Source organism: Malaclemys terrapin, chromosome 23 (genome assembly GCF_027887155.1).
Source record: "Malaclemys terrapin pileata isolate rMalTer1 chromosome 23, rMalTer1.hap1, whole genome shotgun sequence".
NCBI classification, from domain to species: domain Eukaryota; kingdom Metazoa; phylum Chordata; order Testudines; family Emydidae; genus Malaclemys; species Malaclemys terrapin.
The window spans coordinates 2,919,065-2,976,134 of NC_071527.1; the positions used below are offsets into that span (position 1 = coordinate 2,919,065).

General features: G+C 63.7%; 2 protein-coding genes across 5 annotated transcripts; both read right to left on the minus strand.

The window, feature by feature from the left end:
* Positions 1 to 4,637: 4,637 nt before the first annotated feature.
* On the minus strand, positions 4,638 to 26,252 carry MYO1A (myosin IA). 3 transcript variants are annotated; one of them, XM_054012713.1, is made up of 29 exons: positions 26,147 to 26,252; positions 21,617 to 21,744; positions 21,356 to 21,471; positions 20,634 to 20,728; positions 20,272 to 20,376; positions 19,551 to 19,597; positions 19,152 to 19,215; positions 18,503 to 18,601; positions 18,031 to 18,134; positions 17,083 to 17,230; positions 16,760 to 16,878; positions 16,233 to 16,319; positions 15,758 to 15,823; positions 14,871 to 14,975; positions 13,859 to 13,921; positions 13,021 to 13,221; positions 12,346 to 12,572; positions 11,718 to 11,918; positions 11,231 to 11,324; positions 10,569 to 10,718; positions 9,912 to 9,980; positions 9,274 to 9,360; positions 8,693 to 8,767; positions 7,896 to 8,030; positions 7,152 to 7,258; positions 6,804 to 6,936; positions 6,063 to 6,215; positions 5,541 to 5,668; positions 4,638 to 5,074 (listed from the first exon to the last, which is right to left on the minus strand). In XM_054012713.1, exons 2-29 carry the CDS (start codon positions 21,737 to 21,739, stop codon positions 4,951 to 4,953), a joined length of 3,225 nt encoding a protein of 1,074 aa, XP_053868688.1. In that variant the 5' UTR covers positions 21,740 to 21,744; positions 26,147 to 26,252; the 3' UTR covers positions 4,638 to 4,950. The 3 variants fall into 3 exon arrangements, with proteins under 3 accessions (XP_053868688.1, XP_053868689.1, XP_053868690.1); XM_054012714.1 differs by having other exon boundaries at positions 21,617 to 21,768; XM_054012715.1 differs by lacking the exon at positions 9,274 to 9,360.
* Positions 26,253 to 31,074: 4,822 nt separating this feature from the next.
* Positions 31,075 to 45,800, minus strand: NEMP1 (nuclear envelope integral membrane protein 1). 2 transcript variants are annotated; one of them, XM_054012756.1, is made up of 9 exons: positions 45,677 to 45,800; positions 39,582 to 39,703; positions 36,546 to 36,765; positions 35,697 to 35,769; positions 35,074 to 35,167; positions 34,238 to 34,352; positions 33,497 to 33,722; positions 31,860 to 32,033; positions 31,075 to 31,265 (listed from the first exon to the last, which is right to left on the minus strand). In XM_054012756.1, exons 1-9 carry the CDS (start codon positions 45,798 to 45,800, stop codon positions 31,079 to 31,081), a joined length of 1,335 nt encoding a protein of 444 aa, XP_053868731.1. In that variant the 3' UTR covers positions 31,075 to 31,078. The 2 variants fall into 2 exon arrangements, with proteins under 2 accessions (XP_053868731.1, XP_053868732.1); XM_054012757.1 differs by lacking the exon at positions 31,860 to 32,033.
* Between the last annotated feature and the right edge of the window lie 11,270 nt (positions 45,801 to 57,070).

Genomic DNA, 57,070 nt, shown 5'->3' on the forward strand with positions numbered 1-57,070 from the left:
GACCAGACACCCTGTCCCCAGAAGCGGCTGCCTGGCCTCAGTCTCTCTCCAGAGCCTGGCACACAGACTGACCACGTCCCGCTGGGACAATGGGCCGAGGGACCCCTTCCTGCAGAATTTCCCCGGCAGATCCGCGATTCACCCACCGGAGACCTCCTCATTGCAAGCCACTAGCTCCTCTGGGCATAACTCCCCACCACCACCACCATTGTATGGATGGGGAAACTGAGGCAGGGTGATTTGGGGGTGAGATTTCCCCTCCCCCCCGGTGCCCAGCTGAAGTTGAGGGGAACAGCGCAGTTAGAGAAGCCGCCCCCCTACAGGGGGACTTGTCCAAGGTCAGCGATGGAGCTAGGGCTAGAAATTCAGGTCTCCCGACGCCCTCTCTGGGTCCAGGGGTTTTTAGGGTACCCACAGTCCTGGCAGGGAACGGGGCCTGGTACACGAGCAGTAACAACTTCTTGCCAGGCAGCAGCCACCACCAGTGGGCCTAGAAGAGGAGGGAAAAGCCAAGCAGGACACGGGCAGCCCAGGAGGGGTTAACGTGGGTCTTTGCAGCCCCCCAGCCCACGTGGGGCAGAGCTGGGTACCGCTGTCCTTTGAGCGATCATGCGACGGGCGCGTCCCAGCCGAGCGGTTCCCAACGTGCTATTAACAGAGACGCTGCGCACGCCCCCCTGCGCCAAACACAATAGACATCCGTCCCCGCCACCCCCCGCCAAGGCCCAGCTGGGAGGCAGGGCCTGTCACTCGGGGTAAGGCTGCTCTGGGGTGGACGTGAACCCCGCCTCCACTGGTGCACCAGCCCCGCTCCCAGCATTGGGGGCCCAGGGGCTATAGGAAGCTGAGTGCAGACCCAGCCTACAGGGGAGGGGATAAACGGGGCTTCAAGCTGGCGCAAGAGCAGGGACGGGAGAACAGAAGAATCACCCGAAAGAGCTTTTAACAGCCTGTTACAAAGCTCACCGTCCCACAGCGCCCCCTGGCAGCGCGACCCAGTGTTGCAGTGCCCTGCCTCAGTTTCCCCACCACGTTCTTCAGCCTTCGCCCGCCATGGCGGTGAGCGGGGCCTCCCTCCCCCCCCCGCCATGTTAAAGCCTTCAGCCCCTTGATTTATCTCATTAGACTGACCTCCCACTTGGTAAAGCAACCCCCCTCCTTTCATGTATTTATACCTGCCCCTGGATTTTTCACTCCATGCATCCGATGAAGTGGGCTGTAGCCCACGAAAGCTTATGTTAGTCTCTAAGGTGCCACAAGGATCCTCATTGTTTTCCCTAGGGAGGGGAGGCCCTTCACCCCACTCCCAAAACGTCCAAACATACGTGCCAGAGACATCACCCTTCCTTGGGGCCTGGCTCCCAGCCGAACCAGCGGGCCCGGCCACCGATCAGCCGGGCCAGGCTACCCACCTAGCTCTCCGGCTCCTTCATCAACACCTCCCCGTGCCTGGGCGCTTCGGCCTCCTGGCTTTAGCTAGCTCCGGGCCAGACCCCAGGAACAGTCCCTCCATGCTCCTCTCCAGCCACGTCCCAGCTGCCCCCCCGTTTAAGTCCTGCACCTTGTACAGGTGTAGCAGGACGGGGCTAACTGGCCCTTAAAGGGCCAGGCTGTGGGGAAAATGCCACCGGCTCGCCGCCAAGCCCAGGTTCAGCACCCAGGCTCTCACTGGCGGGGGGAAGTCGGCGCTGCTCGAGGTCATTTTCTTCGGGGGCCAGGCCCACGGATTTCCAACATGCCAGCCTGCCCGTGGGTGGCCGATCGTGCCAGGATGTCAGCGCAGCAAAATCCAGCGGCGCCGGAGGGTTCCCCCCCGCGGTGTGTCCATCCCATGAGGAATCTCAATGTCTCCTTTTGACGGGGAACGAAACCATGTCGTGACGCCGGGGCCGGGGGGGGCTGTTGCAGAAGGGACGTTCCCCGCACTGACCCGCCCCTGGCACCCCACAAGTGTGGAGGGGTCACGTTTCCCTCTTGAGTTGGGGTGGTACAGATTTGCCCTTGGCTCCCTGCTCCTCTCCCAAACGTGCCGGGGGAGAGGACGCGAAGGCAACAGAAGGGGCATGAGATCAGCCACCCCATCATCAGTCCTGCAGGGACACCCCTCACGTATCCCGCTCCCCCCCAGCCTCAGCTGCCACACACACACACATACAGCTCTGGCCTGATTGGGTGCCAGGGGCTGGCCAAGCCGGCCCCCCCGCCCTGTGGGGAGCTGGGACCCTCGCTGGCACGTGAAGCTGGCCCCGGCAGATAGCTGCGCCCCACTGCCCGGCTCCCCCATTGGTTGGCCGCGCCGCAGCGGGCAGGTGTCTGCGCCAGGGCTCCAGCTGCTGGCCTGTAATTACAGAGCCTAATTGCACTGGCATTTGCGTCTGCACGGGGCTTTGGCTCCGGGGGCGCCGGGAGGGGAGGGGGCGCAGCTGTGCCAGAGCCGCGGGCAGAACTCCAGGTCCTGGCTTGGAAGCCAGGTGCTGGTGCCGCCCGCGAGCGCCCCGGGCCCCAGGCTCAGGAGAGGAGGCTGCTGCAGCGGCCCCTGCTGGTCAGGGAGGGCGTGCACGGCGCTCTGGCAACAACCTTGCACCGCTGCTGGGACACGACAGGTGGGCACGGGAGAGACCAGGCGCCTTTGTTAGCCCAGGGCCGGAGACCCCGACCACCTAGGGCAACAGGGACTTTGAGATGCCTCTACACCCAAGATCCCCCACCTGTGGGAGACAGCACCCCCCCAATGCCCCCTCCTCCTTCCCAACGCCGGGCAATGCAGCCCCCTAGCCATGCCCCAGGGTCCAGGCGGTGGGGGAGGCTACACCCAGAGCCACCCCTGGCTGTGGTTTGGACACAGGGCTCTTCAGACCAAGGTCTTGGGGCTGGAAGCGCTGGCGTGTGCCACCGGCAATGCCCATTACTCGGCTGGCACCCAACCTGCCCCTGCACCCAGCGCAACAGCCACCTGCAGAGGGCTGAAGTCTCTCTGTCGGCGCCCGGGTGCTGTGGTCACGGAGGGCCCCCCCAAGGGAGGGGAGCCTGGTGCTGTGGCCCCCACATTCCCATGGGCTGGGAGGGGGGGTCTCTCCTGGCAGGGCTGATGCTGGCACAGGGGGGGGCGGAGACGAGGTCGTTCACCTCCCGGGAGAGGCAGGCAGAGAACCGAGGGAAGAGGAAGGATTGAGGGAGAAGCTGCTGCCCCTCCAGTCCCACAGCACTCGGCCCTGCACTGCCCATAGGCTGGCGCTCGACACGCCGGTGACTCAGCCCTGCCACGCTGGAGCCAGGACCCTCCCCACGCCCGCCCTGAGAAACCCGCCATCAAATTATCTCCGCTGGTGGCTGCAGCCCCCCCGGCCCTCACAACCCATCCACACTCTGTCGCCTAACTCAGCCTGACAGCCCGGCTGTCACCCTCAATGTGCTGCGACCAGCCAGAGCGGCCCCTGGCCCCGGCTCGCAACCCACGCGCCTGACCATGGGCCTGGTTCTCTGGGGCTCCGGGCCTGAGGCCGGGCAGGGATATGGGGCAGGGGGAGGATCTGGGGGGACACCAGACCCCTGGCTTCAAGTCCCAGCTCCACCGTGGCCACTTCCTGCCCCACTCTGGGCCTCGGTTTCCCCTCCCACCCCTTTCCTATGTAGCTCCCATGTGCTTTGAGACTAGGGCCCTGTACAGCACCTGGCGCGGCATGACCCGGGTCTTCTGCACACTGCCGTAATAATCAGAGCTAGCAAACCCCTCGGATGCAGCCTTCCCCAAGGAGACGCCCCGCGCTCGACGAGGCCAGCTGCAGCTGGGGAAACCAAGCCCCTAGATAGTTTTGATAGGGACACACTGGCCATCACTGGATGATCACTCACCCTTTGGGGTCTTCTCTGCTGGTTGCAACACCCAGGGGTGCCTGTGGCCCCCAGGCCCCCACCCTTCAATATCTCACAGCAGCGTGCAAAGTTTCATTCCCCTCCCTCACATGGTAGGATTATCATCCCTGGTGTGCAGAGGGGGAAACTGAGGCAGAGAGCGGATGAGATTTGATCAGAGTCTCAGTTCCCAAGTCTCCCCGCTCGGAACCACTAGACCCCCCCCTCCCCTCCCTCCTCTCCTAGAATAGAACCCAGGAGTCCTGGCACCCAGCCCCGCCGCGCTAACCCAATAGACCCCTGCGCCCAGAGCCAGGAATGGAACCCAAGCTCCCGGCCCAATGAGCCCCCGGCTCCTAAGTGGGGTGTCTACGCCCCATGGCACGGCTTGAGATGGGCCGTGCCAACTGCTCCACCTGCTGGCTTGGAAAAAGAAAGCCGGGACGGCAGAGAAGAGGCAGCAGCGGGGATGGCGCCAGTGCCCCTCTGCTATTCCTGGAGCTGGTCCGGCCCCATCGCCGGCATCTCTGCTCCTCGGCCGAGGCCGGTGGCGTCTGTGCCCCGTTACCCTGGTGTCTGATTAATGGGATCCCAGGGTTCAATCCCCTGCTGCACCACGAGTGTCCCGAGTGACCCGTGGGCTGTAAAACGGGGACATTTCCGGGAGCCCCTTGGGGAGAGGCTGGTCTCCCCGGGGGTCTGAGCAGCGCCTGGCACAGCGGGGCCCCGAGCTCGGGGGCTGGCGCGACCGTAACACACATAACGGCGACAGGCGGCAGAACCGGTCTGACTTGCTCGGATATTTAATGTTATTTGCACCGATCCCCACCCGAGAGCAGGGAGCCGGCCTCGAGCGAAGACCTTTCCCCCCCCGGCACGGAAAGGGAAGGGCTCTCACCAGCCGGGCACGAGCCTGGCCTTGGGCTGCCTGGGTTTGCCGAGAGACTGGCAGGGATCAGAGCGGAAGGAGAAAGGTCTGTGCCCCCAGCCGGGCGGGATCGCGCCCTGCCATGGGGCCTCGAGCGCCAGGGTCTCAGCTGCTGGCACGGCGGCTTCCCAGCCATCCCCGCCCCGTGGCACGGCAGGCGTCCTGGGGCCTCAGTGCACCAGGATCTCCATCTTGTGACTGCCTTTCTTTTTGCAGACGGGCGCCACCCTGTTCTTCTCGGCCGTCTCCACGATCCGGATGGCGACGCTGCTCTTGCCGAACTGTGTGGAGAACCTGCACGGACCCCCGGGCGCTCTGAGATCAGCCCTGATCCCTGGCGCGGCCCCACCCCTCCCTACCCCCCAGGGATGCCCAACACGCCGCCCCAGGCTGGGGAAAAAGCCGGAGGTGCAAGCGGTGCTGGGTTGCCACGGCTGCCACTCAGAGACCGGCCTGCCCTGGCCATTGCTAAACGCTCGCACGGTGGCCGGGACCCTGCTTGGGCCGGCAGCAGGATTCGAACCCCCATTGCGCTAGAAGGACGAGCCTCCAACCCACTGGAGCTAGAGGATTGGGTCCCTCAGCCAGCAGCGGTAACAGACTCTTATCCTCTTCCAGGCAAAAGCCACCAGAGGGCGACAGAGACCATCACACGCCTAGGTGACAGTCATGCCCATCAGCCCAATCAGAAGCCTCCTCTTCCCCTCACACCCAGCTCAGGCTCCGCCCACCCACCCTTCTGGCCAATCCCTGCCCTTACTCATCAGCCACTTGGAGGTTGAGGGTCTTGGCGGTGGTCTCCAGCAGCGTCTGGTGGAGCTTGGTGATGAGCTCGATCAGGTGGTCGCTGACGAGGAGGAAGTCCCCCTTGGCGCCCACTGTGGAGGTCTAAGGGGGCGGAGCAAACACAGGGACGGCCCCCCCACACTTCAGCTCGCTGCGGGTGGAGGCGGGGGGCCTCCAGCCACCTCCCCACACCGCTGGCAGCCCCGGACCGGCGGGACATGCTGCTCCCGGCGCAGCACTGCAGCGAGGCCGGGACGGTGGCACCGACTGACACCCCGGGACTGACGCGGTAGGGGGCCCACGTGGCGCGGCAGGACGATGAGTGACGCCCGCTGTCCGCCCACGAGCTGTGGGAAAAGGGGTCACGCACAGCCTCCCCCCCCGCTGGAAAATCCTTTCCCAAGAGCCCATGGGGGTCCCGGGCAGCCACGGGCGCTGGCCCTTCGCCCACAGCACCCCTTGTGCCCCGTCGCCCCCCCGCCCCTCCGGGCCGTACCTCACTGAGGTGCAAGACGAAGAAGCCGTCGGAGAAGCGGGTGACCGAGACGCTCCGGATGTCGCTCAGGCTGACCACGGTTTTGGGCTGGGCGGCCTTGGGGTCGGCCAGGATGATGTGATTCTTGGTGAGCAGGAAGAGCCGGGGAACGGCCTACAAAGGAGCCGGTGGGATGGTGAGGGCGGGCGGGGGCTGCCAGACACATGGGGGGGGGGTTGGGCCGATACCCCCCAACCTGCACCTCAGTAAACCCCAAAGGGGCCAAGACACCGAGTCCCGGGAGAGGCATCAGCACAGGGCGAGCTCCAGGCGCTTGGCTCGGGTGCACAGCCCGGCCCATCGGGGCCCAATCCCAAGCAGCGTGGCTGAGAGGGGAGTGCCCAGGACGGGCACACAGGAGGCCTGGGCTCTGTTCCCAGCTCTGGCCGGGGTAACCTCGGGCAAGTCACTGCCCCGCTCAGAGCCTCCGCTTCCCCCCTATAAAAGGGGAACAACGAGACTGACCTCCTTTGGGGCGCGCTTGGAGATCTCTGGGTGAAATGCGCTAGCGAAGGGCGAGGATTTATTATCCCCATGCCTGGAGAGGGGGACGGGGAGCAGCCGGGCCTGGGGACACCGGGGCGACCCACAGAGCGAGTTGGGGGGCAGCAGAGAAGTGTGCCGGGGAGACCTCGCTGCAGCGGGCCGGCAGAGGAGACAGCAGGAAGCCCTTCGGCCTGGGGAGGGGAGGGGCCGCCCCACCTTGCCGTTGGCCCGGTTGACTTTTCGCACGGTGTCGGCCAGGACCAGTTTGCCCTCGGCCGCGGTGTGGAGCGCCCGGTACTTGGGGTTCTTCTGGAGACCCAGGTACTCGCCCTGGAACGACTGCTGGAGGCTGGAAGAGACCACGCGGGACCCATGAGCCGCCCGCCTGCCCTGCCCACCCCTCGCTTTAATTCACGAGCAAAAGTCCTGCTGCCCTGCCCCCACTCTGGGATTGGGAGCCCGCACTGGAGGACCGAATCCCCCCCTGGAGGACCAAGCCCCCCCACTGGAGGACTGAGCCCCCCCTCCACTGGAGGACTGAGCCCCGCCCCGCCCCATGCTAACCTCTTGGTATACAGGGTCTTCTTGTCTTTGAAGAGCTCGCTGGCACACAGCTTGTCCTGCAGGAGAGCTTTCCTCTGCGGGGTCAGCCGGTCCCGATACTTCTTACACTGCGAGGGGAGGAGAAAGTCGGGTCAGGGCCAGACCCCAGATCCCGCCTGCAGAGAGGGCAAAGGGGGGACCGCCCACCGGGACCCTAGGGGAGGTGAATAAGGGAGACGGCCGTGGGGAATCACAGCGGGCCGATCCCCGGCCAGGAGCAGAGAGGGGCCGATGGGGCCGTTGTCATTTATCACACGCTGGGCAGGTGCGCCAAGAAAACCCAGAGGGAGGCGGGGAGGGGCGTGGAACTACAGAGGTCGCGTCGCCTGCCACTAAAATGCAGCCACCTCTGGAATTGGGACGTGGCAGCTGACGGACAGCCACGCAGCCAGCGCCGGAGCGGGAGGGGGAAGTTGCTGAACGGGGCCTGGTCACCCAGCCCTGCCATGCAGCCATCTCTAGGGTGGGACACTTCAGCTGTTGGTACCAGCTACAGAGCAACACTGCAGAGGATTCCCTTCCCCGGCACTGCAATGCAGCCGCCTCTGGGGCGAATCGTTCGGAGGGGAAGGTAAGAAAAGTGCCAGGAGGGAACGGAGGGAGGCAGCATGTTGGAAGTTGGGGTTCAGACCCTCCCCCTCTCCCCGCGGTGACAGCCAGGGAATAAGCAGCCAGGCCTGGGGTTTGGCCTCTCCTCCGACAGACCTTCCAGGGGTAGAATATTTTCTTCAGTTCCTCGTTGGTGTTTGCCAGGAACTTGTAGGGGGCGGCGGGCCAGCTGCGATCCGTCACTACCAGGGGGGGGAGGTTGTTGCGCAGCCCCAGGAAAAACTTTTGCAGCTTTGGGCGACGGGGAGCAGAAAACACAGGGGGTGAAAATGCAGAACGTTCTAGACTGCAAACGACGAGGTTCTAGAGCGGGAATGCCTTCTAATGGGTTAGAGTCCAACGCGGGGGCGAGAGCGCCCCAGAGGGCGAGCGCCGGCTCGAGAGGTTTGAAAATGGTTCTGGAGTCTTACAAAACCTAGCGTGGACCTTTTAAAAACCCAACTGGGAAAGGCCCCGGGTCCCATTCCCACCCGCACCCCGTGAGCCAGCCAGTCCCCATCCTAGGGCCGGATTCGAGCCAGCGCCCCCTAGAGGGGACAGGCCCCGTGCCCCATTCCCAGCCCCCCGAGCCAGCCAGTCCCCCACCCTGGGGCCGGATCGGAGCCAGCGCCCCCTAGAGGGGACAGGCCCCGTGCCCCATTCCCAGCCCCCCGAGCCAGCCAGTCCCCCACCCTGGGGCCAGATCGGAGCCAGCGCCCCCTAGAGGGGACAGGCCCCTGCCCCATTCCCTGCCCCCCTGAGCCAGCCAGTCCCACGCCTTGGGGCCGGATGGGAGCCAGTGCCCCCTAGAGGGGAAAGGCCCCATGACCCAGTCCCTTAAGCGGTTCAGCGCCCACTTTTGAAGATTTCCAGCCCGTTGTCCCTTCCCTCAGCCCTGGGCGGCCCCGACTCACCAGTCTCCTGTAGATGAAATTGGCCAGGGTGGCGGATGCCCCAGAGCGGAAATATTTCTTGTATTGCTTCCGCGTCTGCAAAGGGAGACGTCCCCGTGAGCAGCCCCGTGGCGGGCCGGGGCGTGAGACGGGCCAGGCGACGGGGGGAACCTGCCTCTCTCCTGGCTAACCCCACTCGCTTTTCTCCTGGGCTCCGCGCTCCCTCCCCGGCTGCCCCAGACCATCCCCGGAGAGCCCCCGTCCCAGCCGGGGCCGGGCTCTGGAGCGGGGCAGGGAGCGAAGAAGACAAGCGGCCCCCAACCCCACAGGGGGCCAGGGCGGAAAGACAGGACAGGCCCGGGACAGCGCGAGAGAGGCAGGCGCAGACCAGCTGGCAGGGAAAGTGCCTGGCATTGGGCCCGGTATCGAGTCAAGGGCCGAGCACGCGTTAAACTGGGCACTGGGTGCCGGACGGCTCCCCGGCCGCGCCCTGAGCGGGGAGGTGAGGCCCGGCCGCAGGGCAGACGTGGGCAGAGGCTGACCGGAAGCCACGGCACAGAGGCCCCAGCGGGGCGCCGGGCCGGTGCCTGGGCTGCTGTTACCTTGTACCCTTTCCAGTAGGCAGAAATAGTGGCCGCGGCGTGGCTGAGGAGTTGCTGGTGCTTCAGCTCCCGCAGGAGCCTGCGAGACTGCGGAGAGGGAAGGGCGAGAGGTCAGAGCCCCGCCGGAGCCCTGAGGAGGAGGAGGAGGAGGAGGAAGGACAGACGGACGCGGAGAGACAGAGCGAGAGACTCCAAGGAGCCCGGCCACGGGAGGAGCGACTCGGGCGGGGCACTGGCCAGGATCCTGTAGGGGGCGGTGTGCTCCGGCGAGGCCGTATCCCCCCGGCATCACAGCCCCCCTGGGGTCAGTCCAATGCAGCCTGCCTCTTACCGGGGCTCTGGTACCAATCTGCCCCCCGCCCACCCCTCTCTCGGGCCCCTGCCCCCCACCCTGGCCACCCCAAGAGCGCCGAGCACCCACGTCCCACTCGGCCCGCGAAGATCCCCGGTGAACGTTTCCACCACGCAGGGCCAAACCTCGGTGCCTCCCTCACGCCGGCCAAACGCCCGCTGCCCACCGGGCCCCGGCGCCTTTCCGACGGCTCGTCCCCCACGAGCGCCTGCAGGGCCCGTGGGCTGGCGGCCCGGAGAGACGCTGGCTGGGGAGAGGGGCCCTCCGGGAGGCACTGCCCCCTCACCTTCCATCCCCGGACCCAGGCCTGGATCAGCAACGTCGACCTCTTCATCTGCTCGAACCGCTTCTTTTGCTGCAAAGGGAAAAGTCCGGGTGTGAACGGGCGACGGCGGGCGTGGGGGAAACTGACAGTGGGCGGGGCGGGGAACTCACGTGGCGCTGACTAGGTTGAGATGCCAGTGAGGGCCGGGCAAGGCTCCCCGCAGCCGGACTCTGGGGGCCCTGAAGACCTTTCCCCCGGGGCCCATCCTGGTGGGTTTGCACGCCCCCCCCCACCCTCCCGGAGCAGCCCTGCGTCCGAACGGAGGGTTCAAGGGGCAGGACGGTCTAAGGCAGGGATCCCGGACGCCTGGGTCCTATTCTCGGCTCGGCCGCAGACTTTGGGCAAGGGGACGATCCTCCGTCCCACATCCGCGCCGTGGGGCAGGGCCTGGCTTGCGTCCCTCCCTCCGTGTCTGGGCGCAATGGGGCCCTGATCCGGGCCGGGTAACACACCTAAGAAATTCCCCTCGGGAAGCGGCGTTTGCATGAGCAAACTCCCGTCCGGGTCAGGGAGGGGCCCCGATCCAGCGCAGGTGGGAGGAGGGGAGAGCAGCCAAGCTGAGGGCCCCCCCCGGGGCTGAGGGGAAGCGGGAGGAGACGGGGGTGGGGGGGGAGTTACCGCCTGTCCCCGGAACCAGGCCGAGATGACAATCTGGCTTTTGCGCATCTGCTGGTAGTGAGTGCGGCACCTCCAGCCGCGGTAGGTGGCCTGGATCAGCGAGGCCAGATCAGCCATGCGCTGCCGGCGCCTGTCCTCCAGGTCGAAGAGCTGGGGGGGGGGGGGCACCAGGAGGGTCAAAGCCAGGCAGGGGAGCCAGGACGGCCCCCCCAGAGCATGTTAACCCTTCAGGTGCTGCCTGCGGCAGGAGCACGCGGACACCCCCGCCACGGAAGGGAAGTTTCCCTGGAGTCTGGTCTGAGCAGGGCTGGAACTCGGGGTCCCCCCTCTCTCCAGCCCTGGACACCCCACGGCCCAGCCATCAGGCCAGTCGCCCTCTCTCTCGGGACGCCGGCTGGAAGGGCCAGGGGGCCGGACTTGGCATTGGCAGCTGGACATGCCTGAGACTGGGGGGCGGCTGCCCCCAAAGCAGGGGGGAGGATCTAGCTAGAGGGAGGCTTGGGGGCACAGCCCCTCCCACCTAGCGCCCCCCAGCAACGGGGAACGTCCCCAGCTCGGGCTGTTCAACTGCCCCCCACCCACAACCAGGGGTCTTCCCATGCAACGCCCCCGTCTTGGATTAGCCCATTCCCCTCCCCCGCCCCAGCCCCCCAGGGACTCACGGTGCGTGGGGTGCGGATGAAGATCTTGGTGTGCCCGTACGCCAGCTCCGCCGGGGGGATGCACAGGTCGGTCAGCAGGGCCTGGACGCCGTCCCTGCACCAAACACCGGACTCAGGTTCCTGCCCCCCCACCCTCCCCCGGCAGGAAACTCCCAGGGGGAAGCGCTGGGCCCCTGGACCCCACTGCAGGGGCAGGGGCGGGGCCGGCAGGGGGAGCCCAGGCCAGGGTGGTGACCCACGAGAGGGGGGCAGCGCCATGGGGCTGAGCCGATCGCTGCTACGCCCTCCCCCCAGGCACTGCCAGCGCCTCTGCTACCTCCCGCCCCCCAACACTCCCTGCATGGGGCTGACACCTCCCCCCCCAGCGCTCCCCTTCTCAGCATCCCCCCACGGGGGGCACATCCAGCTCCCCTCCCAGGCTGCCCCCCACCCAGCAGGGTGCTCCCAGCCCCCACAACCCCCCCCCCGTGCTCCTCGCCTCCCCTACCTGGCACCCCCCTTCCACTTGGGCCAGGTCTGCTTGCAGAGCATCTTGTAGCGCTCCAGGCACGGCTCGTAGCCCTGCCGGTAGGCGTAGCCGGCCCGCCGCACCCGCACGTTCTCCAGGAGCCCCAGGTACCGGACCTGCATCTGCACCAGCCCGTCCGTAAACACGCCAGGCTCTTTGTTGTTGTTGGGTTTGATGCACCTGGGCCGGAGAGGGGAGGAGGTTAAAGACGGCTCCGCTGTGTGTCAAAGCCCCTGCACTGCTCACAGCCCAGGGAGATTCTCCCCTCACGTCAGTGTGTCTCAAACCCCCTACGCAGCCAGGAGAGAGTCTCTACTTGGGCTGCTGTGTTTCATAGCCCCTACACTGCTCACAGCCCAGGGAGATTCTCCCCTCATGCCAGTGTATGTCAAAGCCCCTCCACTGCTAACAGCCCAGGGAATTTCTCCCCTTGCTCCAGTGTGTGAAAGCCTCATCACTGCTGAGAGCCAGGGAATTTCTCCCCTCTCTCTGCTGTGTGTCAGAGCCCCTACACTGCTCACAGCCAGGGAGATTCTCCCATAGTGCCTGGGTTTGAGAGCGGCAGACGCTGAGCTCTAGCCCTGCTCCCACCCCCGTCCCTGGCCACCTGATGTAGTTGGGGTTCTTGGAGTACAAGTTCTTCATGAGCGTGGCGATGGAGGCCTTGAACTGGGAGCCGGCGGTGGGGGGGCGCCGGAGGGAGGCTTTCTGGGGGTCCCCCTCGGGGAAGAAGGAACGCAGCAGCTCGTGCCGAGCTTTCCACATGGCCTGCGAGAGGTCGCGGAACAGCAGGTCGTTGTTCTTCTCCACGAACCCCGTCACGTTGTAGGTCACCTGCGGGGCGAGGGACCCAAAGCGTCACTGGCAGGGGCTCCCCTAACACCCCAGGCCCAGAGAGTCCTGGCTCCCAGCCCGCTCGCGGCTTTCCTGCTCTAACCCCTAGGCACCACTCCCCTCCCAGAGCCCGGGAGAGAACCCAGGAGTCCTGGCTCCCAGCCCCCCCTGCTCTAACCCCTAGACCCCACTCCCCTCCCAGAACCAGGGATAGAACCCAGGAGTTCTGGCTCCCAGCCCCCCCCCCCCTGCTCTAACCCCTAGACCCCACTCCCCTCCCAGAACCAGGGATAGAACCCAGGAGTTCTGGCTCCCCCCCCCCAACCACTAGACCCCACTCCCCTCCCAGAGCCAGGTGCTCCCTTGTCTAACCACTGGAGCCTACAAAGGCCCCACGTGGGGCAGTCTGGGCCCCCCCAAGCCCAAGCAGTGCATGCTGGGAGCTCACCTTGCCGGCGTAGTGGTGAACGCGGAAGCAGGGGCCGGCCAGGCTGGCGTCTGTGATGCGCTGGGCGTTCTGTGTGTCTCTGCTCTCGTAGTGCTTGTGGCTGGCACACACCTGGTTCAGCTTGGCCAGGAAGGTCTCCTCGGTCACCACCCCGGGGCGCAGGCATTCCTCGTCCAGCATGGCCAGGATCCCGGCCTTGCTCTGCGCAGAGCCGGCGGGTCACGGACCTGGGACCAGCGCAGTCTGCAGCGCCCCGCACTCCCGACCCGCAGCCCCTGCTACCCCAGCCCTGGGCTCCCCACCCCCCAGCTCTGCCGGTGCTCCTCACTCCCGACCCACAGCCCCTGCTAGCCCAGCCCTGGGCTCCCCCCAGCTCTGCCGGTATCCCTCACTCCTGACCCGCAGCCCCTGCTAGCCCAGCCCTGGGTCGTCCCCCCCCCCCCCCCCCCGCAGCTCCATGGTGCCCCACACTCCTGACCCGCAGCCCCTGCTAGCCCAGCCCTGGGCTCCCTCCTTCCCCAGCTCTGCCGGTGCCCCTCACTCCCAACCCGCAGCCCCTGTTTGCCCAGCCCCGGTCTCCGCCCGCAGCTCCTGACCCGCAGCCCTCTGCTATTTCTTTCCTGTACAGAAAAGGCCAATTGTGCCAAACCAGCAAGAGCTGAGGAGGCAAAATGCCCCCTTGGCAGGGCCTGGGCCTGGCCCCTGTTCAGGGCCGGTAAGCGGTGCCCATGTTTTGTCCTGGCTCCTCTGCCCAGGGGTGGGGAGCCCTCGCCCGCAGGCCCCCTCCCGCCAAGAGCTGGTCCCGGCACCACCGGCCGTCGCTCAACCAGCCACTCACGTCCTCAATCAAGCTGCAGATGATGCTGTTGTCAAAAAAGTCCACGGGTGTCCACTGGATGCCCTGGGGAGGAGAGCGGCCGTTGGAGACTGCCCTGGCTGGCGGCGGCACCAGCTGGGAAGACCCGCAAAGGCCTGTCCAGCTGACGGGGACGGCCTGGGGCGCCGGTGGGATTTCAGTGGCATTCGGGGCCTGAACCCCCCGACTTCCAGCCCAGCTCGATTTGGGATGGGGGCTGGGCTGCATGGGCGGGGGCCTGGATGCTCACACCAGAGGCGGGGGGGGGAAAGCTGGAATCCGAGCCCCCGTCCCAGTCTGGAGAAAGTCGCTGGGCTCACTGGTCTGGCGGCTGTGCTAAGCGTCTCCACAAACCCGCTGCCCAGAGCGCTGGTGAGGGGCAGAGCCGAGAGACGCCCGCGCGGGATTTCTAAGCACCCAGCAGGCGGATTTGACGCCGGGAACAGGAAGCAGGACAGGGCCGGTTCGAAGGGATCCCACGGGGTGGCCCTGGGCCAGGAACCAAATCGAACCAAGCAGCCACCGCCGCGTCTGTCTGACCCATTGCCCTGGCCCCGTGACCGCACTGAGCCACGCGGTCCCCACATACCCCACCGGCCGCGGTTCTCACCGGGGGATTCCAGCCCCGCCCCCGGCTTCAGGGGGGAACAGGACGTCTGGGGCTCGGCGAGTCTTTATTCCCAACCTTCCTGTTATGGTGCCGCCAAATCCGCCCGCACGTGCGGGGGGCCGGGCTGCCGCCAGCTGCCGGGCGGGGTGGCCGGAGCAGCTTGTGGACTCCCGGGCGGGGGTGGGGATGTCATTCTCAACCCCCCCTTCCCGACAGCCCTGGCTAAAGGCCGGTCACTTCAGTGCCAAAGGTTGCCCGTCGGCCGCCCTCGCTGTGCCGTTCGCTGGGCTGCCATCGGAGCGCTACGCCGGGCAGGGGGGTGCCCGTAGCAGCAGGGGAACAACAGGGCTTCCCGGAACCCCCCCGGCCCAGGGCTCCCGTTACCTCCCGCACGTATTCCTCCTGCTCCTCCTTCAGCGTCATCAGGATGAAGACCTGCTGCAGCTTCTCGTTGCAGTAGTTGATGACGAACTGTTCGAAGCTGTTGTTCTGGGCGGGAAGGAGAAGGCAGAAGGGCCCGTGGGACGAGGATTCCCATGTTCCCCCCCCCAACCTGGGGCTGCTGCTCTGGGCAGGAGGGTGCCGCACCCAGGAAGCCGGGAGCGTGGCAAGCTTCCTACCCCTCCCCACAGCTCTGCGGTGCCCCTCACTCCCGACCCGCAGCCCCTGCTATCCCCGCCCTGGGCTCCCCACAGCTCTGCGGTGCCCCTCACTCCCGACCCGCAGCCCCCTGCTAGCCCAGCCCTGGGCTCCCCCCACAGCCCTGCTGGTGCCCCTCACTCCCGACCCGCAGCCCCTGCTAGCCCAGCCCTGGGCTCCCCACCCCCAGCTCTGCCGGTGCCCCTCACTCCCGACCCACAGCCCCCTGCTAGCCCAGCCCTGGGCTCCCCCCCCAGCTCTGCCGGTGCCCCTCACTCCCGACCCACAGCCCCTGCTAGCCCAGCCCTGGGCTCCCCACCCCCAGCTCTGCTGGTGCCCCTCACTCCCGACCCGCAGCCCTTGCTAGCCCAGCCCTGGGCTCCCCACCCCCAGCTCTGCCGGTGCCCCTCACTCCCGACCCGCAGCCCTTGCTAGCCCAGCCCTGGGCTCCCCCCACACAGCTCTGCCAGTGCCCCTCACTCCCGACCCACAGCCCCTGTTAGCCCAGCCCTGGGCTTCCCCACCACAGCTCTGCCAGTGCCCCTCACTCCCGACCCACAGCCCCCTGCTAGCCCAGCCCTGGGCTCCCCAGGTGCCCGCTGCCCTGCGTGGGTGCCATACCCAGCACCAACCTGGAAAATCTCGAAGCCATAAATGTCCAGAACTCCCATCACCTTCCTCCGCTCGCTCGAGTCCACCTGGGCAAACAGGGGGGCTTGTTACCCCCAGAGTCGCCGTGTCCCGAGGGCCCAGCCTGGGCTCCACAGAGGGGGCAGGGGTCGCGGGGAGTGGGTGGGGGGAGGGCGCTGCCGTTGGATGATTTGGCACAAGAGCTCCAGCAAAGCCCGGGGAGGGGGCAGGACTCAGGGAGAGGGGGAGGGGGTGGGGTGAAGCCGGCAGATGGGGGGACGGGGAGGTGGAAGGGGGGGCACCGGGAGACAGCGGGGATGAGAGCAGGGAATCCGACAGCAGCTGTCCAGCAGCACAGGGAGCCCCCCACCTCCCCGCTAGCCAGGCTCCACACAGCGGCTCCTGCGCCTTGGCCGGGGGGCTCCCGCGCCGAGGGGTTCGGGCCCCACCCGGAGCCGGTGTCTCCTGCACACCCACCTTGATGCTGGCATTGATGCGGTTCACCAGCCAGTTGAAGAGCCGGTTGTAGATGTTCTTCGCCAGGGCGTCCCGCCCGTAGCAGCCCTAGGAGCGGAGGCAAAGGGGCTGGAGGCTGGCGGCTGCACAGGGGCGGCTCAGAGGGATCCCGGGCCTGGGAACCACGTGTGTGGGGGGGAACCTGCTTCTGGGCTGGTGATTTCAGCCCCAAGCCGGGGTGGCTCAGACAAGAGACCTCCCCCGGCCTCACGTCTCAGCGCCAGGCCCTGCCGGGCACCAGGGAGCTCCCGCGGCCGTGGGACAGACTCAGAAAAGCCCTGAGCCTGGCACAGCCCTGGCAAGAGGGGGCCGGACGCTGGGGGGCGAATGCGGCCCAGACCCACCGCTAACGGGTGGGACCCAGGGGTCGCTGGGAGGAGACCTGGGGGTGCAGGGTTTGGGGGGGCTGACAGAGACGTCGGCAAATGCCAGCTGCGGCAAAGGGAACGGGTCTGGCTCTGGGCCTCCCGCCCCGTCCCCCCGCTCACCTGGGCCACGCTCAGACCCGTCACCACCTTCTCCTTCTTGGCCTCCACGGTGCGGGAGCACAGGGCCTTCTCCAGGACGCTCTCCGGCAGGCCGATCAGCTCGCAGATCTCCCGCACGGCTGCACGGGGAGAGGCCGGTTAGCTCCCCGGGGAATGACGCCGGGGGGGCTGGGCTGCTGGGGGGGTGGGGCAGGAGGCGAGACCGTCACGGGACCAGGGAGGGGGTGGGTCACACCCAGGAGAGGGGGCCTCGGGAGGGGAGATGGGGGAGCCGCGCCTGGGCCAGGGCAGGGGTCCCATCGCACCGCGGGTCCCCGCCTGACCTCGGTTGTCCTGGATGCTGCAGGACTCGATCCCGCTGGCCTGGAATTGGCTGCCCAGATTTACGTTCCCGAGGTTGAGCACCACGGCGGCCACCTCCAGCAGCGCCCGCACCTCGGCCGGCGAGAAGCCGATGACCGTCATGGCGTCCTGCCAGGGAGACAGGCCAGTGCAGAGTTGGGGGGATGTGACCAAGTGGGAATGTTCCTCCATGTTTTGTCTGAATACGGTGGGTGCCTCAGTTTCCCCTCTGTGCTACTCAAGTATCTGGTGGTGTAGGATAAGGCGCGTCATCGCAGCGACCCCTAGAGGGCAGGTGTGACGGCCGACGGGCTGCCGAGAACGGCCGACACGCTGAAGGGTGGCAACTGATGGGCCCCCTCCTCTGCAAGGATCAGCCGGAGGTGCTGGTGCAGACCAGGTGACCTGCTGGCCCGGGAAAGAGACAAAGCGGGGGGAGGGGGAGGCGCAGCGGGAGGGAGTCAGCTGGAAGGGGTCAGTCTCCTGGGTTGGGACTTGGGGGAGGGCCGTGGGCTCTGGCTCCCCCCCCCAGATGCACTTTGCTGAGAGTCCCTGGTGGGTGCTAACCAGCTCTGTCCTATGCTGGGTTCCCGGCGACTAACAACCCGCCTCTCACCCGCTGGCTGGGAGTCCCTGCCGGCCGGCCGCGGGTGGGGGGCAGGGCCCTTGGGGGGCGTGTCAGGCTCCCCCAGGGGAGCTCACGGGGTGACCGAAGTCAGAGCCACGAGGCGCCGAAGCCGAGCTGGCTCCTTGCCCGGGGGGAGTGAGCTCCGAGGGGAGACCCCACCCCAGAGTCCCAGCCGGCAGCATCTGGAGCGGGTGCCGAGCACCGGGCCTGTGACCTTGTGACCGGGGGGCAGTGTGGGGATTTCGGGGGCAGAGAGACAGACCAATTCACCCGCCCCCCACCCCCAGCCTCGAGGCTGGACCTGAACAGCTCGGAAGTTGGCCGCGTCGTCCATGCCCGGCAGGCTGGGGTCCTCCCGGCCGAGGTATCCGTAGCGTCCGCAGTCCCGCTCCAGCTTCAGCTCCTCTGCGAGAGGGGACAGGCCACGGCTGAGCCGGAGCAGGTTCCCGCCTGGGTCCCCCCCACCCGGCGCTGCCCGGGCTGCGGCTGCTGCATTGGGCCCCAAACCCCGTCCCCAGATTCCCAGCCAACGCAGCCCAAAAACTTCATCTCCCAGCCCGGCCCGGCCAACGCAGCCCAAACCCTGTGCCCGGCCCCCAGCCCGGCCTGGTCGACAGAGGCCAAACCCCCTCCCCGTCCCCCAGCCCAGTGGGGGCACTGCCCAAGCCCCATCCCCCAGCCCGGCCCGGGCGATGCAGCCCAAACCCCATCCCCCAGCCCAGTGGGGGCACTGCCCAAACCGCATCCCCCAGCCCAGGGGGTCCCAGCCGTACTCAGGAGCTGGTCAGATCCCCCGGCCAGGAGCTGGTAGAAGATGTGGAAATTCCTCTCCCCTTTGACGTGTCTCACGACGCGGGATTTCTCCAGCAGGTCTGCAGAGGGGAGACACGGGGGATCCCCAGCTCAGCCTTAGGGCCACACACATCACCGCCGAGGGGAGCAGTGCCCGGGAGGCTGCTGGGGGGGAACCGGTGCCCCGGGGGTCGCCGGGGGGCGGACTCTGTGCCCAGCGGGGGGCACTGGGCGTGGGTACGTCAGGGCCCGGTTGGTGTGGGAGGGGGCGGGGAGCCGGATGCTCGGGGAGGGATGCTGGGCGGGGGTCCAGCACCTATTGTTCCATTGTGCCGGGCTGGGAACGGATCTGTGGCCCTGCTCCCTGCAGGAAGTCCAAGCTCCGGCTAAGGGGTAGAAGCAGCTGGGAGCCTCGGCCACGTGCCGCCCCCACCCCCCTCCGGAAAGGCCCCCGGTCCCGCTCCGGTCTTAACCCAGCCCCTGCCAGGTCCTGGCACACGGCGCTGCCCCTGGCACACGCTGGAGGGCACAGTGCCCACACGCTCCTCTCTGGCCGGCCCCACACGGAGCCGCTGGCCCCGGGCCCAGCCCAGCCCCTGCCCGCGGGGAAGGGGGGCTCGGGGCACTTACAGTTGCTGATGACACCGCCCAGGGGCTGGCCCTTGAAGTCAAACTCCACGTCCATGTACTTGCCCTGGGAGAGGCAGAGACGGACGAGTCAGGGGGCAGGGCAGGGCAGGACGGGGGTCACGAGGGTGTGTGTGTGGGATGTTAGGGGGATGGGAATTGTGAGGGCGGGGAGAGGGATGGGAGTTGGGAGGGTGGTGGAGGGTGGCATTGGGGGGACATGAGTCATGGGAGGGGGACATTTGGGGAGATGGGAGTCGTGGGGGCCGGGGAGGGGGAGGCTGGGGGAACATGAATCATGCGGGAGGGGGACGGGAGTCGTGAGGGTGGGGGAGGGAGATGCTGGGGGAACAGGAGTCGCGGGGAGGGGTCCTGGGGGGGGCTGGAGGCAGAACCACTCACGAATCTGGAGGAGTTGTCATTGCGGATGGTCTTGGCGTTACCGAAGGCTGCGACGAGAACAGGGCGGGGGGGAGAGAATCGTTATTTGTTCTTTCCTGGGATTCCCCCCCCACCCCGCCTGCTGCAGGGCAACCTCTCTAGGGTGGAGCAGGTGTGGAGGACGTGGCCACGGGCAGAGCGCGGGGGGGCTCCCTGCCATGGGGCGTGGCCGGGATTTGGGGCTGGTGCGGGGGAAGGGTCAGACGAGCTTGGGGGAGAGCCAGCCTGGGTCAGGCTCCCGGCGGGGGGAACAGCTGGGAGCCCCGTGGCCTCTGACACCCCCCAGGCCGGGCTCTGGGGCATGAACCGGCCAGGCCCCGGTGTGGGGGAACAGCTGGGAGCCCTGTGGCCTCTGACACCCCTCAGGCCAGGCTCCAGGGCACGAACCGGCCAGGCTCTGGCGGGGGGAACAGCTGGGAGCCCCGTGGCCTCTGACACCCCCCAGGCTGGGCTCTGGGGCATGAACCAGCCAGGCCCCGGTGTGGGGGAACAGCTGGGAGCCCTGTGGCCTCTGACACCCCTCAGGCCAGGCTCCAGGGCACGAACCGGCCAGGCCCCGGTGTGGGGGAACAGCTGGGAGCCCCATGGCCTCTGACAACCCCCAGGCCGGGCTCTGGGGCACGAACCGGCCAGGCCCCGGCGGGGGAACTAGAGGTTCTTCTCAGGGCCGGGGGACACCCACCTTCCAGCACCGGGTTGGACTGCAGCAGCTGCTCCTTCACCTGGTTCACCTCCTCACCCTTGCCACACACGGCCGCCACGTAGGACATCACCTGCTTGCTGGCCTCTGCGGGGACAAACAACGGCCCGGCCGTTGGGGCCCGTCAGCCTCCTGGCTGCAGAGAACAGGGGGTGACTCCAGCAGGGACCCCCCCACGACCTCCCCCCATGCCCGCCACCCCCCCTTCAAGTGCCACCTCCGGCTGCCCGAAACCTGGACCCTGCTCCCTGTGGGAACGACTCAGCTGACGACCCCGCGGGGTTCGCACGCCATCCCTAACCCCCCCTCCCCAGGCTCTGCTAGGGTGGGAATCCTCTCCTCACCTGTCTTGCCCGCGCCGCTCTCGCCCGTGATCAGGATGCACTGGTCCTTGTCACGGTCCCGCAGGGAGCGATAGGCATCGTCAGCGATCGCGTAGCTATAAGTGGGTGGTTGGGGGGGTGAAGGGAGAGGGGTTAGAAAGGGACAGATCCCGCCCCCCAGCCCCGGCCAGGGCTCCCCACTCCCTAGCCCAAGAGCCTGGCTGGAGACCTGGCCTCAGGGGTCTCGGCTGGGCTAGCAGGGGGCTGCGGATCAGGATTGAGGGGCACCATATCACACAATGCTTCCCCCCCCCCCCAAGCAAACGCTCCTGTGAGCGGCGCTGAACCTGTCAGTGACTCTGAGCACGCACAGGTTTGACTCAATTATACATAAGCCCGTTGTGGACTCGTCGTCCACCCCGGGACAGGACGGGCCGGGATCCCGCCCTGGCCGCCAGCTCCGGGACCCGGCTTGAGACGCTGATACACTCCACGCCGGCCCCCATGGCTTGTAGGGCTTTCAGTCCCGGCCAACCTGCGGCCAGATCAGAGCCGGCGGCCCCTAGAGGGAAAGGCCCCAAGCCCCATTCCCTGCCCCCTTGAGCCAGCCAGTCCCTGCCCTGGGGATGGATCAGAGCCGGCGCCCCCTAGAGGGAAAGGCCCCAAGCCCCATTCCCTGACTCCCCAGTTTGTCCCCACCCAGGGGGGCTCGCTCAGCGATGGCCCCCACCCGGCCCACTCACATGTGTGGCTTGAGGGCGAAGAAGTTGCAGTTGCGATAATCCTCCACCGTCTGCGGGGAGTAGATGGGCAGGGGCCGGTAGGGGTTCACGGAGATCACCACGTTCCCGATGTATGTCTGGGGGGGGGGGAACGCAGAGGCCATGAGCACGTGGGGGCGAGAGCGAAGCGTGGGGGTGGGGTCACAAGAGCTCCCTCTCCTGGGGCGGGGGGAGCCCCTGATCGGCCCCATTGCTCCCCCCTGCGCAGCCCCCGACACCTACGTAAATCTCCTGGTGCCGGAACCGCTCCTTGAGGTTCTGCAACAGCGACTCCTCCGACAGGGGGTCCAGCAGCACCAGGTCCCCCACCCCGACGGTGTCCAGCAGGGACGGATTGGCTTCCATGGCCCCTGCGGGCAGTGGGGAGGCAGCAGCTGTAGATCAATCTCTAATAATTTTCATATGACTTTACATTGTGCCTCTTCATATAACCTTGTGGTGGGTCTACCCACGTGTGACCTCTGCTTTCATGGGACTTTGTATCAAAACCTCATTTAGAAACTTTGCATTGCCCTTGGTATAATATTAGAGCCCCTAAGGATAGAATAAGATAGAAGAAAAATTTCTTTGTGCTAGCAGTAGAACAAGAGCTTCTCCCGCCCCCCCTTAATCAATTGCCCTGTTGAATGAATGAGGTGTGGATGAGCAAGGCATGGAAGGCAGCACCTCCAGACAGCCTCAACTGTTGGAGAGGGGCTGGGAGCCAGACCCAAGGACAATAAAACGTGTCAAGTGGGCTCATTACAGACAAGCAGACATACCGAGGGCCTCCGGGGTTAGAAGCAAGCACCTTCTTTTGGAAACACCCTCTTTGCAGCATTGGGACAACACTCAAAAGAAAGCAGCACAAAGGACCAATGGACACAGACACAGAGTTTGAATCTGGTCTAGATTTGCATAAGAGGAAAGCTGCTATAAAAGTGAGGTGTCTTGCAGAGGACCCCGGGTCTCGTCTTGTCAACATGGGAGCATCGATCCGGATCGACAGAAGCCCGGCTCCACCCCCTCCCCCATCTAACTCACCTGGCCAGTGAAGTTAAGGGGAGCAACTAATTGGTAACAACAAGACGGAGTGTGTTTGTGTGTGTGTGTGTAAGTGTAATATATTATATGCATATAATACAGTGTTAAGGAATACATGTGTTACTAATAAATGTGGCGTTTTGTCTTATTCCCCCTGAAAAGATCCTGTGCGGTACTTTAAGTACAACACAGCTGGAGGGGGAGATGAGCGGAGGGGAGAGCAGTGAGTGGAGGGGTCTTAGCCCTGCAAAGGGGGGGGCGCAGTTTACCCCACGGATTGAGCAGGGGGACACGCCCCCACCCCCACTTAAGGAACAGCCCCGGCTCACATCGTAGCTAGCGAGTGGCAGCCTCTGCCCCTGTTTGAATCCATCTGGGAGAGCCCAGGTCCCTGGGCCTGGTGGGTTAGAGCACTGGGGGGTGGGAGCCAGGACTCCTGGGTTCTGTCCCTGGCTCTGGGAGCAGACAGGGATCTTGTGGTTAGAGTGGAGGACTGGGAGCCAGGATTCCTGGCTCCTGTCCCTGGCTCTGGGAGGGGAGTGGGGTCTAGTGGTCAGAACAGTGGGGGGCTGGGAGCCAGGACTCCTGGGTTCTGTCCCTGGCTCTGGGAGGGGAGTGGGGTCTAGTGGTCAGAACAGGGGGGGGGGGGCTAGGAGCCAGGATTCCTGGGTTCTATCCCTGGCTCCGGGAAGGAAGTGGGGTCTAGTGGTTAGAGCAGGGGGGGGGCTGGGAGCCAGGACTCCTGGGTTCTTCCCCTGGCTCTGGGAAGGGACAGGGGTCTAGTGGTTAGAGCGGGGGGGGGGCTGGGAGCCAGGACTCCTGGGTTCTGTCCCTGGCTCTGGGAAGGGAGTGGGGACTAGTGGTTAGAGCAGGGGGGGCTGGGAGCCAGGACTCCTGGGTTCAGTCCCTGGCTCTGGGAGGGGAGTGGGGACTAGTGGTTAGAGCAAGGGGGGCTGGGAGCCAGGACTCCTGGGTTCAGTCCCTGGCTCTGGGAGGGGAGTGGGGACTAGTGGTTAGAGCAGGGGGGGCTGGGAGCCAGGACTCCTGGGTTCTGTCCCTGGCTCTGGGAAGGGACAGGGGCCTGGTGGGTTAGAGCAGAGTACGGAGGCCTGGGAGTCAGGCTGCCTAGATCCTAGTCCCACTCGGCCGCTGCAGCTGACAGCAGAAGGGAGTCTTGTATTTTTGTAGCCGGCTCGTTCTCGGCTGGGCAGCCTGGGGCCCCTTCGCCCGCAGCAGGGCTGCCCCGTCCCGTCGGCAGCGGGGGCTGGCAGGAAGGGACCCCACGCACTCCGGGCCTCTTGCTAAGCTGCCTCCAGGGGCTCCTAGGGCACCAGCCCCCCCAACCCAGCACAGACAGACGTAAAGGGGAGGATGGGGGGCTTAGTGCTTAGACCAGGGGTGTGCCCACAACTGGGTATGTGATGGAGCATTTTGAGCAAGGGCCTGGGAGTTAGGACACCTGGGTTCCCTGCTTGGCACGGGGAGGGGAGTGGGTCAAGCAGGGGATTAGGAGGCAGGACACCTGGGTTCTGTGTGTCATTGGTGCCCCACAGGCCCCTGCTGTTGACTGCGCAACAACCAGATGCGGAGCTGCCTTGTCGAGCGCGAGAAGACGCGTTCGGATCTCAGGGGGGTACAGGGCTGGGCCCCGAGGGAAAAGCCCCAGCAGCAGGTGACCGGTGGGTGCAGGGGCGATGCCCAAGGGCTCAGAAACAAGCGAGGTCACCATGGAAGGGCAAGCTCCCGCCCCAGCAGGTGGGCCCAGCGCCGGAGGGGTTAACGCCGCAGCCCCAGGGAGGCTGCCAGGAAAGGAGTGAATCAGGCCAGGAAGCCGGCGGGAGCAGGATGCCAGCTGGGGAGAGGAGGAACCGGCTGGGCCATCTCCTGGCTTGCAGGGCCCCCCCGCTGGCTTTTCCCTTGCTGCTTCCCTGAGGGCGGGGGGGGGGGGGGCTCAGTGCAGATCGGGCCCTGTTCTCCCCGCCACTCCAGTGCCCCCCTGCCCAGCTCCGCAGCCCGCCCCACCCTATCCCTCCAAAGCCGCCCCACAGGAGCCATTTGCCTGGGGCATCTGGTGGCACAGCCAGATGGCTGTAAGGGGAGGGGCAGGTTGGGGGTGCCCCACAGCTGCCAGCACCCCTCCTTAGGGCCAGGGGGACAAAGTCAGCCCCACATGCACCTGGGCCTGCTCCTGAACAGAACCCAGGTGTCCGGATTCCTCCACCCCCCGCCTGGGGCAGGTCATGGCATAGTCACTGAGCGAGGGGACACTCCTCCCTTCGGAAGGGAAGCCCCAGCCCCCCTCGGCCAGCGCTGGCTGGTCCCAGCTCATGGGAGACGATCTAAGGCTTCGCCCCCCCCCCCCCCCCGGCCGAGCCACACTCCCCAGCCCGCTAGCCCTTCTCCGGGCCCGGCGCTGCGGACGCTCGGGGCCCGGGCTGCAGGGCGTTCCAGAGAGCCCAGGGCCAGCGTGCCAAGGGCCCAGACCCCCTGCTTGGGGGGAAAGGGGGGCTACAGGGCACTTTGCTCCCAGCCGGGCACCCAAGCTCTCGCCAGCCACACGAGCTCGGCCCTGAACCCCACTGGCCCTGCCGGGCCCCGTGGGGCAGTGTCAGAGGCAACCGAGCGGCCCCCGGTCTCTGCCTCCACAATCCCCCCCCAAGCCCAGAGCCTCCAGGGAAAGTTAGGAGCCTAGATGGTTTTGAGGGCCAGGGCCCACAGCCAGTCCCGCGAGGCGGGCTCCACCCCAGCAGGGCCGCAGCCGGATCCCTGCTTTGAGCAGGGGCAAACGCAGCCCTGGGGGCCAGGGCGGAGGTCAGGAGCGACGGCAACTATTAGCAGCAGGCTCCTGGCGCAGCTCTGGGCCCGGGCGCTCGCCCCACGCCACTGGGCTCCACCTGATGTCCCCGGTCCTGCCGCAGCAGCTGGTACGGCTCCCTCCTCACCTGCTCCTATTTTAAACCCTGCCTGCCTTTTATAGAGGGTTTAAATACACGCCAACCTTCACCTTCGATTTACAGCCTCCCCCCCCCGGACTCTGCCCCGGAGCCATAAACCGCAGCGGCTCTTATCGGGCTGCTGGAGAAAGTTCATCGCGGCCCCCAGCGAGCGGCGAAAGCGGGTTCGAAGCAGGGGAGACGGAGGGCAGGGGGGCATTTCCCAGGCCTGCGTGTGTTTGGGGGAAGGCAGCGGAAGGGGGGGGGCTCAGAAGCCAGACCCGTCTTCCCTTTGTCTGTGTTTTCATGCGCAGCCGAGGGGGTGAGGAGGAAGTTCGATCTCAATGCAAATAAACAAGAACAGCCGCCGGTTCGTCCCAGAGCAGGACCCCTCTCCCATCACGCTGGGGTCCCCCCGTGTGCCCCATTAGGACAGAATGGGGCACAATACCTCAGCACCACGACACCATCAGCCTCACGCCTCTGCCCCCCCCAGCCCCTAGCACCTACCCAGCTGCAGCCCCCCCCCCGCGTTTCCCCAGGAAGCCTGGGGAGGAAAAGAAGGTTAATTGCCTCCCTTGGAAGCTGTGGCCAGCAAGGGCAGGGTGGTTTCCTCCAGGCCGGGGGAGGCCAGTGGCTTTTAGGGATGCGGAGAGGACACCCTCCTAGAAGCGCCCCTCCGGCTAGGAGGCTGGTGCTTTGCCACCCGGCAGGGCCGGCAGGGTGCCAAGAAGTTTGGCAGAGGGGTGGGAAAGTGACGGAGCTGATGGGCAAAGCCAGCCGGAGCCGTACTCACCTCCCCGATGACACCGCGCTGCTGGCACCTCCGCGAGTCGGGCCGGTTCTGCGGGTTGCTTGGCAGAACGAAGCCAGCCGTGCCACCCAGCCCAGCCCTAGCTCAGAGGGAGCTGTCCATGGTTTGCGGTGCTCCGAGGCAGGGCCACCCTGCCTCCACCCCTTCGCCGCCCTCACCCCACCCACTTCCTCCCCCCGGCTGCGGGGCGGGGCAGCCTCCGGCAGAGCTGGACTCTCCTGTTCTTTACGGTAGCACCCCCGCCAAGCTCGCTGCCCCACCGCGCAAGGCGCTGTACAAATGCAGTGAGAGACAGCCCCTTCCCCAAAGAGCTCGCAGCCTGACTAGACAGAGGCAAGGCGAGTCTTCCTGTTTCATAGCTGGGGAAACCGAGGCACGTTTCACAACTGGGAAACCGAGGCAGAGTCAGTGACTCGGTCAAGGTCCCCCAGGGAGGCAGTGGCAGAGCTAGGAATCGAAGCCAGATCCCAGCCCTGTGCCCAACCCCCCATGCTACCCACCTGCTGCGTCTCCACCCAGCCTCCAGCACTGCCCCACACCCTGTAATGCAGCAGGTGTGCATGGGGCTTGTCCCCCCGGCCTGGGCACGCGTGGAAACGCTCCAGAGAACAGCCACGGGGGGTAGGCCCCACGGAAAGATGTGGAGGGCTGGGAGGGCCCCCCAAGAGGCCAGCGAGTCCGTCCCCCCGCGCTGAGGCAGGATTCAGTGTACCCAGGCCAGCAGAACAGCTGCACGGAGCAGGAGACGCTGGGCTAGCCCCAGAAGGGGCGCTGGACCCATTTCACCGCCACCCTCCAGCGCCAGCCAGCAGCGCGTACGATGAACGCAGCTGGAGGCTCACGCAGCGAGATCAGAGCGGGCGCCTTGCACCGCCCCAGGCAGAGCTCCATGGCAGCACGGGCATGGCCACGGGTAGAGAGCGTGAGACGCGCCAGGGCGTTCAGGGCCCAGCCACCGCCCCATCCATAAACCCCGAGAGATGGCACCAGGTCAGCCCCTCCTTAGCGCCCCGGTGAGCAGAGACGGTTTTACAAACCCTGCTTTACAGCTGGGGAAACGGGGCCAAAAAGCCGGTGTGGGACCCGGCCAAGGTCACCAGGGGAACCAGCCCCACGAGAAGCCAGTCGATCCCGGGCGATTGCTCTGCCGAGTGGCTAATTTGACGTCAGTCAATACAAGAGGGGTTTGGTTGGGCTGGCAAGACGCGCTGGTTGCCAGGAGCCCACTGCAAGGCTGTGCTAGGAGACAAACCCAGGGGAGACCACCCCAGGGAGGAAAGGGCTAATGGGCCAGCCTGCCTTGGTTCAGCAGCCCGGAGTCCAAGCACCGGGACACTACCTTGCAGCCCTGAAGCCCCGGAGATTTACAGCAGGGAGCGTTGCCCAGAACGTTCCAGTGCAGTAACGGAGCGGTGCTCCGGAGCTCCCCAGAGCAGGGTGCAGCGCGGGGGCCGGGCGAGTACAAGGTACATGGTGTGACTGATCACGCAGGAGTACCTAAGGCTGGCCCCAGACCAGCTCCCCCAGCTCTTTCAGACCCCTGCTCCTTCCCTCACAGGGGCCCCCGAAACCAGCATTAACCACGTGTGCTAAACCGGCGGTGCGGATCTCGCACGGAGCAGGGACCCGGAGCCAGCTTCGCCGCCCTGACGAACAGCTGGGGGGGGGGGGGGCTCGAAAGTCCGGACAGGAGGGGAAATCGCTTCACCCGGGTTGAGCAGCACCTGGGATTCTGCGTGGGAGCCAGGACAGCTCACCTTTGTTCTGCCAGCACCTCTTAACCTCAGTCTGGAGCCCCCCCGTCCTGGAGCCCCCGGCTGCCCCCCAACAGCTGTGCCACTGCCTCCACCCTTCCCCGCTATTCCAACTCTAGCTCCCCAGCTGTGACCCACACTGGGTGCAGAACCCTGACAGCTGGAGCATTAACCCAGGGGCCCCCGACTGCCTGAGGCCGGCTAGGACAGCCGGGGGCCGTGACGGGATGGACGGAAGCGGTTGTGCTGTAGCCCAACAGACGACAGCTTTGTCCAGCCTCCCCGCTGCTTCGAGCCGAACCGTCGTTTTCACATCCCTGCTCCACACACACACACACACACACACAGCTACAAAACCAACTTTATTAAAAATCTGAACCTGCATTAACAACAGCGAGAAAAATAACCTGTGGGCAGCAGGGCCGCTTGCGGCAGATAACACAGAGCAGGAAAGAAGACGGGCACAGCACCAAAAAGAAATACTTAAAATTAAACTGGGAATTACCCGCCGCGGCTATAACCTCCGGCAGCTCCGCGGCTTACAGGCAGTGCCAAGACCGACGAGCGCATTGCACAGCCCCCCCCCCCCCCCCCCCCCAGCCCAATTATTTTGCAGCTGCGCCTGGCACGCCAATGAACGACGAAAGCCGGCTGCTCCGCCATTACTTCATGGGGAACGAGCGGGATCGGGGCCCTGCGGGGAGCACTTTCCCCAGAGAAGCCACTCAAGGGCAGTTATTGCTCAGACAGTTGCATAGAGAAGGAGGAGCATCGCCCCACATTTGTGCTTAAGGCCTGTCACCCAGGCCGCGCCAGCCAGGCCCCCAGGCCACGCCAGCCAGGCCCACACGCTGCCCGTGACGGAGGAAGAGGCTGGGACAGAGTTTGCTCCGAGTTCAGAGCTAGAAGTGGTGGACGGGCTGGGCCATCCGCAGCCTACTTCACCTACGGCAGGCAAGCAGCCAGCCTTGCCCACTCCCGCCGGCACCACAGGCTCCAAAGGGTTCCTGAGCCCTGGGCACTTTGCCCGGCGCTCCTGTACGTAGCCAGTTCCACCCCGGCCTGGGCCCGTCCATTTTCGCTCTGGCTCACACCCAGACACTTTGCATAGTCACAAGCCCCGCACGGGGCCATTGTCACGAAACGAACCACATCAGCTGAGACAGGACAGCTCTGCCCGGCGGCTTCACACCTCGGCTGCTTTCTGCACCGGCTCAGTGCTAAGGCACAAATCAGCCTTTCGGGGTTCAGGGGGGATGTTGGGGGCCAGCTGGAGGGGACTTAAAGGGGCCTGATTTGCAAAAAAAAAGTCTGGGATTCTGACTCCTTTGAGGTGGAAGGTTGGACACCCCCCCCCCCAATCACTAGTTGCTTTGACCATTTAGCTCAGCCCTGGTTTAGCGGGTCTCTAGGCTCCACACAGCCAGATCTGGAGACAGTGGTGCTAATCCCCGTAGCCAGCCTCTCCCTCGGCTCCCTGCTCCTCAGGCCCGAGTTCCAGTGCAGTCAAGCACCTCTGGGCTCCCTGCCCCACGGAGCTCAGGCTCCCCCCTGCACGCTGGAAACGCGGGCAGTGCTCCAGCCCCCCGGCTCAGGGGACGGGACTCCTTCAGGGAGCAGCAAAGATGGAAGCAGCGCAGGCCGGTGGAGGGCCGGGGATGCGCCAGGCCACCCAGCCGCTTGTTGACAGGGTAGAGGGGACACGGACACCTCGCCGTGCACCGCATTAGCACGGGACTCCCTAGGCAGAGAAGCTGTAAGGGCCGGGCCTAGAACAGGGGCTTAGGGAGCCCCGCGACTGATGCTGACGGGGTAGACGGGGGCAGCCGCTCGGGCACTATGCAGTTAAAGGGGCTCTGGCTGTGGAGCACGGTGGACGTAAGTAAGTGAACCACAAACAAAGCAGGTGAGCAGGAAGCATTCAGACACACAAATCCTGAAGCCGGGTTTTCCCCATGTCCACAGGGAGATGCTCAAGGGTGCTGGGCCTAAGAGGCCGCTCGGAGGCCTCTGGTCTCTTTGGTGTTAGGAAGCCGTTCCTGCCCGCCCCACCCCCCCCAACCCATTACCGATGGGGGGGAGCTGGCAGCATTTCCTAGCAGGGGAACAGGAAGTCAGCTGCCCGGCACGCACCTGTCAGCTGCAGGTCCAAAGTTCTCCTCTTGTGCAAACAAACCCAGCTCCCAGTGGGAGGAGGAAGAGATCAAGTTGCTGTGCCCACAGGCAGCCCTCTTCCCACCCACCCCCACGCCAGCCTGTGCCTGCAAACCGGCTAACGCCCCGGCTCTCAGAGCAGCCAGGCGCAGCCCGCCGACAGCCAGCAGGGGGCAGCAGTCCAGGAGCTCTGGAAAGTGGGGTTATTTTTTCTGCTGGGGGCAGGATGCCCAGAGAAAAGGGGCTGGGCTCAGCTCAGCACCCGAAGGAGGGGACCCCTGCGCCCCAGGAAAGCCACCCTGCTACGGGCAGCGGGCCGAGCGCTCTTGTAAGCACTGGGCGTGGCAGCTGCTCTTCTGCCATCACCGGGGGGCTGCCCCCCTCCCGCGCAGCTGAGCCCCAGGGGAGCAGGAGAACGAAATTGTCTCTGGGGCTGGACAAGGCCCAGAGCGCTGCCAGCAGGAGGAGACGGGGGCCATTCACCAGTACGACAGTACCAGTGCCCTACAGACACAGGCCTGTGCAGAACCCTCCAGCCCCACAGAGCCCCTGCCCGTGTTCAGGATGGCCGGGGGGCAGGGGGAGGGGCTTTCCCAGTCCAACAGACAAGCAGCCCCTATTCCTCTCTGGCCCCACAGGGCTGGGGGAAGCTCCGCTGGCAGGTTGCAAAGCGACGTGTGGATTCCCCAGAAGGGAAGTGCCCCCAGAACACCTCTTCCCTGCCCCACACATCCTTCGGCTGCGGAAAGCCGGGAAGGGGACAAGTGCCGTGCAGCCGGGAGAGGGACCCGGTCTGGTGCCAGCTGAGGGCAAAGCACTGCCAGGTCAGATGGGTGGAGTTCAATCCCGACTGCCCGTGTCACTGGCTCCAGCAGGAGGCGCTGGTGCACTCGCACAGACAGACTGGGCTTTACACACACACACGTGCGCTCACGGGGGCACTCGGAGAGCAGCGATTGTACCCCACGCCGGCAGGGCGCTGCCGCAGCTCCACCGCACGGCTCCCTCACTCGAAGCCCAGGTGGTTCCGGGACACGGAGAAGTCTGCGCGACCCTCCCCTTCAAAGGAGTCGTCTTCGTCTTCCTCAAAGAGCTGGTCCTCCACAAACGACCCCCCCAGGCTGTACTCCTGCTCGTGGACGGAGACCTCGTTCGGGGTGAGGTGGGAGGCGCCGCCCACAAAGTCGGCAAACCTGGAAATTAACGAGGATGGGGAGCAATTAACTTCCACTGTGGGAAGACGGGATACTGGGCTAGCGGGACCATTGGCCTGACCCAGTGTGGCCATTATGTCCCTTAAAGGTCCCAGACAGCATTAAGCCTCAACCCCCACAGGGGAAATATTAACCCCATGGGGAAACTGAGGCACGGTGTGGGGAGGGGCGATCAGCCTGAGGTCACACAGAGCTGGGACTAGAACTGGCGAGTCCTGCCTTGCTGTCCCAACCCCACTAGGGTCGCTTAGGCACGAGGCCAGGCCAGCGTAAGGAGCCAACCACCCCGCCTCAGGGCTGATGAAAGGCTCAGCTGCTCCGGGCCCTGCTAACACGCCTGAACGATGCCAGCCGGTGATAGCACAGTCAGGATGTAGCCCGAGTTTTTACAGCCCTGGCAGGTACGGAGCTTCGCCGCAGGCTGCCCTGCTGGAAGAGTACAGATTGCCACAGCGAGAGCGCAGCCAGCCCTGCCCCACGGCCACGCCAGGCACTCCCCTGGACGTGTGCAGAGCCGTGTCCCACCAGCAGGGGGCGCCGTAAGGGGGCTGCCGCGCCCCCGGGGCGTTTTACCTCTTCGGAGACTGGATGCGGGAAACCACAGTCCAGGCGGAGAACTCTGGGCTGCTACAGTATCCGCGCAGCTCTTCCAGGGCCCTGCGCGTCTCCACCTCCCCCTGGAGCCGGTACTCCTCCTCGGTCAGCAGGCGAGGGGGGCTCGGCTTCGCTGTGGCTTTCTGCACCTTCCTGCCAGCAGAGCAGCGGCATTAGCAGCAGTTCCCCGCCTCGAGGCACCGCCCAGACCTACGGAGAACTGCTGGAGCTTCTACCGGGTCCAGCCCTGAGCAGCCAGGAGCCGAATGCAGAAGTTACCGGCTGGGCTACAGGCGCCGAATGGATCCACACAGCTATCTGCCCACCTGTTTAACTCTGCCGAGCCCAGTTCGGGAGCCGGCTTCCCCACCAGCACCAGAGGAGGAGAGCTGGTCACCGCTCCCACAAGAGAGGTGACCCCATCCTGCCCCAGAATACAGAGACACCCCCAGACAGCAGCGAGGACACGGGAAAATTCAGTTCTTAAAGACCAGCCTCCATCACCAAGCAGGTGTTGGCGCCACACAGTGGCCAGGTTGGGTATGACCCCATAAAGCAGGGGGCGGCAACCTTTCAGAAGTGGGGTGCCAAGTCTTCATTTATTCACTGTAAGTGAAGGTTTCGCGTGCCAGTCATACGTTAACGTTTTTAGAAGGTCTCTCTCTCTAAGTCTATAATATAGAACTAAACCATTGTTGTCTGTAAAGTAAATAAGGTTTTTAAAATGTTTAAGAAGCTTCATTTAAAATTAAATTAAAATGCAGAGCCCCGCACACCGGTGGCCAGGACCTGGGCAGTGTGAGTGCCACTGAAAATCAGCTCGCGTGCCGCCTTTGGCATGCGTGCTATAGGTTGCCTACCCCTGCCATAAAGTCTTACCCTGCTCCCCACCCTTGGGAGCAGAGCCAGGCCCACCCTGGGCCAGGGCCAGCTCCAGGCACCAGCGAAGGAAGCAGGTGCTTGGCGCGGCCAATACAAAGGGGCGGCACGCCGTCCGGTATCAGGGCGGCACCTCCGGGTCTTCGGCGGGAATTCAGCGGCGGGTCCCTCAGTCCCTCTCTTCCTCTTTGAGCTGCCACCGAAGAGGAAGAGAGAGAGCGAAGGACCCGCTGCCGAATTGCTGCCGATTATGAAGCGGCGCAATTGAGCTACCGCCAAAGTGCTGCCAATCAGCTTTTTTTTTTTTCGCCGCTTGGGGCAGTGGCAAAGCTGGAGCCGGCCCTGCGCCGGGCACCTCAGAAAACCCTGCCCTTGGCCAGAGACCCCTCCGGTAAAGGCGAACGATGAACGTCCAAACACAAGCGACTGGCCCCCGGGCTCAGGTTTCATGCCGCCGATCCCTCCCTCCCCACCCCCCGTGTCAGCCAAAACCAGGCCACGGCTCTGGCTTGGGAACTCCCTTCTTAGCCAAATGCACCCGGGGCCCTGCAGCCCCTACTGTCATTCAGCCACTCCGCGGCGCGCATGCTTTGCGCGGCCGTGCTGTTAACAGAGCCAGTCGGCTCCTTGGCCTGGGCCAGACTCCTTGTGCGTGAGCGTTCGTCGCCGCCTCCCCGCTCCGCCGGCAGTGGCCGACCTAGATCCCGTGGCCGGCGCACCCGGAGCCGTGGGATCACCTGTAAGTGGCATAGAGCCACTGGACGGGGTACTCCAGGTTCTTGGTGCAGACGGCAATGGCGATCAGCGCCAGGGCGATGGGCCGGATTTGGATGCCCAGGTACATGAGCAGCAGGCCCAGAAGCTGCAGGCTCCACGTCAGCAGGTTGATGTTACGTTCGTTCTCCAGCGGGCCGTAGCGGTAGCACACGGCGAAGCTGGCGAAGCCCACCAGCAGCATGTAGCCTGGGAGAGGGCGGAGAGAGCAGGCAAGAGGGAATTCAACGCAGGCCGCTACGAACAGGACGGACGCCCGGCACCTCCGCCTCCTTTTGGGCCCAGGGTCCCTCACAGACTCGTCGGCAAGTTCACGGCCAGGCCCCCTGTGAAATCAGCCAGGAATTCCACGCCTGCCCCGTAGGACGAGGACTGCACAGAACAGGCGGGCGGGAAGCATCCTGACCATTGGTGCGGCCCACGCAGCATGCACCACGTAACCGCTCCTTCCCCGTCCCTTGTGCCGCCGCCGGCACTGCTCCTACAGCCCCGGGTCCCTTCCTGGTCAAATGACTCTAAATCCTATTTGGACAGGGGCTGCTCGGCCCCCGCCCCCTCCTCCCACCCACCAGCCGGCAGCTGACCAACAGCCCCGTTTGTAGCCGCGTAGAAGGGAGACAGGCGTGGGAGTCCCAGCCTCTCCCACGCCCCCGTCACACAACCAGGCGAACCTGCCTTTGCATGAGGCGCCGAGATGCACTCACCCAGGAGATATTGCCAGTAGGACTTGCAGATCTCTTGTAAGTTTCTGAAGACCAGCTGGATGAGGTAGAGGGAGAAGGACCAGCCTCCCACTAGGATGAAGTAGATGGGACTTTTCTAGGGCAGATGGAAAGATGTGAGAACAAGACAGGTGCTTCCACGTGCCTGCTAGAGCCGAACTGCTGCTGTTGGACGTTCACCCCAGGGAAAGACTGTCTGCTAGACAGGTCCTACGTCAAGGGGCAGTGCAGCCTAGCGGGGCAGGTACCGGACCTGGGTTCTGTTCCCAGGTCTGCCACGTGACCTGGAGCAGGTCGCTCTGCTCCTCGGCCTCTCTTTCCCCTCCCAGCCCTTGCCTAGTTCAGCTGCAGACACTGCCTGTCGCTCACTGTGCAGCGGCATGGGGGCCCTGATCTCCGCTGGGTGCTACCCTACGTGAGCCAGACCATGTGGGTGTTCTTCGGATCCGTCCCCTCCACAAACAGCCAGCAGCTCTCCCGACCCCCAGACACCTCCACGCTGGGGTGGCACGTTTTTAGCACCAGCACAAGCCGCTGCATAGCTGCTACCAGCTGTGTGAGCTGCAGCCCAGCATGACGCTTTAACCACCGTCTACCTTGCTCAGAGCAGGGGTTAGACACCGGAACCACCCTACCCCAGTATTCCTGCCTCTGGCGCCTGGGCACTGAAAGGCTCTTTCGCGTTTCCCCCAGCACAGACCGGACCGGAGAGCCGCAGGGGACGGGAGTTCGTAACCACATTCCCAAGTTATAGCCCTTCGGCGTGGTCAGTTCCGGCTCCGTAGCGCCCGATTCCCAGACCGGAACCGCAGCCTCACCTTGGGCATCACCTTGGCCATCACGTAGATGAGGATCAGCAGCGAGGCCAGCATCCCGATGCTTATCCCAGCTGAGTAGTGGAAGAGCTGACTCCTGTGGAGATCACGCAGGGCGGGTGAGCTCGAGAGACGTCCGCCCGCACGGACGCAGCGCGAACAGAGCTTCAGGCCGACACACCCCGGACAGCAGGAAGCCAACGCGCCGGCCGCCTCGGGATCGTTAAAAGGGAGCTCAGGTGGCGTTCGCTGTGCCTTGGTAAGAGGGGCCTGCACAAAGCCAAGCTCCATGGAGCGACAGGCCTGAGCCAAGGGGAGCTACAGTGGTGGGAGATCTCCCTGATTTAACTGCTGGACACCAGGCCACAGCCTGCGAGCTGGTAGGCGGCCACCCAGCTGTGGATGTTAGCAGCCCTTGGTTTACATAGCTATTGAGGGACAGGGGCAAGGCTGGGGCGGGCACCGCTCCGAGATGCCCTGCTGCACCTGGGCACAGCAGCGCAAGTCAACAGCGGCACCCCTGAGGTCGCGTTTCCGCCGCGTGGCCCAGACCATTAACACAGAGATTGGGGCGGTCGAGCGCACAGGACGGCAGTGGTCTGGTCTTCCAGCACGGGGCGACTCACCTGCTCAGTAAATCCCCGGAGAAAAACAGAAGAAGGCCCAGGAAGGAAACCAGGCAGAGCTTGGGGTCAAACCCTAAAAGAGACAAGACGGTATCAGAGAAGCCCCCGAGCTGGTTACTTTGTGCTGATCCCACGTGACAACATGGCCCGGTCCCAGCAGTCCGTGGGGAGCGTCGGGGACATACCCAGCACGACGGACAGAGGCAGACCCCCGAGCTGGATATGCCTGGACGTGGGGCAAATGGATCCTGTCTCCGTATAAACGGCCCCAAGGCCCAGACGCTGCTATAAACCTGGGGAATCTCAGACAAGGAGTCTAACACGGCTTTGCTGTGGATGGCACCAAAGCGCCCTGGGGCTGGAGGAAACGGATGGATGCACCCCGCTTCTCTTCCAGAGGCGTATACAGCCCATGTTGGGGGAGTGCTTCTCTCCCCCCACCCAAGCAAAGAAGGAACCTTAGACCTCGGGCTAACATGTGCTGTAACGTCCTCTAACAGATACCTGGTACCGCCAGGAGCCCGTTCTAGGCCCGAAGCAGCTGGACCAAGCTCCCAGCAGAGTTGGGTACCACCACCTGTCCTCACCACCTTCTCCTCAGATCTCCTCCGTTTCCCCCCCATCAGCCCAAAGGGCAGTTTCAAGGCGCTCACCCCGAGACCCCCATGGGAGACTAGCTGGGTTCTTCTAAACGACATGGCATCCGGCAAAGCCCAGGCAAACCTAATCCCGCACTGCGGGATGGAGCAGGTGCCTCACATCCTGAGCTAAGCCACCGGAATTGCACCACCTTCCCCGAGCAGGCCCACGAAGCCCCAAGGGGGCAGCCCGAGCCCCAGTGTGGCTTACACCGGAGGAGGACGACGCTGTAGTTGGTGTTTGACTCCGGCAACTCTATTTTCAGGCAGGTTTTCTCGCTGTAGAGATCCACGGGGATGTAGGTGTCGTTCAGCTTCTCTTTGAAGAAGGAGAAGACGAAGTTCCACATGTTGAATTCCTCCAGCTCTCTCAGCTTCTCCTCGTTTTCCACCTGGGTGACACGGATCATCTTGTTGCTGACGACTCGGATCTGCAGACGGGAGAGGAGAGGAGAGGGACTCGCACACCCACGCTGCACCGACTAAGCCAGCGCGCGATGGAGACAAAACTAGATGGGGGATCAGAGCTCTGCAGCTAACGGCTAAATATTTATTGCTTGGCACTTTGTGAAGGGCTTCACATAAGTCAGCTCGCAGTCCAAGGGGCAGGTTCGTTCCCTTCCCTGATCTGCGCTCTCAGGACAACGAAATCACTGCTAATCTGGTGGGAGTGCCAGAAGAGGTGGTCTCGGAAACGCTATTAGAGATACATGGTAACATTTCCAAACTCACCAAAGTGACAATCAACAGTTCACTTAGATGAGTTTGGAAGTGTACCTACAGCTAGTTCACCAAAGCAGTTCGACCAGTGGCTCTCAACCTTTCCAGACGACTGTCCCCCTTTCAGGAGTGGGATCTGTCTTGTGCACCCCAAGTTTCACCTGACTTCAAAACGACTTGCTTACAAACTCGGACATAAAAAGACAAGTGTGACACAGCCACACTGTTGGTGAAAATGAGAAAGGAAGCAGTTTTTCACTATGTACTCCTCTACCCTGATAGAACGTTGTCCTCGGGAGCCAAAAAATCTTACCGCGTTATAGGTGAAACCGCGTTTATCGAACTGGCTTTGATCTGCTGGAGTGCGCAGCCCCCCACCTCCCCCGAGCGCTGCTTTACCGCGTTCTATCCGAATTCGGGTTATATCGGGGTAGAGGTGTAATTACAAAATCAATCAATTGGAATATAAGCATTGTACTGACATTTCAGCGCACGGTAAACAGAGCAGTATAATCACGTCATTGCACGTACGAAATGTTGGTTTGTACGGACTTTGCCAGTGCTTTTTAGGAGCCTGTCGTAAAAGGAGGCAAATCTCTAGCCCAGGTGCCGTACCCCTTGGAAGAGGTCTGCGTACCCCCAGGAGTACACGTACGCCTGGTTCAGAGCCACTGAGTTAGAAAAACCACTGGCCAAGGCGTCAAGCCAGTTTGTAGGTCCGTGCAAGGGCTCGGAGAAATACAGATGCTTCTCACTCTGCAGAGAAGACGTACATCACCGTTGCCAGTAACTGACTTCTCACATCCTGCATCTGGATGCCTACAATCACCTTCATGTCTAAGCTGCAGACTCTCTCAATGCCTCCTTTTCTCATCAGCAAGAAACCTGGCCGTGAGCATTTAGAAATGTGAGTTACGAGAAGAGCTGGTCTCAGTTAGAGACATTTTCAGGGGACTAGTTGAAGGATGAGGGAGGATTTCAAGGCACAGGCCCAGCAGCGAGAAAGTCTAGAGTGTTCCTACCTTTGCCGCTTGCTTCCTGCATGCACTTGCAAGTCACTTCCCCTCCCCTTGCCTCAGTTTCCCCATCTGTAACTGGGGGGTAATGCTCCCAGCCAGGGTCTGAACTGAAGCATTCTTGTTAAAATTGCTGAGTCTCTCAGACAGAAGGAGCTTAAGCGCTGATTGTACAAACTTCCCTCAGTGGGCTTGTTTTATTCATTCCCTGACCCGCTCGCCAGGCAGTTTCGCCTTTGATAGCTTTATGGAATAAATTACAAACCCATGGCTCTCTGATGCGATTCCTTCCCCCCACCTCCGGCCGGAAGAGGCGGATGTGAAGAACAGCGCCACGGATCTCAACAGACCAAGAAACCGGGACATGAAGTGTCCTGACAGACACTTGCACTTCTGCAAACGTCAGACGCAGCCTCGGGGCAGCCACTGTGAGAAACTAGGATAGCGTCTGCCCGCTGTGGCGGGGGAGATCAGGGTGACAAGAGGCATCAGGGGGAGGAACAGCCCTGCACTGATGTCTGACGAAGCCTCGGGTATGAACGCCAACGCTTTGAGAGCCCCCCCCATGCCAGCCGCCAACCAGCAGTTCCTCTCGTTTTCCCTACCCTGAGTCGTCCCCCGGGCTCCTTTGCCTGACAAGCAGCAGGGGGACACTACTCTGCACCTACGTCTGACACTGCTGGAAACAGGTGCCTTTGACAGCAGTGTCCCCTTTAGCCAGCGACTCGGCGAGCTTCCCCACCAGCGAACACTCGCCCGCAGCAGGCGTGCTCCCTGGTTTCCAGCTGACACCCAGAGAGCTTAAGTGACTTGCTCAAGGCCACACGAGTGAGCGGCAGGGCCGGGGGGAAGAGAACCTTGAACTCCTGACGCTCAGTCCGTTGTTCTAACCACTACACGACACTTCCTCCCAACGCTGGGAATAGAACCCAGGAGTCCTGCAACCAAGCCTGCTGGCTCTGACCACTACAATGCGTTCCTAGGACAACTGTGGTCGTCCTTTGGCCTTAACTGTGCTCCCACCTGCCTGTACAGCCCCTAGCACATTCTGGCTGCTAACCTCACATAAACCACAGGACGAGAAGGGCAAGGCACAAAGGCTAGGAACACAGGAGCACTCAGACACAGGGAGGGGTCCAAGCAAGAAATTTCTATCCTGGGGACCAGCCCTTACCTTGTTGCTACCGCGCACGTCCCAAGGAGAGGAGATAAAGAGACAAGGGGGTTTGGTCTAGGGTGACCAGACTGCAAGTGTAAAAAAATCGGGACAGGAGGTGGGGAGTAATAGGTGACTATATAAGAAAAAGTCCCAAATATCGGGACTGTCCCTATAAAATCGGGACATCTGGTCACCCTAGTTTGGTCTGAGAAGTTCTTTCGCTGGTTCAAGAAAACCCAACAAAGCCTATTTCATTCGGACTCCCGGCTTGAATGCAAATGATGGGGGCGGGGCGGCAGTGAGACGCAGACCTGGCTTTGCGGCAGCAGGCAAAGCGGGCGCCGGTTCCTACCTGCATCCGGGTCCAGATGTCGTGCCATTTCGGGGTCTCCGCGTTGGTGTAGCAGAACTGCTGCGGGGCCGTCCCATTGCGCACCCGCCCTTCTTCAAGTCGGATCACCGGCTGCTTGGCACCTTCATTAGACAGGGGAGAGGGACAAGAAAGGATTTAGTAACAAACCAGACCCGATGCATCTATTCCCATCTGTGTCTCGAAGCGAGCCCCACACAGGCTGCGAGACAAGTCTGTCCTGTGTCCAGCACCAAGACATGGGGGGAAAGTTCTTTCATTTTGTTTAAAAGAAACGTGTGTTTGTTTTGATAATCAATTCAATCAATTTCACGGGGCCCCTGCCCCAACTTTCGGTGCACCCTGACGAGGGAAGCTGGAGGTTTTGGCATTTATAACGGGTGGCCCCTGGGGAAGAGGTCTGAGATCAGGAGATGGGCACTTACGCTGGGTGTTTGGGCTCAAAGTTCCTGAGCTACAGTTTCCGGCTGCCTGCAGACTCAGGAAGCCATCCCAGCAGCACGTCACACTCAGCTCATGTTGCTACAGGTTTTCTTCACGCTCACCAGGGACAGACACAACCGTGGGTGGCTTGTTTTTAAGGGGAGACTTCGAACCTAGAGAACATTCCCGCAAGCAACAGGACTCACAGGACTCTGGCAGCGATTCGGTTTAAACCTTTCCCACCGAGACTAGGGATCAGGCACTCGGTCATACCACCAGCACCAAACAAGCTGTCCTGGGAAGGCCGAGGTCAAGGGAAACACCAGGCAGGGACTTCCTAAAACATGAGCTTGATTCTAAGCTCACTAGTTCAGCTCCATTGACTTCTATGCCATTTCTCCTGATTTACCCCAACCCGAAAGGAGGATCAGGGCCAATGCACATCCCACATAGACCTCATAAGAACAGCCATACTGGGCCAGATCCGTGGTCCACTTAGCCCTGTATCCTGCCTCCCAGTGGCCATCTGAACAGGGTTGGGATTTGGGAGTAGCCCCACATTTTCCCCCAGTAGCTCTGAGCCTGGTGTTCTTTGGCCCTCCACTTGGGTGGGAAGCAGTTCTGCGAGACGCAGCCCTGGGGGAATTTATTCAGCAACCACAGCGGTGAGAAATTCACAGAGTTTAAGGTCAGAAGGGACCAATGGGGCATCTCTTGCCTAACACAAGCCCTACCCTCCCCATATTAGCTCCTGCTTCAGGTCCAATGTCTGCGGCTGAAGGAGAATGTGGGGGGGGAGGGGAGGAATCCCCCACTTACGCCAGTACTGAGTCCTATAACTTGTGAGGTGAACCAAGGGCCATTTTCACTCAGCTGGGGGAAGGAAACACTCATCAACTTCAGCTTTGCTCCTGGATCAAGGCCAGATGGAGCTTTACAGTCAACTACAGGCTTAGACCATGCCTCAGTTTACCTTCTCTGTCATAATACAGCACCACTATAGGCAGAGGATGGCGGTAGAAAGGGGAAGCCTGCTGGAGTTCTGATCAGCTAAGAGGGCGGCCATTATTTTGGTCACTATTCGTAGCTTTGGTCACTTTAAAGATATTCCATTGAACTCCTCCTGTTTTATAACCGGCTCGGCATCTGTAAGCGCCTTTGCAAGGAGAGTCTCCTCTCCTCTAGCCGTCTTAGGAGAAAGCCTGGGGTTTGGCTTTTATCGATGCATGCATGTGTTGTGGAGAGGCTCCCGAGAGTCTATTCTCAACAGGCGCACGTATCTCCCACGGAGATGGCTCAGGCATATAGATTCACTGCAGAGAGTGGGTGTTTGAGTAATGCTGTGTGACTTTAAACTATTTACCAACGTGCTCAAGTTCATGGAAAAGTGTTATTCCCCATGAGGGGAGACATTAGACGGAGTAAAAAAGAAACATTAAGCTACCTCCAACTTCAGCAGGGAAAGAACGTGACTTACATTAAAAATCGCTGTGCTACAGTCGCTAAGTTGTGTGACCAGACAGCGCGTGCTGCTCACAAGGATTAGTGGGGATTTGTTAACCCTTTGTGCTAGGTATAGCTCTGTTCACACCGAACAAGGCACCTTTTACACAGCCCAATTTTTAGCAGAGGAACAGTACGCGCCTAGCCGGACGACAGTCACGATAGTACATTCTTAGGGGTTAATAACAATACCCCGCTCGTCTAGAATACTTTTCATCCATAGATCTCAAAGCACTTTACAAAAGAGGCAAGTCTCACCCCCCTTTGGGGAAACTGAGGCACGGAGCATGCGGCTCTTCAGAAGTTAATACGTGGCTCCTTGTATAGGTGCCGACTCTGGGGCTGGAGCTACAGACACCAACTTTCCAATGTGCCGGGGGCGCGGGGGTGCTCCCTGCTCAACTCCTGGCCCTGCCCCCACTCCACCCCTTCCCGCCCCCTCCCCGGAGCCTGCTGTGCCCTCGCTCCTCTCCCCCGGAGCCTCCTGCACCCCACGGAACAGCTGATTGGGAGGTGCAGGCGCTGATCGGTGGGGCTGCCGGTGGGCGGGAGGCGCTGGGAGCTGGAGCAGGGGGGCTGCAGCCTTTTTACTGTGGCTCTTCGGCAATGTCCATTGGTAAATTCTGGCTCCTTCCTTGGCCTAGGCCCTTCTCCACCAAGGCAGACAGACTGGCGAGCCTGCTAACCCCAGGACAGAACTCAGTGCCATTCAATCCACTCTCTGGTCCCCAGGGAAACTGACAGTCACACGAATGAAAACACACACTCCCACAGAAGCTAACAGCACCTTCGGCACGTCTTCAGGCACTGAGAGGTGCAAACGTAGCCATGAAGTGAGATTCTCACAAGAAGGAATCGGCACTCTGGTTATAACTCACAGTTCAAAGAGCGCAGCCCAGAAGCAGAGATTTCAATGCACAAATTAACATGCTTTTGAGCTACTCCCCGCCCCCCCCCCACTGTCCCAAACTTGGGACTTTTCTGGAGTCTTCTAAACAGATCATAGAATCATAGACTATCAGGGTTGGAAGGGACCTCAGGAGGTATCTAGTCCAACCCCCTGCTTAAAGCAGGACCAATCCCCAACTAAATCATCCCAGCCAGGGCTTTGTCAAGCTGGGCCTTAAAAATCTCTAAGGAAGGAGATTCCACCACCTCCCTAGGTAACCCATTCCAGTGCTTCACCACCCTCCTAGTGAAATAGTGTTTCCTGATATCCAACCTAAACCTCCCCCCTGCAATTTGAGACCATTACTCCTTGTTCTGTCATCTGGTACTACTGAGAACAGTCTAGATCCATCCTCTTTGGAACCCCCTTCAGGTAGTTAAAGGCTGCTCTCAAATCCCCCCTCATTCTTCTCTTCTGAAGACTAAACAACCCCAGTTCCCTCAGCCTCTCCTCATAAGTCATGTGCTCCAGCCCCTGATCATTTTTGTTGCCCTCCACTGGACTCTTTCCAATTTTTCCATATCCTTCTTGTAGTGTGGGGCGCAAAACTGGACACAGTACTCCAGATGAGGCCTCACCAATGTCGAATAAAGGGGAACGATCATGTTCCTCGATCTGCTGGCAATGCCCCTACTTCTACAGCCCAAAATGCTGTTAGCCTTCTTGGCAACAAGAGCACACTGTTGACTCATATCCAGCTTCTTGTCCACTGTGACCGCTAGGTCCTTTTCTGCAGAACTGCTACCTAGCCACTCGGTCCCTAGTCTGTAGCAGTGCATGGGATTCTTCCGTCCTAAGTGCAGGACTCTGCACTTGTCCTTGTTAAACCTCATCATGTTTTTTTTGGCCCAATCCTCTAATTTGTCTAAGTCCCTCTGTATGATCAAAAGACTTGGCTTGTTTTCCTGTTGCTTCGGCTTCCTCCCTGAAATGCTGGCTTGTCCTTTATGCTAAGCCAGGGGTTCTCAGACTTTTGTACTGGTGACCCCCCCTTTCACATAGCAAGCCACTGAGTGTGACCCCCCCGCCCATACATTAAAAACACATTTAACGCTATTATAAATGTTGGAGGCAAAGCGGGGCTTGGGATGGAGGCTGGCAGCTTGGGACCCCTCAGGGGTCCCAACCCCCAGTTTGAGAACCCCTGTGCTAAGCCATACAGGAAATTCCTACGTCCGGTGTAGGAAGCACAAACAGAAAAACATCCTCCTCCCCAAGTAGTTTTGCCACCTCTGACACTTCCATGAGGCGGGTGCCTCAAGGGCCTAAGACTGAGGCCCCATTTTATAGCTGCCGAACTGAGGCATAGAAAGATCAAGTGACTTAAGAGGAAGTCTGGGGCAGAGCCGGGAACTGAACCCACGTGCCAGCTCAGTGCCTCACTCACCAGCCCATGTTTCTTCCAATCTCTGCCCACCCCGCGCAGAGAAGAATCAATCAGTTCGTATGGAGAGGGGACGTAGCCAGCTAGACAGGATTATCGGATACTTGCATAATGGTGGCATCCCAAGGGGACCTGGTCGGGATTATGGTTTGATTGCACCCATGTGGGGAGGCCTCCTGTCTCCTCACCAGTGCCAACATGCCCCCCATCCTCTGCCAACATCCTCTTCTACCCTGCGTCATTCCCATCCCCTGAGTCCCTGCAATGAGGAGCTCACAAGATTCACTTGGAATCGAGGCATTTGAAAAGGTGCATCATAAGACACTTCAGGCGATTCCCCAGACTGTGCTGTGATCCTGCCTGCACCCCACCCAGCCCCAGGCCCCCTCCCAGCACCCTCGTGCCCTGTCTCAACCCCCAACCCTACACCGCCTGCCCTGCCAACCTTCCACCCCAACGCCCTGGGGGTTCAGTCTCACTGATTTGGGTCCACCGCCCATAAATCTCTTCCCCCCCCCCAAGTCACTGCTTGTGAGCCCCAAAGAACAGCCTGGGGGGGAGGGGGGGACAGCGAGTGCTAGGATTTGGGGAGGGGGGCGCGAAGATGGCAATTTAACACAGCAGCAGGCAGTGCTGATGAGATTACAAGGAGCCCCCAGGGTGGGTGACAGAAGGGGGCAGGGTAATGGGGATTTACCTGCCGCTGCCCTGCACAGGGGCAGCCAGTGGAGTGTGTGTGTGTGTGTGTGGGGGGGGGTGTCAGACAAATCACAGTTCCCCATGGGCCTATAATCAGCACCCTCCATGCTGGCCAACACCCCACTCCGGGGCCCTCACGAAAGGCCCCCCCCCGCTCCACTCCCAGCTCCCCAGTACGTGCCACTCCCACACCCTGACTCTGGGCCTCCCCCTGGGTTCCCATCCATCCCCCCAGTACCAGCCTCACCTCCCTTCCTCGCACTCCAAGTCCCAGCCCCCGCCTGACTCCCAGCCCCCCAGTGCCTGCCCCCCCCACACCCCCAGATCCCTGCCCCTCATCTCTGCCCCACCCCAGTACCTGCCCCCGCCTGACTCCCAGCCCCCCAGTGCCTGCCCCCCCCACACCCCCAGATCCCTGCCCCTCATCTCTGCCCCACCCCAGTGCCTGCCCCCGCCTGACTCCCAGCCCCCCAGATCCCTGCCCCCCCACACCCCCAGATCCCTGCCCCTCATCTCTGCCCCACCCCAGTACCTGCCCCCGCCTGACTCCCAGCCCCCCAGTGCCTGCCCCCCCACACCCCCAGATCCCTGCCCCTCATCTCTGCCCCACCCCAGTGCCTGCCCCCGCCTGACTCCCAGCCCCCCAGATCCCTGCCCCCCCACACCCCCAGATCCCTGCCCCTCATCTCTGCCCCACCCCAGTACCTGCCCCCGCCTGACTCCCAGCCCCCCAGTGCCTGCCCCCCCACACCCCCAGATCCCTGCCCCTCATCTCTGCCCCACCCCAGTGCCTGCCCCCGCCTGACTCCCAGCCCCCCAGATCCCTGCCCCCCCACACCTCCAGATCCCTGCCTCCCCACACCTCCAGATCCCTGCCCCTCATCTCTGCCCCACCCCAGTGCCTGCCCCCGCCTGACTCCCAGCCCCCCAGATCCCTGCCTCCCTTCCCTTCCCCTCCCCACGCTCCAAGTCCCGGCCCCCCAGTGCCTGCCTCCAACCAGCTCCCAGCCCCCCAGTACCAGCCTCACGCTCCAAGTCCCAGCCCCCGCCTGACTCCCAGCCCCTCATCCCTGCCCCACCCCAGTACCTGCCCCCAACCGGTTCCCAACCCCCCAGTACCTTCTGCGCCTGCGCCCCCCACCAGCAGCAGCAGCACCAGGGTCCCCAGGAGCCGCCGCCGCCCCGGGGCTGGTTTCATCCCTCCCGCCATGGCCGCGCCGCGCACTTCCGCCCGCGCCGTCATCAGCCCTCCCTAGCAACCAGGGGGCGGGCGGGCCGCGGGCCTATGGGCGCCCGGCTCTAGAGTGACGTAAATTCCAGCGCCCTAGCAACCGCGCTGGCCGACAGCCCTCCTCAGCCTATCAGGGAGCGGTGCAGGTCTCGGCCACGCCTAGCTCCCGCCTAGCTCTAGTCACTCTGACTGACAAGCTAGACAGCCTATCATAGGACCGCTCAACCCCATAGTAACCCTTAGATCGGCCCTCGGCAACCGACCAGCCCCATGGTAACTCTTAGACTCTCCCCCTAGCAACTACAGTGACTGACAGCTTCCTCAGCATATCAGAATTCAATACAGCCCACACACTAGCAACCGGGATGATTGACAGGCCTCTCCACCTATCACGAGACCTCTTTGCCCCATAGCAACGTTTGACTCATGGCTGTACCAACCAATGGTAGGGTCCCTCGGGGGGTGGGGGCTGGGTAGTTATTGTAGGGTCCCTCGTGAGGGCTGGGTTGTTATTGTAGGGCCCTTTGTGGGGGGAGGGGCTGGGTAGTTGTTGTAGGGTCCCTTGTGGGGAGAGGGGCTGGGTTGTTATTGTAGGGCCCTTTGTGGGGGGAGGGGTGGGTTGTTATTGTAGGGTCCCTCGTGAGGGGAGGGGCTGGGTAGTTATTGTAGGGTCCCTCGTGAGGGATGGGTTGTTATTGTAGGGTCCCTCGTGAGGGCTGGGTTGTTATTGTAGGGCCCTTTGTGGGCGGAGGGGTGGGTTATTGTAGGTCCCTCGTGAGGGGAGGGGCTGGGTTGTTATTGTAGGGGCTCTTGTATCAACCATCTCTGACCACAACGCCCCCTTTTCCAAGTCCTTCCTGTGCTTCACTGCACTGGGGGCAAGCGACTCTTCCCGCCCCCCGCCCAGAGCCCTGCCCCTCCCTGTCCACCCTGCTCTGCCAGCGGCCCCAGCCTTGTCCACCTGCCCGCTGCTCACACAACCCTCCCCGTGCAATCTCCCAGGCTGCCCCAGGGGCACGGAGTGCCCGCCTTGAAACCGCCCCTCTGCGCCGCTACAAGCCCCCCCGGGCTGTGACGCCTGCCAGAAATCAGCCAGCCGGTGCTGGCACAAGTGGGCTCTTCCTCCGTCTCTTTGTGAGTCGATATATATAGCATGACAATTGCAGCTATTAATATAGCCATCGCATCCGATTGAATGCCCCCCTTCCTCCATGTGCCCCGCACAGCCCACCTGGCTCCGGCAACCCCCGACCCGGCAAGCCCACGCCTGCCTAGCTCCCTGCATGGGAGTACACGTGTCAGTAGGATCAGGGCCTAAGCTAATCAGCACAGGAACCGTGGACAGGACACCTGAGTTCTATTCCTGTGAGCTTGGGCAGGTCCTTTCCCCGCTCTGTGCCTCAGTTTCCCCCTTTTTCCTGGTCTCTTAATGTCTGTCTTCCTCTGTGCTCAGACAGTGCCTAACCTACTAGGGCTCTGTCCCTGATTGAGGCCTCTGGACACTGCAGACGGCTGCCAAATAATAAAGAAATCAGCCCAGTAGATCAAAGCGGGGGCCAACTTGTCCCCAGTCCCGCTCCCTTTTGCTCCGGCTCACGGTTCTCTCCTGGCCTTTAACGGAGTCCCAGAGGCCAGGAGCGTCTCTGACAATATCCCCAGCTCGCCACGCTGCGTGTGGGTGGGCGGATGTGACGCTTTAAATGAGCTGAACAGAGAGCCTCCGGCTGCATTCGCCCCCACTGAGGTCATCGGACTTAGACCGAAGGGGTGGGCTGGGCTTAGGCCCCTTCAGTGCAGCAAAGGGGGCCCCTGAAAAGCAGCGAGGAAGCCGGTGTCTCTATACCCCCAAAGCGGGGCAGCCGGCTAGATTTCCGGCATGAGCTGCGAAGTCCCCTGCGTCCAGGGGGCTCCTGCTTTCTGCAAAAGGGACTTTCAAAAAGGAAAGTTAATCTGGGTTCCGAAGGATCATTTCTAGCACAGCAGCGACTCAGTTTCAATGGGGAAATACAGATGATTTGGGCTAAAATACAGAACCTGACTCACTGGATTTCATGGCTTTTCCAGTTTTCTGGCTGTGGGAGCTTTTGTTCTGCTCTCAGCCCGGCGGTATCTCAAGCCAGGTTCTGATTAGACACAGCTGCTGGGTAGAACAAGGTGCAACAGTGTGCCCCAAACTAAGAGAAGGGGGAGCAGTGGAACCCGGGGCTGCAGGATGGCAACTGATGGAGGCAGGCACCCCGGTGGAGAAATGCAGGGTGGGGATTTTAGTCCGGGGGGCTATCAGGCCTAGTGGTTAGATAGCATCAGGCAGGCTGCTGGGGTGGACCGATGATTTGACAAATCCTGAATTTCCCCATCCCCAAATCTCATTCCAATTGTAGTGAATGAATTAAAGTCCCAGCTGGTTTCACAGTCCCCTGTTATGGTCATAACGGGGTGACCCCACGCCATCCGCCGGAGGTGACAGAGTCGAACCGACTGGCTGACGCGCCGGGGTTCGGGCCAGCCCATGCCAGGGGCCGTGCCCTCCTGCTGTGCCCTGCCTCCCTGCCCGATGGGCTCGTGACGAGCCAGGGCTTGGAAAAACACAGGGCCCGCCAGCAAACGGCAGCCGGCACGGCCATGAATCATCCTGTCCCTGCAGCCTCCCCCAGCCCGTGCTGCTGCAGGCAGTGTCAATCCGGGGCTGCCGTCGTGAAGCCCAGTGCCGCCTGGCATGGGGCCCTCGGGTTTGTGACCCGCCGTAACAAGGGCCGGGCAGTGCTGAATTTTTGCCAGGCGTGGCTGTTCAAAGCCCCCACACCTGTGCTCGAAGCCACTCGCTGCATCAGTTATGGATTGAAACCAGGGCCAGCTCTAACTTCTTTGCCGCCCCAGGCAAAAAAAAAAGAGCTCCGCCCCACCGTAACACCGCCCCCGAATGCCGCACCGCTGAACCCCCCGCCCCCACCCGAGCGCACCACCCCCCAAGCTCCCCCCCCAGTGCCGCGCTGCCCCCCCCAAACCCCGAGCGCCGCACCGCGCCAACCCCCCTCAGCACCGCGCCGCCGAAGCCCCTGCCCCCCCATGCCGCACCGCTGAAACAAAAACAAACAAAAAACCCTGAGCGCCCCCGCCACCCCAAGATTGGCCGCCCCTTCCAAGATGCCGCCCCAAGCACATGCTTGGTCGGCTGGTGCCTGGAGCCGGCCCTGATTGAAGCCCCAGCACTTCTTTCACTGGTGCAATTCACAACCCTTTTCCCTGCCTGCAATTTAACCCCAGGGGCTTTTCGCGGAGGGTAATTCCCCTAGATAAAGGTGGGTGGGGAGGATCACACGTCTCTCCCTCCCACTCTCTGCTCCGTTTGCCGCTACAGTCTGGGCTCCGTGCTCTGTTACTCAGCGTCCCCTGCCAGGGGAGGAGGGCTGAGCAGGGGCTGTGGGGGTTTGAAATTAGCGAGGGGGGCCCTGCCGAGCCCTCGCAGGGGCGTCTCCACAAGAACTGTGTGGCTGAGCATGGAGCAGATTGGTATTATCTCTGGCCACACCCATTCAAGATCAGGGAGAGACAGTCGGTGCCCCAAAGCGCTTACCACTGAGAATCCTTTGGAGTGGAAACTGAGTCACGGAGGTGGGGGGAAGGTCACCCAGCCGGTCTGTGGCAGGGCAAGGAACAGAAGCCAGGTCTTGTGAGTCTGAGGCCAGCGGCCTGGCCGTTAGATCAGAGGCATTCTGTTTATTGGCCTTTATTTTATTCTGAACCGGGATGTAATTATTAATACAGTCATTAAACTCTCCTATTTCGTCCCCCCAAAGCCCACACAGCCCTCCAAATAAACTCCCACCTTTTGTCCCAGAATCTCTGAATCTGCCGGTGACTTATACGGGGATCCCTCCCCCAGCGCTGGGATGCAGCCACCTCTGGAGTGCGGCATGGCAGCTGTTTGTCAGGGGACCCCTCGCCCAGGGCTGAAATGCAGTTGCCTTTAAAGGTTGAAGGGGAACATGTGGCAGGCAGCGGTAATGGCAGGGGAAGGTGGGTTGATGCAAATTGGGCCCCGGGGGGGCGGGAGTTTAACCAGAAGCATGGGCAGGTTGGGGGGGTCACCGACTCTCCCCTTGTCCCCCTTTTTCTCATGTTCCATTTGGAAGGCTGGGGAGGGAGGCGGGGGGCCACATACAAGGGAAGTGGGGGAGCAGAGGGGGAGGGGAAGGGAGTGGGGCTGAGGGGAGGGGGCGCAGGGAAGGAAACAGGGGGGGAAGGGGAAGGAAGAGGGGGAGGGGAGCCCCCCCCGTGGCTCCACCAGGGGCGCAGGCAGATTCTTGGCGATCCTGCTGTTCCCAGCCCCCGCCCGGCATTTTCATGCCAAGTATTTTCTCGCTCGGGGACCTGGCAGGGCCGTGCCCACGCGCTGCCCACGGTGCCCGGCTCTCCCTGGGCACAAGGCTGGGCCTTGGCCTGCTCCCAGCGCTAGCCGGGAGTTCGGCCCCCCCGGCGTAGCAGGCTCGGGGTTGGGGGGGGACTGCTGCTTCTCCTGGGAGGGTGAATCCTCCCTGCTTGCCCGCCCCCCTTCCACGCCAGCTCCTGTGCCCAGCGTGAACCCCACTGGCCTGAGCCATATGGGGGGCAGAGTCCAGGGGTCTCGCTGGCCCCCAGCCAGGCTGCTCCCATCATCCCACTGGTGGGCTGGCGGCCCAGGAAACTCGCCTGCCAGGAACAGAACCCAGGAGTCCTGGCTCCCGCTCCCCCAGAGCCAGGACTCCTGGGTTCCCGCCCTGGCTGTGGGAGGGTCGTGTGGCTCAGTGGTCGGAGCAGGGCTGGGGGCTGCAGGGAGGAGCCGCCGCTCCCGGGCTGCAGGGGCCGCTGGTCACCCCCCGGCCCCGCCCCGCCCAGCTGGGCCCGGCCCGTGGGCGGCTGGTGCCGGGCTCGAGGAGCCAGCTCCGGCCGCGTGGGCGGGGGATGTGCGTCAGCGAGGGGGCGAGCAGCACGTGGGAACGGGCCAGTGAATTCCAGCCCGGCCGGCCCCGAACAGCTCCCGGAGCGGGGAGGGGGCCAGAGCCAGGGCCAGGGCTCGAGGGACCCTGATCCCCACATCCCTTTGGGGCCCCCGCTCCCCCATCCCTGAGGGGGATAGAACCCCAGATCCCTGTGGGGACCCCAATCCCACAGCGGGGGCTAGAGCCCACATCCCTCTTGGGCCCAATCCCACATCCCTCTGGGGGCCCCGATCCCCCATTCGACTGGGGGGCTACAGCCCCCATCCCTGAGGGGGTTAGAACCCCAGATCCCTGTGGGGACCAATCCTACGGGGGGGCTAGAGCCCCCCATCCCCCATCCTTTTGAGGCCCCTGATCCCACATCCCTCTGTGGCCCCCGATCCCCCATCCCTCTGGGGCCCAAACCCATATCCCTCTGTGGACCCCGATCCCCCATCCATCTAGGGCCTGACCCACATCCCACTGGGGAGCTAGAGCCCCCATCCCTCTGAGGCCTCTGGTCCTCCAGGGGCCCGATCCCCGATCCCTCTGGGGCCTGATCCCACATCCCCATGGATCTCCCAAACCCCCATCCCCAGGGAGAACTAGCACCCCTCAGCCCTGCACAGCTGCCCTGATCCCTACAGCCCGGGGAAGGGGGGTAGAGATGAGCTGGATTCACATGGGGGGACTAGATCCCCACTCCGATCTCTTCAGCCCTCCGGGGGCCACCCTGATCCCCACATCCTCACAAGGGCCTGGAGCAGCTCTGGGAGGGGCTGGGATCTACTGGGTTAGGGCAGGAGGGACTCCTGGGTTTCATCCCCAGGGCTGCCATTGACTGGTCCTGTGCCCATGAGGGGGAGGGGGGTCCCCGTGCCTCAGTTTCCCTCTCCGTAACACAAGGATAGTAATGACAACGCAGCTCGGGGGAGGAGGCTGTGAGGATTCACAAGCCTTTGCAAACTGCGGGGGACCGTTATTAAAGATGAGGGGGCGAAGCCACATGGGGCATCATCTCGTCCGACTTCTTGAGTCAGCCCTGGTCTCTGCCCAACTGCATGGTCCTCCCGGGAGAACTGTGACTCCCCACCCCCCACCCCAAGACTAGGGTGGGGTCTGCCCCACAGAACAACTGCTGCTCAGGACTGAGGGGCACCGGCAGGGCTGGGGGGGGCTAGCAGGGGCTGTGGGTTGGGAGTGAGGGGCACTGGCAGAGCTGGGGGGGCAGGGCTGGGCTAGCAGGGGCTGCGGGTCGGGAGTGAGGGGCACCAGCAGAGCTGGGGGGGCAGGGCTGGGCTAGCAGGGGCTGCGGGTCGGGAGTGAGGGTACCGGCAGAGCTGGGGATTGGGGGAGCCCAGGGCTGGGCTAGCAGGGGCTGCGGGTCGGGAGTGAGGGGCACCGGCAGAGCTGGGGATTGGGGGAGCCCAGGGTTGGGCTAGCAGGGGCTGCGGGTCGGGAGTGAGGGGCACCGGCAGAGCGGGGGGGGCAGGGCTGGGCTAGCAGGGGCTGCGGGTTGGGAGTGAGGGGCACCGGCAGAGCTGGGGATTGGGGGAGCCCAGGGCTGGGCTAGCAGGGGCTGCGGGTCGGGAGTGAGGGGCACCAGCAGAGCTGGGGGGGCAGGACTGGGCTAGCAGGGGCTGCGGGTCGGGAGTGAGGGTACCGGCAGAGCTGGGGATTGGGGGAGCCCAGGGCTGGGCTAGCAGGGGCTGCGGGTCGGGAGTGAGGGGCACCGGCAGAGCTGGGGGGGCAGGGCTGGGCTAGCAGGGGCTGCGGGTCGGGAGTGAGGGGCACCAGCAGAGCTGGGGGGGCAGGACTGGGCTAGCAGGGGCTGCGGGTCGGGAGTGAGGGTACCGGCAGAGCTGGGGATTGGGGGAGCCCAGGACTGGGCTAGCAGGGGCTGCGGGTCGGGAGTGAGGGTACCGGCAGAGCTGGGGATTGGGGGAGCCCAGGGCTGGGCTAGCAGGGGCTGCGGGTCGGGAGTGAGGGGCACCGGCAGAGCTGGGGATTGGGGGAGCCCAGGGCTGGGCTAGCAGGGGCTGCGGGTCGGGAGTGAGGGGCACCGGCAGAGCTGGGGGGGCAGGGCTGGGCTAGCAGGGGCTGCGGGTTGGGAGTGAGGGGCACCGGCAGAGCTGGGGATTGGGGGAGCCCAGGGCTGGGCTAGCAGGGGCTGTGGGGTGCCGCGGTGAGTTCCCCCCTTAGTCCATACATGTCCCTGTGCACACATGTCGCACCCAAACCCTCCAGGGCCCTCCCCATCAACCCCCCCCCCCCCCCAGCTCCAGACCAGCCTGTGCTCGGCAGGGCCCTGGGGAGCTGGGACCAGTAGGAGCTGCTACTCCTGAGGCATGACGGGGAGTGGGTGGATTTGGGCGCCCGCCAGGCAGTCCCGGCCCTGCCATCTCGCTGAGCCACCAGCCTGCGCCGGGGACCTGAGCGGGGCTATAAATAGCTGCCGGAGCGCGGCTGAATGAGCTGCGTGGGCGCCGCGGAGCAAGGGGGCAGGAGGAGGCTGGGGGGATGGGCAGGGGGTGTGGGAGAGGGGGGATGGGCAGGGGCGGGGAGCTGGCTGGTGGGGCAGGGGCTTCCCCTCTCACAGCAGCAGGGAGGGGAGAAAAAGGCCACAGGGCATCTGCTCATCAGTGCCCGTCCCTGCTCCCCACGTTGCCCCCAGCTCAGCCCTGCCCGGCAGCCTCACACAAGTCCCTGCAACCCCTGGCTCCCGCCTGCAACAATGGGCCGGCGCTCGCCGACGCCCCTACGATAACAACCCAGCTCCAGGTGGGCGACGCGATGTATCCGGGGAAGAAAGAAGCTTCAATCCCAGAGGAGAGCGGTGGGGAAGAGACCCCAAGGGGTTAACCATGAATGAGGGGCCAGATTCTCAGCTGCTGTGAAGTGATGTAGCTTCAACATCACCAACTCCAATGGAGCAGCCTAGGTCCACGCCAGCCGGGGATCCGGCCCCATTGACCCCGATGGGGCTACGGCCCATTCACGCCAGCTGGGGATCCGGCCCCATTGACCCCGACGCAGCTATGGCCCATTCACGCCGGCCGGGGATCCGGCCTCATTGACCCCGATGCAGCTACGGCCCATTCACGCCAGCCGGGGATCCGGCCTCATTGACCCCGATAGAGCTACGGCCCATTCACGCCAGCCGGGGATCCGGCCCCATTGGCCCCGATGCAGCTACGGCCCATTCACGCCAGCCAGGGATCCGGCCTCATTGACCCCGATAGAGCTACGGCCCATTCACGCCAGCCGGGGATCCGGCCCCATTGACCCCGATGCAGCTACGGCCCATTCACGCCAGCCGGGGATCCGGCCCCATTGACCCCGATGCAGCTACGGCCCATTCACGGTAGCCGGGGATCCGGCCCCATTGGCCCCGATGCAGCTACGGCCCATTCACGCCAGCCGGGGATCCGGCCCCATTGACCCCGATGGGGCTACGGCCCATTCACGCCAGCCGGGGATCCGGCCCCATTGACCCCGATGGAGCTACGGCCCATTCACGGCAGCCGGGGATCCGGCCCCATTGACCCCGATGGAGCTACGGCCCATTCACGGCAGCCGGGGATCCGGCCCCATTGACCCCGATGGAGCTACGGCCCATTCACGGCAGCCGGGGATCCGGCCCCATTGACCCCGATGGAGCTACGGCCCATTCACGGCAGCCGGGGATCCGGCCCCATTGACCCCGATGGGGCTACGGCCCATTCACGGCAGCCGGGGATCCGGCCCCATTGACCCCGATGGGGCTATGGCCCATTCACGGCAGCCGGGGATCCGGCCCCATTGGCCCCGATGGAGCTACGGCCCATTCACGGCAGCCGGGGGGGCTTTGCACTGCTGCTGACGGCTGGCATGAACAGCAGGGTCCATTCTCGGGCAGCTGCTTGCCATGTTCCATTCACAGTTCAACGTCTAGCCACCAACGGCGGCACTGGAAACAGCTCAGCTCGAGTATGCAGAGAGGCACCAGCCACTCAGCGCCGGGAGGTGTTGACTCTGAAACCTAATGATGGTCATTAAACATCCTCGGTCCTAGCTAGTGCCTAGATGCTACCAAGACTGGCCCTGGTAGTAATGCCCAGAAAGTGACCGATTTCACTGCTACACTGGGGCTGGGGCTTCCCCCATTTCCTCACCGCCCCTCCCCGGCTGAGGGGCTGCACTGGACAGTCAGCTGCTGTGTCCATCCTGGGCCTCGCTGCACGGGCGGTTCCCAGGGCCAGCATAACCCTATCAATGCTGAGATGAGGAGGAGGCGGCGGCTCAGGGTTTCTATAACAACCAGGGATGCACGTGAACCGAAGCTTCCACACGGCACCAGTTCTGTCCCCCAGTCGCCTTCCTCCCCCCACGAGCCCTCCGAAGAGGGGGCAGCCGGGAAGGGATGAGGCCCTCATGCCCCTCTCTGCTGCACCAGCACTGTACAAAGGCCTTCAAATAGGCACAAACGGTTGCCTGATGCCCCCCCCCCCCGCCCCGGCACAGGGGCCTCTCTGGCCTGCAGAAAGCTGGCATAAGGGCTCTGGGGGGCAGGCCAGAGCACAGTGCATTATGGGTATTCTCTGCATCCCAGGGGCGTGGGCAGAGGAGCGTAAGGGAGAGCAGCCTCGGGGACCCAGAATGTGGGAGCCCGGATGGTCTAAAATCCCCCCTCCCCATGTGCAGGGACGGAGCCATCAGGGGTCTTAATTCTCTGCTCCTGTGCAAACCACCGGGGGGCAGGGCGGGACCCTTCCTGGGCCCTGTGCTAGGCCGCCACCTCCAACCTCCCCCTCTCAGCCCCTCATCACATCTCCGGACATGCCCCCAGCTGTGGGGCTCACCTCCCACCCCCACAAGGCAGAGAGAAGGAGGGGGCAGAGACAACCCACGCTGTGACCTCTGCTAACAAGATGAATCACGGCTCCCTCTGCCCCGGCAAAGGCCCGAGCCCACGCGGTGCCCGTGGGCGGGATTGAGCGCCGGGTGTGTCCCCCCTCCCTCGTGCCCCACTCCAGCGGGTCCAAACCCAGGGCCTTCTGCACGAAATCAGCTAGCGGAGTTGGCGGGCAGCGGCAGTATAAGGCAGTTATCCTCCCAGTCAGGGCAGCTGCTACAGGGGGCCACGGCACCCAGTGAGATGCATGGGGGGGGGGACTCTGGCAATGGCACCCCACCCTCTTCACCAAGGGGGTGCTCGTCCCCACTGCGTACCGGGCTCGAACCAGGAGTACGGGAGGTTAGAATCGCCTAGGGCCCAAGATGGGCCCCCCAGGGAACCAGCACCCGCTTCGGGCCCCTTGGCAGGGGCTGGTCAGATACTGCCCCAGGCCTCCCGCCCAGTGGCACCGAGGTGTAGGGGAGGGCGCCGTGACCCACACGCCCTGGCAGAGAAAACACGGGAGAAGCGCAGTGCAGCGCTCCCCTCCCCCCAGGGGGTGGTGCCCCAGCTCTCTGGGTCTGCCCCCCTGCTCTCCCCCGTGTCCTGCCCTGCCTGCGGCCCCCTTCCCCGGGGACCTCCCCTTGCACTTCCTCTGGACCCTCTAGGGATGCGCCCGCGCCCCCTTGCCCCTGGGGCTCCCCCGCCCTGGGGACCCCTGCGCCCTGCCCAGCCTGTGCCCTCTTCCCCCCCGGGCCCCTCACACCCTCTGCCTCCCTCCCCCTGCGCCCCCCTGCACCCCCCACCCTGGGGACCCCTGCGCCCTCTTCCCCCCCCCCGGGCCCCTCACACCCTGCGCCTCCCCCCCCCTGCATCCCCCTGCCCCTGGGGACCCCTGCGCCCTGCCCAGCCTGCGTCCTCTTCCTTCCCCGGGCCCCCCACACCCTGCGCCTCCCTCCCCCTGCGCCCCCTGCCCTGGGGACCCCTGCGCCCTGCCCAGCCTGCGCCCTCTTCCCCTCCAGTCCCCCAACACCCTGCGCCTCCCTCCCCCTGCGCCCCCCTGCACCCCCCACCCTGGGGACCCCTGCGTCCTCTTCCTTCCCCGGGCCCCCCACACCCTGCGCCTCCCTCCCCCTGCGCCCCCTGCCCTGGGGACCCCTGCGCCCTGCCCAGCCTGCGTCCTCTTCCTTCCCCGGGCCCCCCACACCCTGCGCCTCCCTCCCCCTGCGCCCCCTGCCCTGGGGACCCCTGCGCCCTGCCCAGCCTGCGCCCTCTTCCCCTCCAGTCCCCCCACACCCTGCGCCTCCCTCCCCCTGCGCCCCCCTGCACCCCCCACCCTGGGGACCCCTGCGCCCTCTTCCCCCCCCCGGGCCCCTCACACCCTGCGCCTCCCCCCCCCTGCATCCCCCTGCCCCTGGGGACCCCTGCGCCCTGCCCAGCCTGCGCCC

Coding starts and splice junctions, on each gene's coding strand:
- MYO1A (XM_054012713.1), bottom strand. CDS start 21,739: ATGGAAGCCAATCCGTCCCTGCTGGACACCGTCGGGGTGGGGGACCTG. Junction 21,472..21,616: donor TCCGGCACCAGGAGATTTAC/GTAGGTGTCGGG, acceptor CCCCCCCCCCAG/ACATACATCGGGAACGTGGT. Junction 16,320..16,759: donor CGGGTCTGAGCGTGGCCCAG/GTGAGCGGGGGG, acceptor CTCCGCTCCTAG/GGCTGCTACGGGCGGGACGC.
- NEMP1 (XM_054012756.1), bottom strand. CDS start 45,800: ATGACGGCGCGGGCGGAAGTGCGCGGCGCGGCCATGGCGGGAGGGATG. Junction 35,770..36,545: donor CAGCGTCGTCCTCCTCCGGT/GTAAGCCACACT, acceptor TGTCTCTTTTAG/GGTTTGACCCCAAGCTCTGC. Junction 31,266..31,859: donor CGCATCCAGTCTCCGAAGAG/GTAAAACGCCCC, acceptor GTTAATTTCCAG/GTTTGCCGACTTTGTGGGCG.